Genomic DNA, 72,089 nt, shown 5'->3' on the forward strand with positions numbered 1-72,089 from the left:
CAGAGGCCGTGTCAGGCTTGATGAAACGGCCAAGGCGAGCAGGAGCAGGCAGGGTGGCACTGCAGTGCAAATCAAAGTCAAACATGACCAGACTGTGGTCAGAGAACACTGCATCCCCTACAGAGACATTATCAACAGCCAGTCCATGAGACAATACAAGGTCCAAAGTGTGTCCGTATATATTACCATTATGTACCATAAGCAGCTCAATGTCCTGCGAGCAGTGCTTTTCCATCGTCTGTACGTCTATGCACCACCGTTTGTTTACGTAAACACAGACGCCGCCACCTCTGTGTTTACCAGACGCTAAAGTCCAATCTCCCCGGTAAGCAGCAAATGTTTCCAACTGGATCGCCGAGTCCGGTATATCCTCCGTCAGCCAGGTTTCTGTGAAGTTGAGCACACAGCACTCTCTGATCTCACGTTGAGCTGTAATCCTTGCTCTTAGTTCGTCCAGCTTGTTTTCAACAGAGCGGACGTTGTCGAGCAGCAGGCTTGGTAGCGGTGGCCTAGTCGCTCTAGCTTTTAGCCTAGCATGCAGGCCGGCCCGCTTGCCTCGTTTACGCCTCGGATGCTTTGCTTGCTGGGTATTCAGCTCACCAGGCCCGCAGGCTGCTGCGTTCTCCCGGCGCAGAAGAAAGGCAAAGTCTGAGAGGCTAAATGAAAGTTCATGGTGAACCCTGTCGATGTTCAAAAGTGTCTCTCTGTTGTAATGTACTGCGTGAGTGTGTTGAATGTCCAAAATGAACAATAAAATTGCAAAAGATAGAAAAAAACGGGAGAGTGTCACAGAGACGTCTGCCAGGGAGGGCGCCATCTTGCATGACCCCTTCGCCCTGAATTCCTCAAGGCTCTGGATGTTGAGGGACTGTCTTGGCTGACACGTCTCTTCAACATTGCGTGGAAGTTGGGAACAGTACCTCTGGATTTGCAGATTGGGGTGGTGGTCCCCCTTTTCAAGAAGGGTGACCGGAGGGTGTGTTCCAACTATAGGGGGATCACACTCCTCAGCCTCCACGTGGAAAGTCTATTCCAGGGTGCTGGAGAGAAGGGTACGACCGTTAATCGAACCTCGGCTACAGGAGGTGCAATGTGGTTTTCGTCCTGGTCGCGGAATACTGGACCAGCTCTACACCCTTGCAAGGGTACTGGAGGGTACTTGGGAGTTTGTCCAACCGGTCTACATGTGCTTTGTGGACCTGGAAAAGGCATTCGACCGTGTCCCCTGCGGTGTCCTGTGGGGGGTGCTCCGGGAGTATGGGATTGGTGGCCCGCTACTACGTGCCATCCAGTCCTTGTACAACCGGAGCAGGAGCCTGGTTTGCATTGCCAGCAGTAAGTCAAACCTGTTTCCGGTGAACGACGGCCTCCGCCAAGGCTGCCCTTTGTCACCAATTGTGTTAATAATTTTCATGGACAGAATTTCTAGGCGCAGCCAAGGTGTCGAGGGAGTCCAGTTCGGGAGCGTTAGGATTTCATCTTTGCTATTTGCAGACAATGTGGTCCTGATGGCCTCATCGGGCTGTGACCCGCAGCGTTTACTGGGACTGTTTGCATCTGAGTGTGAAGCTTCTGCACTAAATCTGAGGCCATGGTTCTCAGTCGGAAAAGGGTGGATTGCTCCCTACAGGTTGGGAATGAGGTCCTGCCCAAGGTGGAGGAGTTCAAGTATCTTGGGGTCTTGTTCACGAGTGAGGGAAGGTTGGAGCGTGAGGTCGATAGGCGGATCGGCACAGCGTCTGCAGTCATGCGGTCGCTGTACCGGACCGTCATGGTGAAGAAAGAGCTGAGCTGGAAGGCAAAGCTCTCAATTTACCATTCGATCTATGTTCCCACCCTCACCTGTGGTCATGAGCTTTGGTTCGTGACCGAAAGAACGAGATCGCAGATACAGTACAAACGGCTGAAATGAGTTTTCTTCGTAGGTTAGCGGGAGCTCGGTTATCCGGGAGGAACTCAGAGTATAGCCGCTGCTCCTTCACATCGAGAGGAGCCAGCTGAGGTGGCTCGGGCATCTAGTCCGGATGCCTCCCGGACGCCTCCCTGGTGAGGTGTTTCGGGCATGCCGAGCCGGGAGAAGGCCCGGGGAAGACCTAGGACACGCTGGAGGGATTATGTCTCACAGCTGGCCTGGGAACACCTTGGTGTCCTCCCGGTGGAGCTGGAGGAGGTGGTCTAGGACCGAGTCTGGGCTTCCCTACTAAGACCGCTGCCCCCGCAACCCGGACCCGGATAAGCGGCGGAAAATGGAATGGAATGGAATTGCTACCCCACCACCTTTCCTTGGGCGATTGCATCGAAAGACGTTATACCTACTAATTGCAATATCTTTATCGGCAATTGCTTTCGTTAGCCAAGACTCTGACAAAAAAAAGGATGTCTGCATTAGTCGACTGGGCCCAAATTTTAACAAGGTCAAGTTTAGGGACCAGACTTCCTACATTTAAATGCAATAGACCAAGTCCTGACCAAGCCCTGAATTCATCATGAGTGCTCATGTTATTCAGGACATATGAGGTGAGTGAGTGGCTATTTTCTAGTAGCCAATGCCTGACTTGCGAAGGTCGACGCACATCTGCCTTACTTACGTGTTCCTTTTTTTCCCCATGTTGAAGAGTGGATAATAGAAATGGCTTCTGTGTCATGTCATGAAACAGGAAGTGATGAATTACTAATTAAATCTTCTTATTCTCCTTTCAGCTTTTCCCTTCAGGGGTCGCCACAGCGAATCAATTGTCTCCATCTAACCCTGTCTTCTGCATCCTGTTCTCTCACACCAACTACCTTCATGTCCTCTCTTTCACTACACCCATAAACCTTCTATTTGGTCTTCTTGGAGGCCTCCTGCCTGGCAGTTCTAAACTCAGCATTCTTCTACCTATATATTCCCTATCTCTCCTCTGGACATAGCCAAACCATCTCAGTCTGGCCTCTCTGACTTTATCTCCAAAACCTCTAACATGTGCTGTCCCTCTGATGTACTCATTCCTGATCCTATCCTTCCTGGTCACTCCCAGAGAGAACCTCAGCATCTTCATCTCTGCTACCTCCAGCTCTGTCTCCTGTCTTTTCCTCATTGACACTGTCTCTAGACCAAACAACACCACAGTTTTGTACACCTTTCCTTTCATTTTAGCTGAAACTCTTCTATCACACATCACACCTGACACTTTTCTCCACCCGTACCATCCTGCCTGTACACACTTCTTCACCTCTTTTCCACACTCTCCATTGATCTGGACTGTTGACCCTAAGTACTTAAAATCCCCCACCATCTTGATCTCTTCTCCCTGCAACCTCACTCTTCCACTTGGGTCCCTCTCATTCACACACATGTACTCTGTTTTACTGTAGCTAACCTTCATTCCTCTCCTTTCCAGGGCAAACCTCCACCTCTCTAGCTTCTCCTCCTCCTGTTCCCTGCTCTCACTGCAGATCACAATGTCATATGCAAACATCATAGTCCATGGAGATTCCCATCTAACCTCATCTGTCAGTCTGTCCATCACCATAGCGAACAAAAAGGGGCTCAGAGCTGATCCCTGATGCAGTCCCACCTCCACCTTGAACTCCTCTGTCACACCTACAGCACACCTCACCACTGTCTTACAGGCCTCATACATGTCCTGCACCGCTCTAACATACTTCTCTGCCACTCCAGACTTCCTCATACAATAGCACAGTTCCTCTCTGGGCACCCTGTCATAAGCTTTCTCCAGATCTACAAAAACACAATGCAGCTCTGTCTGGCCTTCTCTGTACTTCTCTATCAACATCCTCAAAGAAAATACTGCCTCTGTAGTACTCTTTTTTTGGCATGAAACCATACTGCTGCTCACAAATGCTCACTTCTGCCCTTAGTCTAGCTTCAACTACTCTTTCCCATAACTTCATTGTATGGCTCATCAGCTTTATTCCTCTGTAGTTGCCACAGCTCTGCACATCTCCCTTGTTCTTAAAAATGGGCAACAGCACACTTCTTCTCCATTCCTCAGGCATCTTTTCATTATCTAAGATCTTGTTGAACAACCCAGTCAGAAACTCTACTGCCACCTCTCCTAGACACTTCCAAACCTCTACAGGTATGTCATCAGGACCGACGGCCTTTCCACTCTTCATCCTCTTCAATGCCCTCCTCACTTCATCCTGACTAATCTTTGCTACTTCCTGGTCCACAAAAGTCACCTCTTCTAGTCTTTGTTCTCTCTCATTTTCCACGTTCATCAGCTCTTCAAAGTACTCTTTCCATCTTCCCATCACACTACTGGCACTTGTCAATATACTTCCATCCTATCCTTGATCACCCTAACCTGCTGCAAGTCCTTCCCATCTCTGTCTCGCCAACCTGTATAGATCAGTCTCTCCCTCCTTACTATACAACCTAGCATACAAGTCATCATAAGACCCTTGTTTGGCCTTTGCTACCTCTACTTTCACCTTACGCTGCATCTCCCTGTACTCCTGTCTACTCTCCTCAGTCCTCTCAGTGTCCCATTTCTTCTTAGCTAACCTCTTTCTCTGTATACACTCCTGTACCTCCTCATTCCACCACCAAGTCTCCTTGTCTACTTTCCTTCCAGATGACACACCAAGTACTCTCCTACCTGTCTCCCTGATCACATTAGCTGTAGTTGTCCAGTCATCTGGAAGCACCTCCTGACCACTCAGAGCCTGTCTTAACTCCTTCCTAAAAGTCATGCAACACTCCTCCTTTTTCAGCTTCCGCCATTTTGTCCTCTGCTCTGTCTTTGTCCTCTTCATCTTCCTCACCACCAGAGTCTTCCTACCACCACCATCCTATGCTGTTTGGCTACACTATCGCCTACCACTACTTTACAGTCACTGATCTCCTTCAGATGACAGCGTCTACACAAGATGCAGTCTACCTGTGTGCTCCTACCTCCACTCTTATAGGTCACCACATGTTCCTGCCTCTTCTGGAAGAAAGTATTCACGATAGCCATTTCCATCCTTTTTGAAAAGTCAACCACCATCTGTCCTTCTGCATTCCTCTCCTGGATACCAAACCTGCCCATGCCTCCTCATCACCTCTGTTTCCTGCACCAACATGTCCATTGAAGTCTGCACCAATGACAACTCTCTCTCTTCTAGGTATGCTCTGCATCACTTCATCCAAGTCCAAACAGAATTTCTCCTTCTCCTCCGGCTCACATCCTACCTGTGGAGCATACCCACGAACAACATTGAATATCACACCTTCGATTTCTAGCTTCAGACTCATCCCTCTATCTGACACTCTTTTTACCTCCAGGACATTCCTAACAAACTCCTCCTTCAAGATAACTCCTACTCCATTTCTCTTCCTATCTACACCATGGTAGAACAACTTGAACCCTGCTCCTAAACTTCTAACCTTGCTACCTTTCCACCTGGTCTCCTGGACACACAGTATGTCTACCTTCCTTCTCTGCATCATGTCAACCAACTCTCTACCTTTTCCTGTCATAGTTCCAACATTCAACGTCCCTACTCTCAGTCCTATACTCTTGGCGTTCCTCTTCTCTCTCTTCCTACGGACCCACTTTCCTCCTCTCCTTCTTCGACCAACAGTAGTCCAACAGCACTGTAGGGCCCCCTGTAGGTCAACAGCACCGATGGCGGTCGTTGTTAACCCGGGCCTCGACCGATCCGGTATGGAAGTCATAGGTTTGATTCGCATGTTTGATTTGGCAAAATTTTACGTCGGATGCCCTTCCTGACACAACCCTCTGTATTTATCCGGGCTTGGGACCGGCACAATTAGACACTGGCTTGTGTCCTCTTGTGGCTACATTGAATTACTAATTAAATGTTCGTCAATATTCTGATCAACTTTGTAAACTACTGTAGAAATGACAGAAATACTTCAATTGCATTTATTTCCTAGGAATTGTTAGGGGTGCCGATAATTGTGGGATAAGTCATTTTAAGAAAATTAATTATTTCTTGAATTCACTTGAGATTAAGGTTAAATTTTTCCTCAATTTTCAGTATGGCCCTATATTTTTTAGAAAAAACAATATTTGAAGCTAAAGAACAAATCTTAACCAGAGGTGCCAACAATTATGGAAAGCGCTGTATAAGGCCTTACAGCTCACAGTGCATGTCAGAGCAAATGAGAATCATGAGGTCGAAAGAACTGAGCTCAGAGACAGAATTGTTGCAAGGCACAGATCTGGATAAGATTACAAAATAATTTCTGCAGTACTCAAGGTTCCGAAGAGCACAGTGGCCTCCATAATCCTCAAAAGGAAAAAGTTTGAGATGACCGCAACTTTGCCTAGACCTGGCTGTCCAGCCAAACTGAGCAATCGTGGGATAAGAGCCTTGGTGAGAGAGGAAAAGAAGAACCCAAAGATCACTCTGGCTGAGCTCCAGAGATACAGTATGGAGATGTTAGAAAGTTCCACAAAGTCAGTGATCACTGCAGCACTCCACCAGTCGGGGGTATTATGGCAGAGTGGCCCAACGGAAGCCTCTCTTCAGTGCAAGACACATGAAGAAGTTTGCAAAAATACACATGAAGGACTCCCTGTGAGTTGGGGTGCTGCTTTGCTGCCATCTGTTGTTCATGTGTTGCAGTATACCCAATCACCAGGGGAGGAGCTCAGGCACACTTGACAGCAATCAGCGCAGGACTATTTAGACCAGGGGTCACCAACGTGGTGTCTGCGGGCACCAGGTAGCGCCCCACGACCACATTAGGTGCCCAGTAGAAAGAAATGCATTCTGAAATACAAAATGTGAGTTGTGGACACCAGCATTTTGTTCATGTTCTGGTAAAACAAGCATATTTGCTTTGTTTGGGTTTAAAATAAGCTCTGAAAATAAATGTTACAAAAATGAGTAGAGTATGGTCCATTTTCATTTTGTAAAAGTAGCTCTTACAAGGAAAAACGTTGGTCACCCCTGATTTAGAGCGTGCTTGATCTCTCACTCGTTGCCAGAACGTCTTCCCTTGCACACCTGATTCCATTCCTTACCTATTGCTTCTGATACCTTGGACCCTTATTCTTGTCGCGTCCTGTTTCCGACTGTGAGTTGTGTACTCTTCTTGTCTACCTGCTGTTGCAGTGGTTTTTATTTGTTGTGATTTTGCTACCTTGATATTTTGTCTTATTTTCCTATCATCTTTTGTGATTGCGGTTTTTGGTTATTTTTTTTTTTGTCACCTGCTAACCATGTGTGCAGCGCCTTTAGTTACCCATTTGTTCATCCTTTTCCTACGGCTCAGCCCGGTATTTTTTGTTAGCCTTTTTTGTACAGTGTGTACTTCATTAAATATCTTTTTGTTACACGGAAGTCCTGTTGTCCTGTCTGCTTTTTTTGGAATCCAGTTACGGCCACGCGCTATTTCGTGACACTCCCAGACGATGAGAAATAAGATTCTCTGGTCTGATGAGACCTAGATTGAACATTTTTATGTTAATTCTAAGCAGTATGTTGTCACGCCGAGAACTTGGTTGGACCCAAAAAGGCGGACAAGCAGGGTGGTGTCAGAAAAGACGTCCTTTAACAATTTGTTCACCACAGCGGCCAAGAGGAAAAAAAGGGATAACAACAAAAATCTATGGTGCACAGCAAACAGTAACAAAATAGCACCACGAAGGAAGGGAACCGAAAATAAAGACTACAGAACTCCAAACGGCAGGGCTAACTGGGAGAAGCTACCGAACTGGCTGAAGTTCTGTATGAAGCGCCTATAAAAGTTGGCGAACTCCAGAAACCTCTGCACAAGCTTTTTCAATGTCGGAGTCGGCAATTCGACCACCGCCTTTACTTTGTGGGATCGGGTCTGAGTTGGCCCTTCTCCACAATAAACCCCAAGAACGACACTGAGGAGGAATGGAATAAACATTTTCCAGCGTAGACAAACAGACGGTTGGCTAACAATCTTTGGAGCACCAAGCGAATGTGTTGATGGTGAGCAGAAACAAGAGGGGAAAAATAAGGATATCGTCAAGATAAACAAAAACAAAGCGCACAATCATGTCCCGCAGCACATTGTTGATGAGACTCTGGAAGACGGCAGGGGCGTTAGTTGGGCCAAATGGCATGACGCAGTACTCAAAGTGCCCCAGTGGGGTGTTAAAAGCCTTCCACTCGTCACCCTTGCGAATACATACTAAGTGATAGGCATTCCGCAAATCTAGCTTTGAGAAGATGACTGCATTGTGCAGAGGAGTAAAAGCCGAATCAAGGAGAGGAAGTGGGTACTTGTTCCGTACAGTAATATGGTTTAGGGCGCGAAAATCGATGCAGGGTCGCAACACGCCATCCTTTTTTTTAACGAAGAAGAATCCAGCCACCAGGGGAGAAGACAACGGACGTATGTGACCCGCCACGAGAGAAGACAAAATATAATCCTCGAGTGCCTTCTGTTCAGCTTGAGAGATGTTGAGATGTACCTTTGATCTGGAGACGTCCGACCACAGTTGAGCTTTTTGAAGACCTCTCGCTGGAGGAAGACGATTGGCGCCCTCCAGGGTGAACCAGACAGCCAGCGAGCGGGTAATCCGCCTCCCCACAGTAGAGGCACAGATGGAGGAACAGCCCCCGGCTGCTCTTGGCCGACGACAGGCGATTGACTCCCAGCTGCATGGGCTCGATCCCACCGGAGTCCCCCTGAAGACGGTCCACTGACATCCGAAGGAGGAAGGAGAGGATCCAGAAGAGTTGATGGTGATGCCCATTGTGGAAAGGTGGGAGTCTCCACTCAGCGTTGGAATGAGCGTTCCCGCAGCCGACCATCCAACCGAATAGACGGGGCAATAAGCTCTTCCAATGACTTTGTCTCATCCCGCGCTGCAAGCTCGTCCTGAAGACGACTTCCTCGGTAGCTGCAGCGTAGTGCCTTTTCGTCCCAGTCGCTCTCGGCCCCGAGAATGCGGAACGTGACAGAATGGTCCGCGACAGAGGAGTTGCCCTGGCGGATGGAGAGAAGCCACATGCCTGCTTCTCGCTCTTGCATTGGGTGGTCGAACACTCTCTTCATTTCAGTCACGAACAAAGGTAAGTTGTCATGCAGCTATGGCTTCTTCTCGCAGATGGCCAACGCCCAGCTAGCAGCGCGCCCCGAAAGGAGGCTAAGCATGTATGCTACCCTCACGGACTCTGTGACGTATGTGCTTGGTTGTTGCGCAAATATGAGGGAGCACTAGTGCAAAAACAACCCGGACTGACCAAAATCACCAAACCTAGCCGGGTAGGGAATGTTGGGTTCCCGGACGGAGGAGCTGGGCAGCATGAAGGGGAGCGTGACTGGGACAGCGTGTAGGGGCTGGTCTTCAGGGGAGGTGGTATGGGCAAGTGTCCGGGCATGAATGTCTTTAATGAGGATTGACATGTCTTTGATAACTTGCTCATGGCGGCGAATAGTCTGGCCATGAGCCTTGAGGGCCAAAAAAATATTTTCCTGCTCTGCAGGGTCGATCAGTGTGGTCGTTTGATTCTGTCACGCCGAGAACTTGTTTGGACCCAAAAAGGCAGACAAGCAGGGTGGTGTCAGAAAAGAAGTCCTTTAGTAATTTCTTCACCACAGCGGCCAAGAAGAAAAAAAGGGTGACAACAAAAATCTATGGTGCAGGGCAAACAGTAACAAAATAGCCGAAAACCGAAAATAAAGACTACAGAACTCCAAACGGCAGGGCTAACTGGGAGAAGCTACCAAACTGGCAGGAAGGCAATAATTTAAGACAGCATATCTACCGTGTAAATAATGGATGAGGCTGGCCAGCAGGAATGCGTCTGGAAGGATGACAACGGCTTGTGGTGTGAGTCCATGAAGGTCAAGCAAAGCAAAAGAGGCAGCTCTGATAAGGAACACCTGTGGCTCGTTCGGTAGGTCAACCCATCAAGGTGGCCCAGGGTCTAAAAATGAGAAAACATGAGAAACCAAACTCGAAACAAACAGAAACCAATAAGTTGCTCACATGCAGCACCAGAGTGGTGTCACTGCAGAGCGTGACAGAATGTGTGGAGAAAACCAGGCACTGCTCATCACCTGCCCAATAGAATCCCTACAGTGAAACATGGTGGTGGGCGCATCGTGTTATGGGGGTGTTTTTCAGCTGCAGGGACAGGACGACTGGTTGCAATTGAAGGAAAAATGAATGCAGCCAAGTAGAGAGATATCCTGGAAGAAAAAAAACTTTTCCAGAGTGATCAGGACCTCAGACTGGGCCGAAGGTTCACCTTTCTACAGGACAATGACACTAAACCCACAGCTAAACAAACAAATGCACACAGCTAAAATAACAAAGGAGTGGCTTCAGAACAACTCTGAGACCGTTCTTGACTGGCCCAGCCAGAGTCCTGACCTAAACCCAATTGAGCATCTCTGGAGAGACTTGAAAATGGCTGTCCACCAACGTTCACCATCCAACCTGACAGAACTGGAGAGGATCTGCAAGGAAGAATGGAAGAGGATCCCCAAATCCAGGTGTGAAAAAGTTGTTGCATCATTCCCAAGAGGACTTGTGGCTGTACTAGCTCAAAAGCGTGCTTCTACTCAACACTGAGGACAGTGTCTGAATACTTATGACCATGTAATATTTCAGTTTTTTTAATTTTGAAAAATTTCAAGATGGGGTGCTGGAGTGTACATTAATGAGAAATAAAATGAACTATTTAGATTTTGTCAAATGGCTGCAATGACAGAGCGAAACAATACTTTCCATACCCATTTGTCACTAGCAAATGAAGCTGGGGTGTGGAGTGCCCCATTGACTGGGTCCAATAAGCATTGGGAGATCACTCATGCCAACTAACAATACTTTATTTATTCCAAAGGAAATTCCAACATCCAGTAGCACATATTGGAATAACATGTCAAATGCTATAGAATTAGGAAAAATGATCATGGGGGTATCACAGAAAGTCAATCCAATCACACTGAACTACGGCACTGCTACTGTGAAGGATAATCCACATATGAAAGTGACAGTGGGCCAGGCAGGACTGGAAGCGTACACTTGAAGAGCATATTATGTGGTTTACACACCAGAAAACGTGCAATCCAACCTGCACTCGACTATGACCGAAGCCAATGTCATGTACCGTGACATCCCTACTAAAGTCAATATTTCAAGGACTGTTTGCAACTCTCAAGGTTAACCAAGAAATCTGAACAGCAAGGGGTAGCATGTCAGCATAGTGGTCGAACAGCAAGGGGTAGCATGTCAGCATAGTGGTTTCAAATACACCATCTATAGTTTTCCCAATTAGCATTAAAAATGTCACACAAGGTAATTGGAGCCATTGGGTGGTTGTGATATACTATAAACTCAATAGCTTGCTAGACTTAGTGTTAGCATGTTAGGTGGGGCGGGTCTTACATGCTCAAGATATCATGCATGCAACACCTTGCACAGTTAGCACCCTCTGTGCAGCTGTCCAATGGTTGTAAACAGTCCCTTTTGTGGTCAGATATAAAAAGTATACAGGAAAAAAGAGGACACTTTGTGATTGGCATTAGCCCATACACCAACTGTTCAGAAAGATCGTAACGTGTGTACAACTGCATCGTATCATCCAACACCAGGCAATTACACCAGAGGTCACATTACATGCAAGAAAACACAGGTATCCATCCCATATTAATACCAGGGTCTAAAGTACATGAAAGGTTCAGTGATGATAAATGCAAATTAATTCATTATATCAATGTGACGGGCCGCATGGTGGTCCAGTGGGTAGCACGTTGGCCACCACAGTGACAGCCTGGAGATCGGGAAGACCTGGGTTCAATTCTCCCCTGGGTTTGAGTTTGCATGTTTGCATGTCAATTAGCGACTCTAAATTGCCCATAGGTATGAATGTGAGTGTGAATGGTTGTTTGTCTATATGTGCCCTGCGATTGGCTGGCGACCAGTCCAGGGTGTACCCCGCCTGTCGCGACCCTAATGAGGAAGAAGCGGTATAGAAAATGGATGGATATCAATGTGACCTGAAATGAAACGCAACTCGCCTTAACAATAACATGAAAGTAACAGCAGTTTTCAGCTTTGTAAAAGTTAGCACCAGAAAATGGGAAATGTTTCCCTTCGGTCAGGAGTGTTCAAATTATATGTAAGAAAGTGTATCTCAACAGGTGAAAAAGCCTATAAATATCAACTTCGCTCCTGCTTACTCTCATTTTATTTTTAATTTTATTTTTTAATTTTCCAAAATACTTGTCTTAATTTATGCCAGGCTCGATGCTCGTAAAATGACATTTAACATCAGAAATTTGAAAGTTTTTCATTACAATGCGATTTTTATTGATATTTTGATTTCATTCTCAAAAATTTTACTGTGCTTTATTCCCATAATATTTTTACATTTCTCTGAACCTAATTTCCCTAAACAATTTCAACTCTATGTCATCCATCCATCCACTTTCTATACTGCTTCTCCTCATTAGGGCCGCGGGGGCATGCTGGAGCCTATCTCAACTGACTTCGGGCGACAGGCGGGGTACACCCTGGACTGGTGGCCAGCCAATCGCAGGGCACATAGACAAACAACCATTCACACTCACATTCATACCTATGGACAATTTAGAGTCTCCAATTAACCTAACATGCATGTTTTTGGAATGTGGGAGGAAACCGGAGTACCCGGAGAAAACCCACGCACGCACGGGGAGAACATGCAAACTCCACACAGAAATGCCAGGGGAGATTGGAACCCAGGTCTTTGCAATCTCCTGACTGTGACTGTGGCCAACGTGCTAACCACTAGACCACTGTGCGGCTAATTTACATTAATTTGTCAAAATTATTTTTCAAATGAAACTTCAAAAAACTTTATTCTTGGAAAATTACAGATGATTTTTGGTTTTCTTGTTCGACTTTGTATGTCTTCTTGTTGAGAAAAACTGTGGTCCTTTGTTGGGCATCTTGTTATTTGCTTTGTGCAACATTTTAGCTGCTTGAAACTGTAGAAGATGAGTGAATTTCTATGACTGTGATTCAATGGTAAAACAGCGTATGTTGGTTCAAAATAAGTTCGCTAAAAATGTGTTTTTGTTTTGAATTGATTGATTTTCTGTATGATTATGTTCGCTCCTGAACTGAATGCTGCCTGCAAATAGTGCTAGCTTTAGTTTGTAATTGGGTGTTTTGGCTCCAGTCTTGCAGATTGTTAGGGATAACGTGCACGCTGATTATGATTCATGAAAGTGACTGAATTGAACGCAGAGTGATGATCTTTCAGCACTGACGTCTACGAAGGAGCAGCCAGATCACACAGTGAAGACCATCCCATCAGTACTGACAAATAAACTCTTTTTTTAAACCGCATGACCAGCCTTGGAGTCCACCTGTGAAGAAATCGGGTAAAAAAGTTACAAGATGAAGGTTTCTTATAAAGTTCATAAATGGTGAATGCATTTCTGCTATCTTACGGGTAAACCACAACCGTACACAATCTGTGTCACTATCGGGGTAATAAAACCATCCAAAGTGATCTGGATTTGTTCGATAGTACTCCACTTCAAACTTGGAACCATCCATCCATTTCCACCCACCATTCTGAAAAATCAAAGGATGAGTTCAACCTGTGAAATTGGCACCCTATAGAGCAGTGTGCTGAGCTTTTTTCTTGTTTTACTACAACATTAACATACTGTACATGTTGGCGTGTCTTAATGAACCTACGATTATTAAATCACCCACCTCGTCAGGAGCCCTGTGGGCACCAACCCAAATGCCCCAAGGCCAACGCGAAATTGCATCAGCCAATCCCTTGAAGAAGTCGGCCATGGTTTGGTTGTGAACTGTGACCAAGTGTCCGCCCTTGGCTACGCAGTACGCCTGAAAAAGCAGGACGGCTTAAGAGTGGCATGAACAACTGTGGCTGTAGGTAATCTGTTAGAGTTTTCTGAGCTCCACAAGATGTCAGTGCCAGCATTTAAAGTAGCATCCAGCAGCTTTATCCAGCTCTATGTGCACTTAAAATTTTTATGTTCATCTGGTGCTATTTTTTCCCATTCAAAGCATGCAGTTAATGTTTTTTCTTCAAGGGTACATTGCAAATTGAAGTGATACGTGTGTGTGTGTGGGGGGGGGGGTGTACAAACATGAGTGTTAAAAGGGCCATATATTTTTGCAGTCTTTTAAGATGACATTTTTTGTCAGCGAGAATTGAGAGGACATTGCAAATGACATTTGAAGGAATAAGAAGGGCTGGCATACCTCAGCATCAGTCCAGTTCTTCTTGTCGGTAACAAAAAGGAAACATCTCTTGCCATGTTTATGCCATTCCTGAGGGCAAACTCCTGTGAAAATAAAAGCTTTATTAAGAAAAAGCACACAAAAGGAGCATTATGTGAACTGTACAAATAAACTGATTGACATGCTAACCTGATTTGAGCAGAGAAGCCTGTGAATGTAAAACAAAAACAATTATTATTCAACTTCAGCTATTCTTTTGCTTTATTCTCATCTTATTGTTTTTTTAGCCTGGCCCAAAATGTTTTCAGTAATAGCTGAGATACGTAGAAGGGGTAGTACTTAATTATGCTCTGCTTCTTTCTACTCCTTTTCAGACATGCTTAATTGGGCTATTTTTCCCCAACTATTTCAACTTTCCTCTTGTAAAATTTCTGATAACTTGGACTTTTTGGACAAAACAAACCCACGAAAAGCAGCAGGCCCAGACAACATCTCAGGACGTGCACTTCGGGTTTGCTCATCAGAGCTAGCTGATGTGCTTGCTGACATATTTAACCTGTCGCTTGCACAAGCATCTGTACCGACCTGCTTTAAGTCCACCACCATAGTGCCCGTACCCAAGAAGAGCAACGTGACCTGCTTGAATGACTATCGCCCTATAGCACTCACTCCTATTGTTATGAAGTGCTTTGAAAGAATAGTCATGACCCACATTAAAAGGGCATTCCGGCGGCAACTGTGGACCCTCTACAGTTTGCATATCGCCAGAACCGGTCCACGGATGATGCAGTCAACACTGCCATCCACACAGCCCTTTCTCACCTACAGGGCCAGAACACATACGTCAGAATGCTATTTATAGACTATAGCTCTGCTTTTAATACAGTCTGTCCCCACAAACTCACAGATAAGCTCCTCACACTTGGCCTGTCTCCCTCCCTCTGTAACTGGGTGTTTAACTTTCTCACAGGCAGGCCCCAGTCAGTCAGAGTCCACAATCGCACATCCAGCTCAAGAATTGTGAGCACTGAGACCCCCCAGGGGTGTGTGCTGAGTCCACTCCTCTACACGCTCTTCACCTACGATTGCGTGGCCTCCCAGAACAACACCAGCATCATTAAATTTGCGGATGACACTACAGTCATCGGACTGATCACTGGTGGTGTTGAAACATCATACAGAAGAGAGGTGGCGGACCTCATAGCTTGGTGTCGTGCTAACAATCTCCTTCTCAATACAGATAAGACTAAAGAGATGATCATCGACCCAAGAACAAGGGAAAAGGAGCCGCATAGACCCCTGTTTATTGATGAGACTGAGGTGGAGAGGGTGAAAACCTTCAAGTTCCTTGGCACACACATCAGCGAGGACCTCACCTGGTCTCACAACACCCAACAAATTCTGAAGAAGTCCCAAAGGAGACTGTACTTCCTGAGAAGACTGAGGAAATTTGGCATGTCCACCACAATCCTGAGTTGCTTCTACAGATGCACTATGGAAAGTGTCCTTACCGCCTCCATCACTGTTTGGTACGGTAACTGTACAACACGTGATAGGAAGGCACTCCAGCGGGTGATCAAGACCTCACAGAACATTGTTGGGGCAGCCCTCCCCTCACTGCAAGACATTTATGAAACTAGAGTCCTACGAAGAACACACAACCTCATCAAGGACATCACACATCCACAACACTCATTATTCACACTCCTACCGTCAGGCAGACGCTACAGGAGTTTGAAGTCCAGGACCACAAGGCTGGCAAACAGCTTTTACCCACAGGCCATCAGGCTTCTCAACGAAGCACTCGCACACGCCGCACGCAACACACGCACACACTCATAGCACTTTATTTATTTATTTGTATTATTTATTGTATTAATGTCTCTTCTGTTGTTGTTGCTTAATTTATTGGTATTTATGTTTCTTATGTTCTTATTCTTTCTTGTGTTTTCTTTCTTTTCTTGGGAGAATGAACAGAATAAGATTTTCATTGCATGGTATAACTGCTGTTTTACCATGCACATGACAATAAAACTCTCTTGAATCTTCATTTCCATCATATTACAAAAAACTTCATTCTCATAACAACTTTTTCCACAACCTAATTTTTAAAAAATTCTAACTTTATTCAGTGTTTCTCATGTTATAATAGTATGTCATAAAAAAAAATACATCTATTTTTCATATTTCAATTTTATGCCACTAAAGTGATGTTATTTTTCATTTTATTCTCATACTTTTTTCTCTAAATTTGCCGTGGCCGCAAATGGCCCCCCGGCCACACTTTGGACACCCTTGTGTCAGTACATTGTTTGATCTCACATACGGATATGCTGAAGTTTTTTTGAAAGCAGCTTGTTATCTTCATTGTTTGGAATTCTGTAAGTTGAGTAAAGGTGTGTTTTCTAACCAGCTTAACGGACCTTTTTTGTCATACAGTCAGTGATTTGGGAGTTATTAAGGATTTAAACTTTGTTGTGGTAAACGATTCAATACCCTCCAAGATACACGGGTTAACATACGATTCAAACACCATTTCAAAAACAGAAGGATTTGATACAGTTCGATACAGTGTACAAACGATACAATACAATTCAACTGTTACATTTGTTGATGTTAATCTTACATTGTAAAAATAAAGAAGCCAATTGTATAAAAGCATCACCGGGCGTTGGGAAACTTTCAGGCGCAATGATTTAAAAAAAGACACACAAAAAAATGAAATTTGTTAATAACTACATCAAATTTTATGTAAAGGGATATCAATTTTCAAACGATGGGCCATTATTTTCCAACAGTCCAACAGTTTTTGTATGTGTAATGCAAGCTGCGGCTAGTCCCACTTTTTTCAACAGTCCTTGAACGCACCATCTAACTTTCTCCCCCACGCTCCACAGGTAAGATTGTGATACTTTAGCATGTGGGAATGCATAAAGGAAAGATTTAATGACCTTATTGAGTGCTAATGTGCACATTTGTTCGGTTCATCTCTCTGAAAAACAAAGTCCAGGCTCGTGCTGGTGGATGGTGGCGCTATTCATTTAGTGCTGTTTTACACAGTCAAATAAATTATGTTTTGCTGATGTGTTGAAAATCTTTCCTGGTGACTAGCTAGCGTGATGCTAATGCTATTTACATTTATTCTCATCTTCAGTCATGCTAGGCGGCGGCGCATGCACGACAATGCAAGTTTTCTCCCCGACAAAACTCACGACGATAGGACTTTAATGATATGACTCCTGATGACGTGAATGCCCCGATTGATGCCCACTCACGACCGCTGACTGACAAAGCCACCAAACGAGGATGAGGAAGAAGAGGACACAAGTGTTGATAAAGACGAGGAGGATGGACTAACACTTGATCGCTTGGCAACCATGGTGAGAATGGCCAACCAATGAACTTCAGCGAGCTGCACAAGAATGGGACCCTCTGATGTTTCGTTCATTACAGTTCTCAAATATAATCAAAGGGGGCATGTCTGTCTCGAAGAATATAACAACTACCCTTAACTATGTTCTTCTCTGGGAAAAAGACACCTTGCACCGGGTGCTTCAGCGGAAAAAGACGCTACAGCAGAGCTGCGCCAGGACTAAGCCGAAGATGCACGGTCAGAGGAACTAGAAAATGCGTGAGTCACTAATAATTTCTGATGTGCCCAACCTTGTAGATTGATCATTAAAAATAAATTTGTTATTTGTAAAATCTGTCATATTTTTCTTTTTATCGGAAAATGTTTATACCTGGCCCTGGGGGGAACACCATTTCATCACCCGCCCTGACCGCACATCACTGTTACATAATTTATTATTGTATTACAAAAATATATGTAATTTAATGAACCTCAACATCCTTAGCCAGCTTCTTCACATAGTCTTTCAGCGCCTGTATGAGTACCTGCAGTGGGTAATACTCCAGTACTTCCTTTTCATACATGCAAATGAGGTACCCATGTGTGTTTTTACCTCAAATTCAGCATTTGTTTGTGCTTTTGTGTCCAAGTTGTCCACAGATGATTTCAGAGTCTGGAAGGCAACAATGTTATGGGTGATACTTCAGTACTTCCCGTCCATGTATGCAAATAAAGTAGCCATTTGTGTTTTTACCTTCATTTTCAATGTTCCTGCACCGTCCTGGTTGTTCGGTGCCGATGCCATGAAGATAAAGATCGAGATGAGTCCAACGATAAAAATCAAGAGGATGACAGCCACCATGAGGATCAATGCCTTTGGACGCTTCTTTGTCAGTATGTCTACGTTGCTCTGCATGTTGCAAGTTCTTGTGTGATGGAGTCTACTTGCACTTGGGAAGATGGAACAGGAAGCTTGATCAGCTCAACTCTGCTAGTTTTTATTTACTATTTACAGTAGCCTGCCAGGTTAGCTTGTTGAACATTAACATTTAGTTATTTGTTGGTCAATACAGTGCGTAAATAATATATTTTTATGTTTACAATTTAAACACCCATGGTCTGTGGCACCATATTTTGTGCCCCCACTTCATGAATTGAAGTTTGGTGAAAGTATGGCTCAAACACCCTGCCATCATGATCTAGGCTGTTTCTTCTTTCAGTGGAACAATGAAGCTTCAGGTTGTGCCGGGGCGTCAAACGGCTGATGGCTACAAACCATTCAACCCCTCAAAAGGGGGGTGCTCCGGGAGTATGGGAATGGTGACATGCTACTACGTGCCATCCGGTCCTTTTACAACCAGAGCAGCAGCCTGGTTTGCATTGCCAGCACCTCCAAGTTGGTGGCCATGGTTCTCATTCGGAAAAGTGTGGACTGCACCGTCCAGGTTGGAAGTGAGTCCTCGCCCCAGAGTCGAGAGTCAAGTATTAAGCGGAGTTCAAGTATCTCGGGGTCTTGTTCACGAATGTGGGAAGGTTAGAGCATGTGGACAACAGGCAGATTGGTGCAGCGTCTGCAGTAATGCGGTCGCTGTACCGGACCGTCGTATTTGAGAGCTGAGCAAGAAGCTGATCTATGTTCCCACCCTCACCTATGGTCTTGAGCTTTGGGTCGTGACTGAACGAGATCATGGATACAAGCGGCCGAAATGAGTTGGAGGTGCAGTTTTTTCTTGGAATATATACTGTATAACTTCTTTGCATATTACAAAACACCCCTGCTTTGTTAGCAATTGGAGTTCTGACTTACCAGTTGGCTCTCAGGTGTTGTATGCTTACAATCACTTGCGCGGTGTCTCCTACAAGTGCAGCCTGCAACGATATCTCCTTGATAGCAACGTGTCAGATGAGCAATAAACATGTCATCAAGGAGATAAAAGCTATGTGTCAAGTTGCATCGTTGTCATACTATCATTTCATGACATGTTTCTTTTTAATAAAGAATATTACTCATATGACATTGTAGATGACATATATTTGGTTTGTAATAAACATGTCATATCAACATGATAAGAATGTCATCCATGACAATAGAAGTGTAAAAAGACCCCAGCAGCCACCTGTTAAGTTGCGTTTGAGACCCCTGTTGTTTTTTTTCATCACTTTGAAATAATTTGAAATTTAAAAAAAAAGTTATCTAGCATCCAACCCTCTGTCACGCCTGGCGTAGACACCAGCTTTACATTTTGGGTTCAGGTTATTTGTGGCTTATTTCCTTTCCCTTGTTCAATTTTCTGCTTTTGTGTTATCACACAGACCCAAGTGATCTCTAGTTGGGCGGAGCTACAGAACAGGCACAGCTGTGCCTCACTGTCACTCCTTTTTAGCTCACCTGTGGCGACTGGATGGCACTCGGTGATTCCTTGTGGCAGAACCTCCAAGCCAAGATCTGTGCTGCTGCCGTCGGCCATCCAGTCTTGCCTGGTTTTTCCCCATGACTTTGTTTGTAGCTCCGCCTGACCAGCTTTGGTATTCCTTTCAGTTGCATATTTTTCCATTTTTTCGCGATGCCCTTTTCTTTCCATGGCATCGTAGTTTTTTGTTTCTGAACTGTTATGCGGTAGTATTAAAAATACTATTTCATTCACAACTGGTGTACGCCTCTGCATACTGGGATCCAGACAAGAGTCAGACAAATCCTCACACCCTCGTTCCTAAAGTGAGGTACAATTTGCCATTCTAAAAATATCCAAGATAGAAGGGTATTCACATTCAAGTATGATGTATATATCCATCCATTTACTATGCCGCTTCTCATAAGGGTTGCGGGGGCTACATATAAAATAAAACTAAAAAGAAACCACAAAAAATGTAAAAAGTCAGAATAACAATCAGAAAAAAGTTGAAGTCATAAGTCCTAATTTTACAAGAATAACATGAGAAAAACGCTGCCATTTTCTTTCAAATATGAATGAAAAATGATTATTTTTTAAAAGTCATAATATGGGAAGCAAACAAAACAACAAATTGTCATGTTCTGTAGTGCTGCTCTGCTGCCACCTATCATGGATTTACTGCACCTCTGACCTGGGAGGAGTCAGCCAATTTCCTGGGACTACTTTAGTTGTGCCTGTGTGTGTAGTCACTTGCCAGATTATTAGCTGCTTCATGCATGACTCTGGTGTACACTCCTGATCAAAATCTTACGACCAGTTGAAAAATTTCTAGAATTTGCATTTTGCACATTTGGATCTTAAGGAGGTTTTAAGTAGAGCTACAATATGCAAAAACAGGAAGGGGGAGTGAGACATTTTGAAAAAGTCATTTATTGAAAACAATTAAACTGAAATAGGCTGTTTATCAGCTGATCAAAAGTTTAAGACCACAGGCTATTCAACCCAAAATCTTCTCAAATTGTTCATTTTGTGTCATCATTCCCACTGTCATGCCCTCCTGGTGGTGAAGCTAAGAAGCTTTCTCTTCTTCAACGTGGTGGGATTGTGGAGCTGCGTAAGCAAGGCCTCTCGCAGCGTGCCATGGCTGCTGAGGTTGGCAGCAGTAAGACAGTCATTCTAAATTTTTGGAAAGATCCTGAGCATTATGGAACAACAAAGTCAAGTGTTAGACCCAAAAAAATCACACCTGCACTGAGCCGGAGGATCTGATTGGCTGTCCATCAAGACACAGGGCGGTCTTCTACCCTCATGAAGGCCTTACTGGTGCCGACTGCAGCGCAATAACCATCAGACACCATCTGTGGGAAAAGGCTTTAAAAAACAAAAAAGGAACTCAAAGACCTCGTCTCCTTCAACGCCACAAAAGTGTCCGTTTAGACTTTGCCAGGGAGCATCAATAGTGGAAAGGTGGAAAAAAGTTTTATTCTCTGATGAGAACAAATGTAACCTTGACGGTCCAGATGGCTTCCAACGTTACAAGATTTTGATCAGAAATTTATAATAACCACACAAAAATATAGTTACTATTTTGTGGATTTCACTTATTGTGGGCTATTTTGGGAACGTATCCCCCGCAATAAACAAGGGAACACTGTGTATAACTTCTTAGTAGATCAAAAGGTCAAAGTGGCAAAGTTGCATCCTTTTCAATTCATTTTTCACAATGTGGGCCTCGCTAGGAAAAGTTTAATTTAAAGCAAAATGTAATATAGTCCTAGTAATAAATACTAAAATATTTATAGTTATAACAAAATATATGATATATTTATTATATATTTTATTATATTTATTATATGTGCAGTATATTATATTTTATTATATGTATATAATAAATATAAAATGATAAAATAAATATTTACGCACACAGGAGTAAAGCCTTTTAATTGTTCAGCTTGTGGGAAAATATTTGGATTGTGGCCCGTTTTCTGCTCTTCTTTCTTCCTCAGCACTCATCTCCAGCAGTTTTTAATTCCGCCATGAGGCGGCAGTAACATAACGTTACGGTGCCTGTGGCGGCGGACAAACTGAAAACTTCCATCGAAGAAGAGAAAGGCCGGAACAAAAAAAGGGGGCGAAAGTCAGCAACGCTTCTAACGTGTGATTAGCGTGCAAGCTAAAAGACAACGTCAAAAATGTTGAAAGAGTTTGTGAAGGAGCGACTCATGGCGGCAGCTGATGAAATATTTGGGCTGTTTGAAAGAACGATAGCGTCGTACGAGGAGGAACTTTCTCGAACAAAGGAGGAGAAGGAGCGATATCGACAGCAACTGGAAGCTGTTGGCAAGAATGAAATTGTGCTGCCCATTGACGGTATGCCTACACATGCTCACTAGCGTGACACTTTTAACACATCTTCTCAGCTCTGGGTTCAATAGTTGTCCCTATAAAATAGTTATAGTTGTCGACCATCAGCTTTGAGACGCACAACGCCCTCACTCCACTGATCTGTATAATATATCTGGATAGCTCATACGTCGCACGCGCCCGTGCAAGCCGCTGAAGCCACAGAGAGGCCATCTTACCACTCACATGTCGTACATAGCAGACTACATCGGTACAGCGTACCGCCCGAACTTTGCTGTTGCGTCCCTGGAGCGGTGAAAAAAATCATCACCGCTCGTAACCGCGCACAAAATGGGGAAAAAAATAGAAAAAATAGGGCGTTGTCCTAGCGGTGCACCGCTGAAGCCGCCGTTGCTTTGGTGTTTAACGGTAGCGAACGTTGGTTTAGCGGTGACGCGAGCGTCGATAGAGCGGCGTTCTGCGCATGCGGGCTGGTGGCATCCTCATGCCCTCTAGTGTGTCTCTGCAAACACAACAACTGTCACAACAACTGTCTGACCCACACAGCAAGACTTGTTGTCAACAGCTTGTTGCAGTCTGAGTAGGTTCTGATTCTGCTGCCGGACTAGTGCACCAATCATAGCAAGTCTCTCAGCAGCCATGGTAGTACAGTTTTACTGTAACTTTGAGCAAATTCGATATAACTGAGGTCTGCACTCAACGGCTATTCCAAATGGGCTCCCTGTATTTATAGCGAAGTTATGCTCCGCCTCAGACACCTCCATACCAACGGCAAACCAAAGTTCATCACCGCAATGGATCGCTGCTTCATCGCTGCTTCAACGCCTGACACCATTCCAGCAATCCCGCAGCCGCTCCAACTAAGTTTGTGCAACGTTTAATCACCGCCCGGTCAAAGCTGGCGAAGCAGCAGTGGTCCAGCGTTCAAGATTTCTGCCTTGGCGTAGCGGACCCTAGCGTCCACGAACTTCCGTCTAGCGGCACCAAACTTGGACTGGGCGTTGTTGGAGCCGTGATGAACTTTGCCGTAGCGGAAAATTGCCCGCTCCTCACCGCTGGCAATATTTTGTGCAGCTCAAAACATTCGGAGCGGTAGGAGGGACCATCAGCGGTGGCCAAGCGTATACGGCGTTGCCTTAACGGGGGCCAACTTCTGTTAAACGGTGGTGCGCGGTTATGAGCGGTGATGATTTTTTTTCACCGCTCCAGGGACGCGACAGCAAAGTTCGGGCGGTGTGACCGGGGCTTACGTAGTGTACAAAGCAGATGAAGAGGCTCGCAGAACATCTATATTTGACATTAACAAGCAGGGAGATTCTCCCATTCCTTCAAGTAACGCAACCTTGGTCCCTTAAAAACCATTTGATACATTATTCTCTATCTTTTGGCTATATTAAATGTACTTTTCCCCTTCCAATTCTCATTGCCTTTGGGACAAAATTCTACTGTGCACCCTGGCTCAGCACTCCCCTATAGCAATGATAGTTTTACTCCTCTAGAAAGAGATTTTCATTTGAACTGCATATCCCATCCCTTTTTCCACTAAAATCCATGGTCATGATCCTTTACTTTTTATTCTTACTTTCATACAATTCACTATGCTCTCGTCTGTACAAAATATGAATCATAAAAGAGAGTGACGTGTATTACGTGTGTAAAGGTTACTATAGGGGTACTATTTCATGTATAAAGGGCTCAAATAATTTTTTTTAAATTTATTTTGAAGATGGTTCACAGGTTTTCGATGCTGTAACTCCGAAAATATTCAATTTAGAAATAAGTAATCCTACTTCAAAAACCTACTTGAACTAATGAACCATGATAAACGAGGGATTGTCAGCACAAAGTAAAGATAACAGTGCAAAATAATGAAAGGAAAAGAAAAACTACCACTGGCACTCATTCAAATCCTCTGGATTTTTGCCTCCCGTGCAAGCGTGCTAAAGCTAATGTCAAATGACAGTCCGTTAGATCAGCGGCAAGACGACATCACATGGCAGGCAAGAAGAAAATGAAGACAGGTGTGTTTTGATGTTGTTTGTGTCCTGCAGACGTCCAGCAGCTGATTGGTCATCAAGAAGAACGTCAGGGGGGGAGCTCCGCTTTGAAGCAGGAGGATTCCCAGCCCCCTGACCTTAAAGAGGAAAAGGGGGAACTCTGCATCACTCAGGAGTCTCTCCCAGGGCTGGAGGAGGATGCACTCACCAAGTTGCCACCAGTCGGTGTCTCTGTGAAGACCGAAGACCATGAAGACAAACCACCTGAGTCCTCACAGCTTCATCACAGCTCAGGTGAGGAGAACAGAGGGCCAGAGCCTTCAAGCAGCAGCTCTCCACAGCGCACGACAGCAGAAGCCGGTGGAGACTACTGTGGAGGATCGCAAGCAGACAACCTCCTAGCTCCACTGTCAGATTGTGAGGCTGAAGACGGGGACGACACCAAAGAATTTTTGAGCAGCACTACAGACTGTGAAGTTGATATGAGGGCTCACACTGACGGCAAAGGAAACAAAGAACGACAGGTAAAAAAGGCAGGTAAAACATGTTTTACGTGCTCCGTTTGTGCGAAAACCTTTTCTTTCAAGTTTGACTTGAATCAACACATGCGGTCACACCAAGGAGAGAAACCCTTTAGCTGCTCAGTTTGCAGGAAAACATTTTATCGGAGCGATATCATGACCCAGCACAAGCAAACGCACACAGGTGAGCAACCTTTTTGTTGTCCAGTTTGTGGTAAACGATTCTCTCGGAAGGTGAACATGGTGGCACCCATGAGAACGCACACCGGAGAAAAAACGTTTAGCTGCTCAGTTTGCGCTAAGAGTTTTGCTCAAAAGGCCAATATGATGTCACATATGAAAACACACACGAGAGGGAGAACCAAAAAGTCTTTATAGTATCGTTTATTTCGAACATGCATTCGCTTTGGCAGCTCTTTGGCCGGCGTTTATCTGTTTTTCGCCTGTGTTCAAAATAACTTGAAAAGTTCTGAGTGGATTTGGATGAAATTTTCAGGAATTGTCGGAAATGGGATATGGAAGAACTGATTACATTTGGGGGTGATCCAGATCACCGTCTGGATCCAGGAATTTTTTTAAGGATTCTTTAACATAGCGACATAGGGCCATTTTCGGCATTTGTGCACATAACCTTCACAAACAACAGTCAGGGCCACGTTGTTCAAAACTCGGTTAGTGTTTTAACCATTGGTTAAGCACACTTAACCGACCGTTAACCTTAACGGCTCCGTTATCTTGTTGTCCAAAAAACAGGGCTAACTTTAACCGGCTGTTAACGTGACGTTGAAGTGAACCGACCCTAAGGACCACCGCTAACTTTTAAACAGGTGGTTGACTCTCAAGACGGGGTTGCCGGCTGACGCTGCCTTCATGACGCCGTGCTGGCATGTCTCCTTACGTGCACTGCAGCTTTTCAGCACGTGACAAATGATTTATATTTGCGCGACAGAAAAAACATGCTTCGATTTGAAAGGAAACTATTCTATTGAACTGTGGGAAGCTTGCAAATTCTATCTTAGTCATCGAGCTTCGTCAAATTTTGAACGCTGTATTCTGTACACTTGTGTATAACAAAAAAAACATACATTTGATAAATATTGCTCATGTGTCGTTTCTACATAAATAGTTATTATACGTATTATCATCTTGGCACCAATATTAAGTTGAACCCTAGGACATTTACTTTGAAGGCGAGCCGACTTTCTGTACTTTTCCAAACTAGAACAGCTTGTGCTGAGCAAAATATTTTTCACCAAAAATTTTTTTATTGAATTGTGTCGTTCATGAATTGCTCGCTTGTTTTAATTCGTAAAACGTTTAGCTTCATTTGTTGCAGAATACGATTTGAACATAATTAAGTCTGGGCTCTTACTTTGAAAGCTGGTTAAGTGGTTCCGGTATCCGGCGCAGGGCCCGAGGTTCATTTTGCTGGTAAGCTGGAAACTATGTTAAACATTGCTTACTTTAATATTCTTATAATTAATATTTTACTTTAATTTCTTTTTCTAATTTGCTAAATCGTTTCACGATCATTTTTTCTCTAAACCGGAAGTCAACAAAATGAGGAATTGTGGGATGTATTGCCGCTGGCCAGTAACGTCAACCACACTGTTAACTTTGACGGTGCCGTTAACTAACGACATGACTAACCATGTTTTGAACAACGCATGTTTACCGGCCGGTTAAAGAATTTAACCGATGGTTAAGGGTTTACCGGTGGTTAAACTAACAGAGTTTCGCACAACTCGGCCCAGAGCACTTGGGGACATTTAGCCTTCTTGGTACATTATGCTATCATGCTATGTGTTAGCATGCTAATGTTAGCCTGTTAGCATTGCTTGCATGTTAATTTTAGCATACTATCATTTTTTGCTATTTTCTTGGGTTGACACATTTATAAACAGCATTATCATGCTAGGTGTTAGCATGTTAACATTAGCACAGTAGCATTTTTAGTCATTTTCATAGGTAGCTATTATGCTAAGTGTTAGCATGCTAACATGAGAATACTAGCATTCTAACATAATTATGCTCACATCTTTATGTTAGCATGCTAACATAATTATATTAACATTTTTAGCATTTTCAGAGGTAGGCGCTTAGACAAACACTTAAGACTATATTATGTTAGGTGTTAGCATTCTTTTAAGTCATTCAAACACTGCCATGGTATGTTTTCATGGTCAAGGAATCAAAATATGTAGATAAAATAAATGTAGGACTAATATTTATGGTGTAAATCTCAATATGGGGGCGGGACTATGCGGCTTGCCGGACGTCTGCGTTCTCAGTGCTTTTCCAGTTATGTTCTGCGTTGTTTTTGTTTTTTTAAGGCGAATGGTAAATTTGCAAAAATGACATTAAAGTTAATGGCGCAACACATGACAAACTAGCTCTCGCAGTTCAGCCTCATTTCCGGAAGTGACATTGTCTGAGTACTATCGCTCAGCTACACAAACATGCATGGCGGTGTACGAGACAGAGGATGTTTACAGTGATTATAGCGGAGATCTGAGTGATGTGCCAATAGTTTTTGAGGAAGAAGAAACCTTTTTAAATGAAATGGAGAACTTGCAGAACATGGATTAAGCCTTAAGACATGGAGGTGAAGATTGGTCGCCTTCAAAACACAGAATGGTAAGCGTAAATTACTCTGGAGTTTGATTGTATATGCGTTCGCCCCCGCCGCTCCTACCCCCACAGCAAACATATGGCTGTGAAAAAATGTTTATGTAACATGTTTAATGCTTTGCAGCCTTGTTGCTATCGTGGAATAGTGTTTAGAAGACTTTAGCAAACAAGACATGACTTATGCACTTGTACCAACTTTGATGTAGTGCTCTTTCTTTGTTGTTTTGATATTTGTTCCTGTGTAGCGGTGGAATAGCATCCTTTCTCAAAATGCGTATACACCGTACTTTCAAGACAAATCTGTCTTATAAAGGTGTTCCTTCAAAGCTGTCATCAGTGAAACGATCACAGCATAGAACAGAACTCAAGGTGGGTGTCCATCTGTCTCTCGTTCTCTGCACTTGGTTAGTCCATTGTTGTCTTAAACCTTCCTCTTTTGGAAAAGGAAACATACTTACAGTATCACTCGGATGCTATGAATATCCAGCAGCAACACAATCTTTTGGCATGACTACTATTTTGATAGAAAGTGTACTGAAACAAGTCGGCCATCTACCTCAAGAGGCGTTTGTATACACTGCATTAGCTGCGACGTGTCACCCCGATGACGCCACTTCCGGAAATGAGGCTGAACAGCGAGAGCTAGCTGGGCGCCATCAGTTATAAATGTCATTTTTGAGAATTTACTGTTCGCTTTTCAAAAATGAAACAATGTACAACATGATTACAAGCAGTACATAACATTCATATTTAATGGCACAAGCTTCTGCCTTTAATGGCTTGATTCCCTGCCAGGATTGCGTCAGGAAGGGCAAAAGCTAAATCAAAAGCATTCATACCATTTGACTTGCTGTGGTGACCCCTGGGGAATAAAGGGAAAAGCCAAAAAGTGAGGTTGAAAAGCGCGCATGCAGACACGCGATGGAAAATAGAGGTTGTCCTGTTCAGATTGTGTTTAAAAAAAACTTTACATACTCTTTATACTACAGTATATACAGTATACTCTACTTTACGACCAGTAGGCGCTCACAGCATCGGCAATCTGTGGCCTCTCAGTTGAGATGGCTCAACCGAGATAAGAGGGCACCAACAGAGGATCTTCCTAAACTGTCAACAAGACTTTGCAGACACTGGAGGATCACGTGACAAGATGCGAGGGAGGGGACCAGGAAGGATAAGACTAAACTAAATGGTCCTTTTGATTTAGATTTTTGCCGTTACTTTCATTCAACTGCATACGCCGCCATCTTTTTTGCTGCACTGAATGCATCATCACTGAACAAGAAGTTTCATGTCCTGAGAGAATTTTCAATTTGCGACAATAACTGTAAAAAGGCTCATTTTTGCCTATGGAATTTTATGTTTAAAGATGGTTCATGGTTTTAATTCATCTTGAACATGCATACAAGTCAAACAGTTGCACATCACACAATACAGTTCACAGTTTTGCATGTCCAAAAAGGAGTAGGAAGAAGCAAAGCTTATTTAATCCTACCCCTCATCAGTTTCACATCAGTTGCAATACATTTATTCACCTCTTGTTCTTCCAAGTGTACTTTGTAGGTCTACATGACAATGTAGTGCAATCATAGCCAAGGTTTTTACTTACTAAAAGGAAGCTAGAGGCATAATAATAACTGATAGAATGGTTGAAAGAGTGTTTGATTGATGATGAATGAGTACAGACCATGTACTCTCCACAATGAAGAGTTAGTAGTCAGTATAGTAGTGGTTAGATATACTGTAGTATTGTATGTACACAGTGGTTCAGGTCTCTTCTTCTTTGTATTTTGTGAACATCAACTGCTTGTACTTTTTCTTCAAATGGCTCATTGTTGTGCTTTGTTTGAGTTCCTCACTCAATCCATTCCACAACTTGATTCCACATCCAGAAATGCTGAAAGTTTTCAGTGTTGTCCGTGCATATAGGTGTTTTAGGTTCCATTTTCCTTTCAGATCATATTTCTCCTCTCTTGTTGATAAGAATTGTTTTACATTTTTGGGTAGAAGGTTATTGTTTGCTTTATGCATCATTTTAGCCGTCTGAAGGTTTACTAGATCCGCAAATTTTAATAATTGTGATTTTATAAATAAAGAATTTGTGTGTTCTCTGTAAGCAGCATTATGGATGATCCTGAGTGACCTTTTTTGCAGCACAGTTAGTGGCTGAAGTGCACTTTTGTAGTTATTACCCATAACTCCACACAATAAGTTAGATATGCTGATATCAGTGAGCAGTAGAGCGCATGTAGTGCTTTTTGGTCAAGGACAAATTTAGCTTTATTCAGTATTGAGGTGTTTCTTGCCACTTTATGTTTTACATTTTTAATGTGAGATTTCCAGTTCATCTTCTCATCTATTATAACCCTGAGAAATTTATTTTGGTTCGCCCTGTCAATGTCTACACCATCAATTTGTATTTGCTGGTACGTTTCCTTTTTACACTTACCAAATAGCATTACTTTAGTTTTACTGAGGTTCAGTGATAGTCTGTTTTTATCAAACCATCTTTTTAGTAGATTTAGTTCATCTGTGATTTGTTGTACTAGCTCTGGTGTGCTGTCTCCAGAACATAATGCGATTGTATCGTCTGCAAATAATACTAGCTTTAGGTCTCTTGGGACTTTACAGATGTCCTTTATATATAGATTGAATAGTTTTGGTCCTAGGATTGACCCCTGGGGAACGCCGCATGATATGTTTAACTCCTCAGACGTATGTTCTCCTAGCTTCACATGTTGCCTCCTGTCAGCTAAGTAGCTTTTAACCCAGTTCAAGACTAACCCTCTGATTCCATACCTTTCTAGTTTAGTGATTAGAATATCATGATTCATTGTGTCAAAGGCTTTTGTTAAATACATAAATACTGCAGCCGTGCACTTTCTGTGATCTATAGCGTTGGTGATTTCCTCTGTAATTTCTATCAGTGCCATGGAAGTTGAAATGTTGCTTCTGTATCCGTATTGACTCTCCGTGAGTAACTCATTTTTGTTTATAAAATTGTCCAACCTGTTATTAGTTTTTCAATGATTTTGGAAAATTGTGGCAGTAAGGACACTGGTTGGTAATTTATCAATTGATGTTTGTTTCCATTTTTAAAGATTGGAACTACTTTAGCTATTTCATTTTATTTGGGAATTGACCTGTCTGGAATGATAGGTTGCTAAGGTACGTTAGCGGTTGTACAATCTCATTTATAACCCTTTTTATCCTTTCCATTTCTATTGCGTTGCAATCGGTTGATGTTTTCGCTTTGAATTTATTGACAATATCTATGATTTCCTTTTGTGTGACGTTAGTGAGGAACATGGAATTGGGATTCTTGTCTATGATCTCATTTCTTTCTTCTACTGGGGGTCATTTGGGATCTTTGTTTCCAAATCTGGTCCAATATTTACGAAGTAATTGTTGAACTTTTCAACTACCTGATTCATATTATCATATTTATCATTTCCATCTATAAAATAAAGAGGGTAGTCTTTCTTAGCACCGTTCCGTATAATACTGTTTAGAATGCCCCATGTTGCTCTAGTGTTGTTTTTATTCTTGATTAATAATTGACTATAATATTCTTTCCTACACACTCTCAGGATGTTTGCAAACTTATTTTTGTATGTTTTATATATTTTTTCTGCTTCTTTAGTGTTTTGAATGATAAATCTCCTATATCGTGTATTTTTCTTCTTACAGGCGTTTAGTAGTCCCTTGGTCATCCATGGCTGATTTCTCTTCCTTTGCTTATTAGATACTTCTCTCAGTGGACAATGTCTGTTATAGCACTTCATGTAAACATTAAGAAAGTTTTTATACGCCTCGTTCACATCATTCTCACTATACACGCACTCCCGTCTTTGTTTTTCCAAATCTTTCCTAAAAGCGCTGATACTTTCCTCTGGATGTGATCTTCTGAATGTCCTGATATCGTCCTTCTTTCTCTTTTTATAGTTTTCATTGTAAATGGTAAACACCGGAAGATGGTCAGTAATATCATTAATTAACAGTCCACTTGTCGTGTTGTCGTCGATATCATTGGTAAATATGTTGTCAATTCATGTTGCGCTGTGATCTGTAATTCTGCTTGGCCTGGTGATTTTTGGATAAAGACTTAAACTGTTCATTGTATCTATAAAGTTATCTATTCTGTTTTGGTTATTTGAATTTAGAAGGTCAATATTGAAATCTCCACATACAAAGATTATTTTTTGGCTAGTGTCTGAATGTTGCTTTGATCCAATCCTCTAATATTTCAATGCTAGACTTAGGTGTTCTGTATGTACAACTTATTAGTACATTTTTACTTTTCTCTTTACTGATTTCAATAATAATGCATTCTAGAATGTTATCAATAGCAATTGACATGTTCTTTACTACTTTATAATTCAGATTTGTATCCACATACACAGCCACTCCTCCTCCACTTTTGTGGAGGAGGAGATGGACTTCAGATAATATCAAGTGTAGACATTTATTTCTTCAATCTTTTCTTTTAAACCACAAATGGTAAGAGCGGCTAGCCCGGGAGGGGGGTGTTCGGAGTGCGTCCCGGGGCCCCATTTGTGGCCCTTGGCTGTTTTTTTTTTGTTCTTTTTCTTTCTTTTTTTTTTTTTTTTATTGACCCGCATCACATTCTAAAAAAATATATAATTTCACGAGAAAACAGAAAACAAATCAATTTCACAAGAATAAAGTCAAAATATTAAGTCATAATTTTACGAAAATAAAGTAATATGAGAAAAAAAAAAGTAACGCCGTTCTGGTAGCATCCATCCATTTTTGATGCCGTAATTTTACATACATTAACATATTAGGAGAAAAAAAAAAAGTAAAAAATGACAAGAAAAGCATTTACAAGAAGAACGTAGTTGGAAAAGCTGTAATTTGACGAGAATAAAGTTCAAATCTTCAGACAAAAAAGTGGCAATTTTACAAGAATAAATTCATACAATATTGGGAGGAAAAATAATGTCATTTTAGGAGCACAAAGTTGAAATATTAGAGATGATTTTCAAAAGTCATAATATGGAAAAACAAAATGAGTCAATTTGTACGTTTTGGAAAATTAGGTTGCTGGAAAAGTTAGAATGTTACAAGAATAAATTCAGAATTACGAGAAAAAACAAAGTTGAAATATTTGGAATAAAAAAAACATCTGGAAAAAAGTCAAAATATTAAGGGAAAAAAGTCAATATTTATGAGATTGTGACAAAAAAATTTCATTTTAGGAGCATAAAGTTAAAATATTAAAGATTATTTTTTAAAAGTCATATGAAAAGCGAAGATTTGTAAATGTGGGGAAATTACGTTGCGGAAAAAGTTCTAGAGTTCCGAGAATAAAGTGAAAATATGGGAATATATCACAAGTTGAAGTAGTTGGAATAAAACTGCTCTCATTTCACATGATCAAAGTCAAAATATTACAAGACGAAGTATTCTTATGAGAATTTTTTTTTTTTTTCAATTTTACAAGAATGAACTCGTGATGTGATGAAAAATAATGTACTGTAATTTTAGCGGCATAGACTGACATCCCTCGTTTATGGCGGTTAATTGGTGCCAGACCCGACCGCGATGAGTGAATTTCCGTGATTCAATATCGATATTTTAATATTTTCATGATTAGAGCATAGAAAACCTGTTTATTGACTTTCTAAATGCAGGTAGAGCCCCCTAGACGTGAAATACCACCCCTATAGTCACCTTTACACTCCTATTATTCTTTGTTTATGTCACATTGCGCAGGCTACAGGATCACTGCGGTGACATAACACACAGCCAGCGAGCTGCTGTAACTCGTTAGCCTCTCCAATTGACTTGTTCTAAAGTTAAAGTGTTTCAAACGGAGTGGGGAAGAAAGGCAAAGAAGCCAAAAATGTACCACTTCCACACAAAATGAGAGGATAAGATGTTTTTTCCACTCAAGCTCAGCCATGACATGTTGTGATGCAGTTTTTTCATGAAACATCTATAACTTGTTAGCATATGTATTCTACATGAGTTGCTTTACAAAATATCAAAGTGGCAAAGTTGCATCCTTTCATCCCTCGCTGGCAAGACGAGAGACGCTAGCTAGCTGTGCTAACCGTGCTAGCCGGGAGTGGTGTGCTTATATTTTTGGGTTGGAAAAAGTTGTTCTAGTTTGGAGCTGAAAGGGGACAGCGTCTTTGGTCTCACAAAACAGAAAGATTCTTGAAGAAGCGCACAAGATTGGGACTTCTTTGCAGTTCTGTATTCCTCAGTAAGTCTTCAATGCCGCCGCAAGATGGCAGCGGTGTTACCACTGAACTCTACAGTGGTATGAAAAAGTATCTGAACCTTTTGGGATTTCTCACATTTCTGCATAAAATCACCATCAAATGTGATGTGATCTTTGTCAAAATCACACAGATGGAAAAACAGTGTCTGCTTTAACTGAAACCACCCAAACATTTCTACATTTTCATATTTTAATGAGGATAGCATACAAACAATGACAGAAGGGGGAGGAATAAGTAACTGAACCCTCACATTTAATATTTTGTGGCCCCCCCTTTGGCAGCAATAACTTCAACCAGACACTTCCTGTAGCTGCAGATCAGTCTGGCACATCGATCAGGACTAATCTTGGCCCATTCTTCTCTACAAAACTGCTGTAGTTCAGTCAGATTCCTGGGATGTCTGGCATGAATCGCTGTCTTGAGGTCATGCCACAGCATCTCAATGGGGTTCAAGTGTGGACTTTGACTTGGCCACTCCAGAACGTGTATTTTGTTCTTCTGAAACCATTCTGAAGTTGATTTACTTCTGTGTTTTGGATCATTGTCTTTTTGCAGCATCCATCCTCTTTTTAGCTTCCGCTGTCTGACAGACGGCCTCAGGTTTTCCTGCAAAACATCCTGATAAACTTTTGAATTCATTTTTCCATGAATGATTGCAAGTCGTCCAGGCCCTGAGGCAGCAAAGCAGCCCCAAACCATGATGCCCCCTCCACCATGCTTCACGGTGGGGATGAGGTGTCGATGTTGGTGAGATGTTCCATTTTTCCTCCACACATGACGTTGTGTGTTCCTCCCAAACAATTCAACTTTGGTTTCATCAGTCCACAAAATATTTTGCCAAAACTTCTGTGGAGTGTCCAAGTGCCTTTTTGCGAACATTAAACAAGCAACAATGTTTTTTCAGACAGCAGTGACTACCTCCATGGAGTCCTCCCATGAACACCATTCTTGGCCATTGTTTTACATATAGTTGATGTGTGCACAGAGATATCGGACTGTGCCAGTGATTTCTGTAAGTCTTAAGCAGACACTCTAGGGTTCTTTTTTACCTCTCTGAGGATTCTGCGCTGAACTCTTGGCGTCATCTTTGGTGGACGGCCACTCCTTGGAAGAGAAGCAACAGTGCCAAACTCTCTCCATTTGTAGACAACTTCTCTGACTGTCGATTGATGAACATCCAGACTTTTAGAGATGGTTTTGTATCCTTTCCCAGCTTTATACAAATCGACAACTCTTGATGGCAGGTCTTCAGACAGCTCTTTTGAGCGAGCCATGGTGCACATCAGACAATGCTTCTCATCAAGACAATTCTTACCCATTCTGTGTGTTGTACAGTGGGCAGTGCAGCTTTAAACCACTCATCAGTGATTGGGCACACACCTGACTTGAATTGTTTGGTAAAAATTGGTTTCAATTGCTCTTTAAGTCTCCTTAGGCAGGGGGTTCAGTTACTTATTCCTCCCCTTTCTGTCATTGTTTGCATGCTATCCTCATTAAAATATGAAAACCTATAAATGTTTGGGTGGTTTTAGTTAAAGCAGACACTGTTTTTTCATCTGTGTGATTTTGACAAAGATCAGATCACATTTGATGCTGATTTTATGCAGAAAAGTGACAAATTCCAAAAGGTTCAGATACTTTTTCATACCACTGTATACTACTGGAAGGGGCGTACCTGCTGACCGCATGAAGCCATTGGTCGGCCATCTTGCTTCACCCAAAAAAGCCCACACGCATACACATACATGTATCTTCATTCACTACATTCATTATGTTTCGGTATAAAAATTAACATGAATGAACAAAAATTCCATTGAAACAGAGTAAATTTACTAGACCCAAATCTCAAAATTTCCCTCCAGTTTAAGGTTTTTCCTACCTCTATGGTGTGAAATTACAATGCATAACAAGTCAATTTCAGTGTTGACAAGGTATTTGTTATGATAAGGATCTACGTAGTATCAAAGTTAAATGCTAGCATACCTTTAGAAGATGATCAGGAAAGTCAAATATTGTTGGAACTGCATTTTGTCCTAATCTAACAGTCTGGCCGGTCCTGTCCAAGTTCTCCTCGGTGAAATGACTTGAACAGAGTTGCGATCTGGCTGCAGGAATCCACCTGTCTCTCCGCATATTTACTACCCATTGCTTTAGAAGTTGAACGTTGCAGTGTGGAAATCTAAAGGAGAATAAGGGGCTCATTTACAACTACTTAGATGAAAAGATGCTTACAGATTTAAAGTATCTATTTTTATGATTTATAAGCATTTACCTACCTGTGAAATGTAAGTCCCTTCTCACCATTTTCACGACTATCACGATTTGTGCAATTAATAGCAGCACAAGACGGCATCTCCAACTCCTCTTAGTTGTTCGGCGCCTCCAACGCGCAGCAAGCGATCGGGGCCATTCCACGCATAGAGTTCAGTGGGTGTTACGCTCGCTTGGTCTCCCCGCGCTGTCATTGGCTGGCTTGCCAGCGAGTCTTGGCGTCTCATTGGAGGGAGTGCGCGTCAATCACTAGAACTGGCAGCTTGTTTTCTACCCTTTTTTATTTTTTTTTTTAACATCTTTTTGGCCAGAAGTTGACATAATTGAGATGACTTTACTACACATTAGATCAGGGGTGTCCAAGCGTTTTTCCAGCGAGGGCCACATAGTGAAACATGAAAGGATGCAACTTTGCCAGGATGGTATTTTGTAAAGATATGCTCAAAAGTTGTATATATTTGTATAGTTGTATCAGCTTTGTCATGGGGGAAAAGCATATTATTCATATCATCTTTGCTCTTTTTTTCACATTTTTGCTGTTGTTTATTTTCACAATATAGTAGTACCTCGCATAACATAAACCTCCTTTTACATAAATTCCACTGAACATAAAGAATTGATGTAAAGTTTTTGCTTCGTATTACAGAAGAAATTCCATATAACATAAAGCGTCAAGTCAGTGTAAGTCTTTTTTTTTTTCCAATCAACTTTATTAATGCCTCAAGTCGGTGCAAGTTCAGACTAACACTTGGTGATGCCTTCTGACGCATCACGCTCTCATTGGCTGATTATCGGGGAACCGCCTCTGCTCTCATCTCATTGGCTGATTATCGGGGCACCGACTCCGCTCTCATCTCATTGGCTGACTTATCCAGCACGTACGTGAGTTTGTGTGAGAGACAGGCTTGTCCCTTCAACCTCCTTCCTCTTCGTAGTCCCCCTGAAACTAACTTAAACAATGAAGTTAAGTTACAAATTAAAATGTTGCACACAGCATTATCGTGTAGAGCGTGTGCGTTTGTCTGTGAGACCAGATGACTCTTAGACTCTTTGAGTCGCGTTTCGACTCAGGCTAGTCCTCCTCCTCCTTCCTGCCTCCACTTGCGCTCCTGATCAAGACATCTCGTGAACGGTAGGATTGTTTTTGTTTTTTAGTTTTATTCATTTACAGTAATCTTATTTATTACCTTATTTTATATTGGAATGTTACTCTGTTTATGCTAACGTTTTCTGAAGTGCCAAAGGGGTGAGTTTGGGAAGATCTTGGAACGGATTAGGCTATTTACGTATTTGTATTTTACGCTTCGTATAACATAAAAACCCTAACATAAAGGTTCTCAGAACGGATTATTTATGTTGTAGGGGCGTCTACTGTACTTAAACTATCTTTGCAAATAATCTTTGTAATTGCCTTCTCGTAGAATAACTTTATTCCCATAATATTGTAACTTTATTCCCCAGCCTAATTTTCCAAAACTTAATTTAGCTTTGTTTGTTTCTCTAAACATTACGGCTTTAAAAAAACAACAATTTGTCTTTGTTTCAACTCTCTTCTACTAAAATTACATAGTTGAACCTCATATTACAAGTTTGTTCTCGTAAAATTACGACTTATTTTTGTTATAATACAACTTTTTTTTTCTTAATATTTAGACTTTATTATCATAAAATTACAGCTGTTTTTTAATTATTTCTGCTGGGGGGGTTTTTTCCATTTTTTCTACTTTTCTTCTTGTAATTTTTTTCTTGGAATTATGACTTAATTCTCGTAACATTTTTAACTTTTTCCGCAACCTCATTTTCCTAAAATTACAACTTTGTTTTTTTTATAATATTATGACTGAAAAATAATCTTTAATTGCTACTAAAATTACATGATTTAACCTCCTAATCTTACGAGTTTATTCTCATAAAATTGAGACCTTTTTCTCAAAATTATGTTTTTTATTTCCTTTCTCTTTGTAAATATGACTTTATTCCCACGATATTTTGACTTTATTCCCGTAAAGCTAAAACTTTTTCCGAAACCTAATTACAATGTTGTTTTGTTTTTCATCTTACTTAAAAAATAATCTTTAATATTTCAACTTTATGCTACTAAAATGACATTTTTTCTCACGCTCGTTTGAGTTTATTCTCATAAAATTGACTTTTTTTCTTAATTTTTTTCGTAATATTTTGACTTTATTCTAGCTGTTTTTTCCATTTCAGCTGTATTTTTTGTTTACATTTCCAACTATTTCAGCTTTCGTCTATGACTTTATTGTATTGTATTGTATTGTATTGTATGTACTTTATTTATCCCACAGCGGGGAAATTTACTTGTTACAGCAGCAAGCAAGCAAGACAAGTAAAGAGAACAGTAAAGTAAAGCACTACAACATGGTTCAGGTGGTGCAGGTGTTGTAGAGCCTGACAGCGGTCGGTATGAAGGACCTGCGGAACCTCTCCTTCTTACACCGTGGGTGTAACAGTCTGCTGCTGAAGGAGCTGCTAAGGGAACCCACAGTGTCATGTAGCGGGTGAGAGGTGTTTATTCCCATAATATTTTGAATACTTTATCCCGCAACCTAATTTTCCAAAAAATCCAACTTTTTTTTTTCATATTATGACTTTTAAAAATAATCTTTAATATTTCTACCTTATGCTGCTAAAATGACATTATTTAACCCCATAATATTACAAGTTTATTATCATAAAATTGACATTTTTTTGGTTATAATACATTTTTCTCTTAATATGTGGACTTTATTCTCATTAAATTTGAACTTTTTAAAATGTCCTTTCTGCTTGTAATTTTTTTTCTTATGACTTTATTCCCATATTTTTACTTTAATTTAGAAAAAATGTCAACTCTATACTCCAACTAGATAATACATTACTTTTCCTCATATTATAAGTTTATTCTCGTCAAATTGTGACTTTTTTTCCCTGAATATTTGGACTTTACTCTCATTTCATTTTTGCTGTAGATTTTTCTTTTTTAATTTACAATAATGTATAAAGTTAATAACAACTCGTTACCCAAAAACCTCATACAGTATTTCTCAATCAGAGAGGAGAAATATGATCTTAGAGGAAAGTTAAACTTAAAACATTTACTGTATATGCGAGAACTACGCTGAAAAGCCACAGCATTTCCATGTGTGGAATTAAATGATGGAACGGATTGAGTAAGGAACTCAAACAATGTACAGAGATGAGCAAATTCAAAAAACAATACAAGCAGTTGATGTTTGCTAAATACAAGGCAGAAGAGTCTTGATCATCACAATGATGTTCTGTCGAGTTTGTTGTTTTTGGGGGGGGGGGGTTCTTACCGTTATCTATTATGTATTATCCTGACTATCACAGAAAACATGACATGGAATGCAGGAAGTGAACTACATGTACTGTACTAGATGTAGAATGGATGGGGGGTAGGATTAAATAAGCTTTGCTTCTTCCTACTCCTTTTGGACATGTGGAACTGTGAAAGGATGATTCATGAGATGTATTCCATTGGAACCTTCATGTTCAAATAAACCAAACCAAACCAACTATTTCAGCTTTCTTCTTGTCAATTCTTTTCTTAAAATTATGACTTTACTCCCATAATATTTTGACTTTATTCTTGTAAAAGGACTGCTGAGCATTTTCTATAACGCTATAGGAAAGTAATGTTGGGGAAAAGTAGTCAACAAGTTGAATTGCAAGTCTAAAAAGGTTAGTACTCATTGCCATCTCATGACAGGCCATCAAGGGATGATAATGTGTATAATTACCTCATTATATTCAACAAACAGTACAAAATGACCACCAATGCATACTTTGATCCTCCGTGATCAGATTTATTGGCAAGAATCATAGTACGACAAAGAACTAGTCTAGCAAACATACATTTCCTAATGTGTTAAGGCGTGCCATCAAGGGTTTCATTACTTTTATTTCACTGATGAACACTTTGTGAGCGGAAAACTCCACCATCCGCGTTCACTCGGTCCGACCGTTCGGCGCCAACGCTTATTCTCCGCCGTGCGTCCGCATGTGTGCCGTCAGACTCCTCTTTTGGGAGTAGCTTTCGCCGCAGATGGAGCAGCGAAAAGGTTTCTCTCCCGTGTGCGTCCTCATGTGTCTTTTCAGCGTGGACGTCTGGGAGAACGTGTCGCCGCAAATGGAGCAGCTGAAAGGTTTCTCCCCTGTGTGAGTCCTCATGTGTGACAGCATGTGCGCCTTTTGTGTGAAGCCTTTGCCGCAGAATGAGCAGCTGAAGGGTTTCTCCCCCGTGTGCGTCCTCATGTGCACGGTCAATATTTTCTTCAGCGAAAACGCTCTGCCACAAAGCGCACACGTAAACGGCTTTTCCCCCGTGTGCGTTCTCATGTGTCCGATGAGAATTTTCTTCAGGGAGAACGCTTTGCCACAAACGGGGCAGCTGAAGTGTTTCTCTTCTTTGTGCGTTTCCATGTGGATATTCAGGGAGAACCTGTGTGTGAATTTATCGCCACAAACAGCACATCTCAGGGGTTTCCTTATGGCGTGCGTTCTCTTGTGCGCCATCATTTTGGACTTCAGAGCATAGCTTTTGCCGCAAACCGAGCAAGCGAACGGCTTTTGTCCCGTGTGTATCGCCACGTGTTTCACCATGTGGATCTTCTGAGAGAAAAGCTTGCCGCAGAACGAGCATCGAAAGGGTTTTTCTCCGGTGTGCCTTCTCATGTGTCTGTTCAATGTGGTCTTGTGGGCAAATTTGTCGCCACAAACTGAGCAGCTGAAGGCTTTCTCTCCGCTGTGCGTCTTCCTGTGTTCAATCAAGATGTCCTTTCGAGCAAAAGTTCTGCTGCAAACCGAGCAACTGAAGGGCTTGTCCCCCTTGTGAGTCCGCATGTGTCGAGTCAAAGCACTTCGGAAAGACAGGGTTTCGCCACAAACCGAGCAGATGAAACGTTCTTTCGCCGTCTCCCTGTTGGCGCGTTCAGAGTGTTTGTCGTCAGCATGAGCCCTCACGTCCGCCGTCCGTCTCCTCGGCGTTCCACCAACCCTGCCTTCAGCCTCGCTGTCGGACAGCGGCGCCATGAGGTCGTCCGCTTGCGGTCTATCTTCATCGTCGTCTTCGATCTTCACCGAGACGACAGTCAGTGGCAACTTAGTGAATTCGGCCTCCTCTGGCTCGCCCTCGTGGGTGATCCAGAGCTCCTCCTCTTCCTCTTTGACGTGGGGGGGCTGGGGAGCATCCGGCTCCAACATGGAGCTCCCCGCCTGCGCCTGAGCGGGACGTTCTTCTGGACGCCCAATCAGCTGCGGTACGTCTGCAGGTTACACAAACCACACGTTACCAACTTCTCCATTCCCATCCGGACTTATTGTCTAGAATTGTAGTGCACTTGTTTTGGGATTCTTGCTACAATCCTTAAGTGCGACACAAACACACAACTTTCTCCTTTCTGTGCGTTCTAAAAACATAAAAAAAGGAGGCAGCTAATTATTGCACGTAATGGGACACACCTGTTCCGCCTTGAAAGCTATTAAAAGGTCTGATGGTCTTCTATTCATGCTGTGAGCATGTAGTAACAGGCACATTCATGCTAACATGTCATACTTACAGGATTTTGCTCATTTTCAAGCATTAGCAGAACTTCCTTCCTGGGCGCATTGAATTCACATAACAACATAGAAAGGAACGCCACGCCTAAACCCAAAAGCAAAACCACAGCAGCACTGGCGGCAGCGCCAATATGTAGCGTTACCTTTGGTGTGTGGTGAAGCCAGTCGCTGGCCGGCTAGCAGCTAATGACGACAACAACAGTCAGAATGATGAGATGCAAACTGCACATGTGCCGAGTACCGTGTGACCAAGGCGACTTTTTATCTGATTAGGACTTTTCTCATAATGGTGACTTTCGTATCTCATGACTTTTAATCTTATATTTATGACTTTCATTATTTAATGAATTAATGGAACGCATACGTAATTATGACTCATAATTTTGACTTTTTATCTCATAATTGCAACTTTATCTCACAATTTTGACGTTTTATCTCATTTGATTTGACTATCTCATAACTATGACTTTTTATCTCATAATTTGAATTTTTTTAATCTCATAATTATGACTCTTATCTCATTAGGACATTTTGTTTCATAATTTGAACTTTTCATCTCATAATTTTGAATTTTTGCCTCATAATTGCGAATTTATCTCACAATTTCGACTTTTTATCACATTTGGTTATCTCATGACTTTTTAATCTCAAAATTGTGACTTTTCATTTCATATTTTATACTCTCATGATTATTAACTTTTTATCTCATCATTTGAACTTTTTCATCTCATTATTATGACTTTCTTGTCTCAAAATTTTGACTATTACATAATTTTGACTTTTTATCTCATTTTGAATTTTTGTCTCATAATTGCAACTATCTAATAATTTCGACTTTTTATCTCAATTGGTTTGACTTATCTCATAATTAGGACTTTGTCTCATAAATCTGACTTTTTATTTCATAATTTGAACTTTTCATCTCAAATAATTTTGAATTTTTGCCTCATAATTGCAGCTTTATGTCATAATTTTGACTTTTTATCTCATTTGGTTTGACTTTCTTATCTCATGACTTTGAATCTCATAATTATGACTTTATCTCATTTAATGAATTAATGGAACGTCATAATTATGACTCTCAGAATTGTGACTTTTCATCTCATATTTTAGACTCTCATAACTATGACTTTTTATTTCATAATTTTAATTTTTCATCTAATTTAGAATTTTTGTCTCATAATTGCAACTATCTCAATTTTGACTTTTTATCTCATTTGGTTTGACTTTATCTCAGTGACTTTTTAATCTCATAATTATGATTTGCTATTCTCATAATTATGACTTTGGATCTCATAATTTTGACTTTTTATCTCATTTGATTTTATCTCACAATTTCACATTACATTCTTACAGTAGCTCATGACTTTATCTCATAATTATGACTTTTTAATCGCATAATTTTGACTTTTTAATCTCATAATTTAAACTTAATCTAATTCTGACTTTGTATCTCATGATTTTGACTTTTCTCGTAATTATGATTATCTCTTGATTATGACTTATTGCGACTTTATCTCTTAATTTCCAGTTTTTATCTCATAATTTGTTTGACTTTCTAATCACACAATTTTGACTTTTTATCCTTATAATTTTGACTTTATCTCGTAATTATGACAACAAATAAAGTATTTGTGAAAAATTCAACCTGCTATGAAAAACCAAATGAAACAGAGTTGTGATTCTTGGAAAATTAGGTTGCGGAAATTGTTGTAACGCAACAAGAATAAAGTCAAAATATGGGAGTAAAGACATTATTACGAAAAGAAAATTGACAAATAGTTGGGGGGGGGAGAGACAACAAAAACAAAAAACGAAAAAAGGCGCGTTCTAACGAGGAAAAAAGTCAAAATTTTATGAGAATAAACCCGTAATATTATGGGGACAAATAACGTCATGTTGATAGCATAAAGCAGAAACATGGAAGAAAAAACATTATTGTTTTAATGTAATATTATGAGAAACAAAAAAGAATTAAGTTGTCATTTTTTTTTTTATTAGTTTGGCGAAAAAGTTATCACGTTATGGGAATAAAGGCAAAATATTCTGGAAAAAAAGTCATAGTATTACGAGAAGAAATATAAATAATTTGAAAGGGGGAAAAAAAAAGAGTAAAAAATAAAAAAATAAATAAAAAGCAGAGTTGGTACTATTAATAGATCACAATCACAAAACTGAGATGCAGTTTTTTAAAATATATCAAATGGCCCAAGCATCCTTTCATTCTTCACTGTGGCCCTTGCTGGGTAAAGTTTGGCCACCCCTGCTCTAGGGGGCGGGCGGATGGATGAATAACATTTCTCATGCGTACTTTTGTTGTGTTGCTGCTATTGCAACATTGTTATACTTCCATACAGGCGGCCCTCGGTTTCACGACGTACACGCTCCCATTAATTCATGAAAAACTTCATTTTGGCCCGTCAACAGCATCTAGCAACCGTAACAAGTGAGCAGTGTAGTGGTCTTATTACTGAGATGGAAAGGTTGCTGGTGCTTTGGCTTTTATTTATTTTTTTAATTACAGTTTCACTTAATTCTTCAGATGGAGTATTAGGGCCACATGGGGGAAAGAAAATGTGAGATTAGGAGAATAAAGTGTTAATGTGAGGTGTGATGGTGTCATACGTGTCGGAGGGAAAATAGAGCACAGCGCTTAAGGAAGGAAGCTTTCCTCTTGCTTCAGGCAAGCTTTTATTTACAACGTGGCAGCAAAACAGAGCAGTTGAGCATTTAGATTAGGACAGCTAGCCCTTCTCAGGCAATGACTGTTTTTTCTTGTAAATGTACAACTTTATTGTGGTAAATGCACTATGAAAAGGGGGGGGACTTACGTGTATCTGGGCAACGGTAATATTACGGCTTTTTTCTTGTAAATGTATGACTTTTTTTTCCTCGTAAACGTACGCATTTTTTTCTCGTAAGGATATAGTAGTAGACTTACGAGAAAAATGCATACATTTACGAGAATAAAGTCGCAAATTTCAGGAAAATAGTAATAAATTTACGAGGAAAAAAGTCAGAATATTACCTTTACCTTTATTTTACTTTGAAATGCTAGAATACGACTTTAATCTGGTAAATATACCACTTTATTCTCGGGAATTTATGACTTTTTTCTCGTAAATGAACGTCTTTATTCTCAAAATCTCAGATGAATACGCCATTGTAACAGGCATGGCCCGGGACAGCTATGAAAAGGGGGGGACTTACGTGACATTTGGCCTTGGGCAACGCTAACTTTATTTATTGTAAATTTATGACTTTCTTTACTGTAAATTTTACGCACTTTTTCTCATAAGAATAAAGTAGTAAACTTATGAGAAAAATGCGTAGGAATAAAGTAGTAAATTTATGAGAATAAAGCCGTAAAAAATAGTAATAACTTTACAAGAAAAAAGTTGGAATATTACCTTTACCTTAATTTTATTGTTGAATACTAGAATACAACTTTAATCTAGTAAATATACGACATTATCATCAAATTTAGGACTTTTTTCTTGTAAGAATAAAGTCGTCAAGTTTGACAAAAATGCGTACATTTACGCTTTTCTCTCGTAAGAATAAAGTAGTAAATTTCTGAGGGAAAATGCGCAAATGCATGACAAAAAGTAATACATTTACGAGAATAAAGCCGTAAATTTACGCAAAAATAATAACTTTACAAGAAAAAAAGGTTGAATTTTACTTCCAAATGCTAGAATACGACTTTAATCTGGTAAATATACGACTTTATCTTCCTAAACTTTTTTCTTGTGAATTTACAAGAAAATGCGTAAATTTATTCTAGTAAATGGATGACTTTTTTCTCATAAATTTACGCAAAAAAATCTGAGTCATAAATTTCCTACTTTATTCTCGAAATCTCCGATTTTTTTCCCCCCAATATGGCTCTAACATGCTGTCATAAATTCTTGTATTAAGTGTTTTATTACTGTCTTTTATGTCTTTTAGTGAGTTGATTTAGGGGTAATTAAGGTGTAAGATCCGACTTGCATCAAAACTCGACATACGTCGCAGACTATAGGCGGAAGTGCTGCGTAACCTTACGTACCGCAACCCTGTATTGTTAGTGTTTAACAGACTTGTGCACAAGCGGCCTTTAGGGGATTTGAATGAGAGACAATAGTCGTTTTTGCTTTTGTTCCGTTATTGTGTGCTATTGACTTTATTTATCTCAATTAATAGAAGGCAATAAGAGAATAACGACGACTTTATTGATAATATAACATTGTCTTATGTTGTTGTGTTGATATATTAAGTTGTTCACAAATAAGTTGATAGAAATTGTTTTTATTTGCCTAATCTTTTTCCTGCGTTTTATTCTAATTACAATCATGGTCAACATACCATCAACGCGTAGCACTGTATGAATCTTGCTAACAATTTCCAGTCGGCGTCGTTGTCGCTCGTTCTCCTCTCTCGTTCGACAAAGTTCCTCCTCGTACGACGCTATGGTTCTTTCAAACAGCGCGAATATTTCGTCAGCAGCCGCCATGAGTCGCTCCCTCACCAATCTTTTGAACATTATGATGCTTTCGAGTCGGTTACTGTTCGTCGCCGTTGCCCTTTGTCTCATCCGTATGGCAGCCGAATATGACGAGGCAAACGGCTCCAATGGCGGAAAATGCTACGGCAAGTCCGCTGGGTCAATCGTCACGTATATAAATGCCGCATTTCATATTAACTCCATACGCAAAGTCATACGCTATTTTGTCACTTACCAAATACCGTAGATACTTTTCCAAGATGGCGGCGGAAGTACGTATCCCCAGTATGGTTCGTGACCCGATAGCATACGGCTGCCATCTTGGGGCGGTATTGAGGACCCTTTGGCTCCGTCGTGCTAGTTTCGGTGCATTTTAACATCGTGGTGACCACATACTATCTTTTCTCCGCTTATGTTCACTTTGACATAAAAAGCGCCCCGTTGTAATTTTTAAAATCCCAGTCGCCTTCTGTCGTTGCATTCGACTCTCCGTTTAAATGCCGCCTTCTGTGGTATTTTTGGCGACTATTAAATGGGACGATTGGTCGGTTTAGACGCCAATCAGTAAAGGTTGGTTGTGCATGTCTTGCTGGTGTGTACAGCGTTTTGGATATGACATCGAGATGACTTAGGAGTAGTACCAACCAATACTGTATTTACTACATTACATTAATGTGCAGCTTTTTCAAACAGTGGTGTGTTTTTAAGCCTTCCAGTTTTTCACGTTGCGTGTATATATTGTATTTAAATATATGTACGCACGTGTACTGTATATATTTTAATTTAGTCTGATGAATGTACCTGTATTTAATGTTAATGACCTAAAAGGGGCCCTATACAGCTTTGTGCTTGACTTGAACTCATCATTTTGGAATTGGAATTGTCATGTGACAGTCATGTGACGATCCCAGATATGGCTCCCCTAAAATGGCAGAATAAATTTACCATTTTGACAATGTTTAGTAGTGTTTTTTTCTATATTGGAAGTAAAGTGTCTGACGATACAGATGATTTAAAAAGGAAACATAATAAGGTTTATTGGCAAAAAAGAACCGAAAAACGTTGTTACAGCAAAGACATCTATCAGACACAAAAGGCTATATTGTGTTTCATATTTACCATCAAGAATGCGTGTAGTTTTATTTCACTGATGTACACGTTGTGTAGTTGGAATGCACTTCCACCCGCCACAATCTTTTCAAAAGCATCTATTCGCCGTTGTGCTTCCGCATGTGCGCAGTCAAAGTGTCGCGTCGAGAGAATGTCTTGGCACAAAGCGAGCAGGAATATGGCTTTTCTCCCGTGTGCGTCCTCATGTGCGACAGCATGTGCGTGTTTTGGGTGAATCCTTTGCCGCAAAATGAGCAACTGTAGGGTTTTTCTCCCGTGTGCGTTCTCATGTGCATGGTCAGGATTTTCTTCAGCGTGAACGTTCGGCCGCATATCGAGCAGGTGACGGGCTTCCTGTGGCGCGTCCGCATGTGTCCGTGCAGACTGGACCGGTACGAAAAGCTTTCGCCGCACGCTGAGCAGCTGAAGGGTTTTTCTTCATTGTGCGTTTCCATGTGTGCGTTCAAAGACAACCTGTGAGCGAAAGCGTCGCCGCAAACTGAGCAACTGAAGGGTTTTTCCCCCGTGTGCGTTCTCTTGTGCGCAATCATTTTCGACTTTTGAGAGTAGCTTTTGCCGCAAAGCGAGCAGGTGAAAGGCTTTTCGCCCGTGTGCGTCCGCATGTGCGCCACCATGTGGATCTTCTGGGAGAAACCGTCGCCGCACACAGAGCAAATAAAGGGCTTTTCTCCCGTGTGCGTCCTCTCGTGGGCCAGCAAATTGGACTTCTGAGAGTAGCTCTCGCCGCAAATGGAACACGTGAAGGGTTTTTCTCCCGTGTGAGTCCGCATGTGTCGAGTCAAATCGCACTTGTAGGAAAATCTCTTTGCGCACACGGAACACCTGAAGGGTTTCTCTCCAGTGTGCGTTCTCTTGTGCGCGACCAAAGTGTCCTTCCGGGGGAATCCTTTGCCGCAAACGGAGCAGGTGAAACACGTGGGGCCGGCGTCGTGTCTCTTGTGCGTTTGTGAAGTTGTCTCCTTTTCAGAGGACGTGGTGTCGTCATCGTCCGACAGCGGCGCCAAGAGGTTGTCCTCTTGGGATTCGTCTTCAGCCTTCACAGAGACAACAGTCAGTGGCAAACTGGTGAGGTCAGCCTCCTCTGGCCCCGGAAGACGCTCTCCCTCCTGAGTGATCCAGAGCTCCTCCTCTTCCTCTTTAACGTGGGGGGCCGGGGGAGCCTCCTGCTGCTGGGCGTCTGCAGGACACAACACAAACCCACTTCAGCTCAGACAATGTTATACAGGCAATCCGAATGGGACTAAAACCCCAAACCTACAAGAATACGCCTTAAATGAGGCACAATATTGTCTTATTGTTGTGTCACATGATCAATGACGTTCGGGTTGCTACTGTATGGGTAACGGGTAACGTCACAACACACACGACTCCCAAAAAGTCAGGAGATATTTGGGATGAAATTCCAGGGTGATCCTAAAGTGCACACACGTACGTGCACGGCTCAGATCAAGGGTACCCTTTGCTGTCTTCAACTTCACTTGAGTAGTATTTATAACTGTTGTTCTAACAATGTGTACTATCCCTATCACTCTGACGTTTATAGAGTGAGGAAGCTTACCAAACCATAAATTAAGCCTGTTCATGTTTTTATTTTGCGCTAGCACGGCTATGTTGTAAAAAAGTGTCTATATTTGGACATTGAAATGTTACATGTAAAGCATGTCTACTTTTGTTGTGAAATTAACAATATTTTCTCTGATAATTCTGTTATGATTTCTGCTTAGAATTAAAGAATGATGTCTGAAATTGGTTTCTAATGTGTTTTATTCAAATATTCTCAGCGTAAAAAAAAAAACTGTCGTGTAATCATTAGTGAAACGTACATAACCTTCGTGTCCGACTGCCGATGGAAATTTTGAAGAACATAATTCCATGGAAAAACAAACCCCATGATGATTACAATGGTATATATTCATAGAATAATTACTCAACTCTGCAACTAAAGTGACTGTTTGTGTATAAGAGAGTAAAATAAGATTATTTGAACAAAAGTCTAACACCCAAATTTCGTGTCCGACCCGTTATGTACGTACACTTGGAGCTCACAGCGTAAATTGCGTATTGCTAGTAAATATTGAATTAGAAAATAAAGAGTGCCTTCTTGGGCCAAACAAAACATGTGTCCTTCTGCCAGTTATTCGCCAAATACGCGTTCAGCAGGGGAATGTGTCGTCTTGTCCGCCATTTTGTGTCAGCGTTATGTACGCTGAGTCACGATTTCGGAGAAGTATCATTGAATTCGACAAATGATTTATTTAGAAATGATCATGCATAAACATTATTTACACATTAAAAAATAAAGAGGCATTTGGTAACAAACACTATTAATGTGTATTATGGCATGATTTCAGCATACCTAGTGGTAGGTGAAATGAAACAGCTTGTATATTTCATTTTCATTGCCACTGAAATTAGGTTTGTTTTTTACTTGTTTCAGCTTACAAGTATGGAGGGTGAAAAGGAGGGCCAGGCTGTGCAAGGTTGGACAGTGCGTCCTCAGAGAGGTATTCCTGCCATCATGCTAACTGAGCCACTACCGAAGGTAAAGAGCAGGAAAGAATATGCGAAGAATCACCGGGAAAAACGAAAGAAAAATCCAGAACTGTATGAGGTGTTCAAGGCCTGCGAGAAGTTTCGAATTCAAGAATATAGATCAGAACGACAATCTGATGCGGCAAAACAACGCGCTCAAGAGCTCCAGCGGGAGAGGCAGAGACGCTACCGTCAAAGAGAAAAGGAGGGTCAGAGTGCCCAGCCAAGGACAAGAAAAACCTGTGAGAAGCTTCGCAAAAGAACAAGAAAAACCTGTGAGAAGCTTCGCAAGCAGTGGAGGGAGCAGAAAAAAAAACAAAGAGAAAGAATGAGCCAAGAGAAGGTCAACAGCATCAACCAAAAAAGAAGAGCTGCATATCAGTCAAAGCGAATGAAAAAGAAGGGGGTGGTTGGCGAGCCATCCATCTTAAAACAGAGTCCACCCAATACTCGGCAAGAATAAGTAGACAGAAAATAGATTAAGGTGAAAGGGTGAAAGTTATTAACTAGCAAGCATGCTGAAGAGGGTGGTTAAGAACATATAGGTGCATAAAACATTCAAGGTTGGGGTGTAAACTCAAATGACTAATTACCATAACAGCAGGGTTTATTTTCTTTGCTTTCTATTTTTTCAAACCTGTAGAAATATGCATGAAAATTGTAAGTTATCTGTTCAAAGTTACCAGAATCCCAGAGAAAAGATGTGCGGAGAAAAGTATGGTGGTTGAGAATGGTAAATCTTTCCATGTAATGTACATAATCCGGTGTCTGCATTTGTTTTTTCGCAATATGTTTATAGTATTTGCACTATATATAAGTTTGTGGTTGCATATTTGTTACATTTACCTTAATTTTGCTATACAATTCTATTTACCTACAAAAGATTCATTTCTCGAGTGATGTAAGTGGACACCGAGTTATGTACATTACAGTTTGTGATGAGTGGCATTTCATGCAAATATATAGAAGTTGGGTTGTTGAAGTTGAAAAAACTACTTTCTGCATTTGTGTTGTATTTTTCTCTGTAACATAAAACAGTAGTGGGGTAATCGGCAAGAATGTTTGTGTGCCACTATGGAAGATGTAATGTACATAACTCGGTGTCCGCATTTGCTTTTTGCCATATTTTCAGAGCTTTAACTCAAGATCTAGATTTGTCACTTGTTTTTATTTACTTTATGATACCCTCTTAAATAAAAGTTACTTTTCTAACAAAAGTCCAATCTATGCAGAGATAACAGCATAAAGTGGACACCGAGTTATGAGCATTACATTTAAGAAAGAGTGAACTTGGGAGGGTTGCTATGGGAAATGGAAGATGTCTCCAGCTCTGGTATGTTGGGTGTGTGTTTTGCAATGTTTCAAGTTTGTGTTATAACATTACCAAGGTCTCTCCACCAGTTTGGAATTTTTAACCCAAAATGTAACACTTGGGTACCCTTGATCTGAGCCATGCATGTATCCTTTACAGCAGGGGTGTCCAAAGTGCGGCCTGCAGCTGTGTTTTAGCGGCCCGCGACACACTCTGAAAAGAAAACTGGGGAAAAAAAACACGGCAAAAAAGTAAAAAATCAGCGATTTTACTAGTCGAAACATTACGGGAAAAAAGTCATAAACCTAACGAGTTTTAGTAGAACAATGTTCAAATATTAACGAAAAAAGAGGTTATATTTTGAAAGTCATAATAGAGAAACAAAGCAATGAATAGTGAGTTGTAATTTTGGGAAAATCAGGTTGCAGAAAAAGTTGTGGTGGGAGAATCAAGTCAAAATATTATGGGAATAAAGTTATAACTATGAGGGAAAACGATTACAAGAAGAAAGTAAAAAAAAAATAGTACAAAATAGCTGGAAAAAAACAGCAGAATTGGGGGAAAAACAGCTGTGGTTTTACGAAAATAAAGTTAAATTATATTATGGGAATAAGTCAAAATTGTGAGAAGAAAATGTACAAGAAGAAAGTTGAAAAAAAGAAAATAGTTGGAAAAAAAACGCTGTAATTTTACAACAATAAAGTCAAAATATTAAGAGAAAAAAAGCTGAAATGTTTCCAGAATAAACGTGTAATTTTATGGAGGTTGAAATAGTTGAAATGGGAGGACAAAAATGCTGTAACTTTGACAATAAAGTCAAAATATTAAGAGAAAAAAAAGTCGTATTCTAACGAGGAAAAAAAGTTGCAATTTTTGCAGAATAAACTTGTAATATTACGCGGGGGGGGGCATTTTAGTAGCTTAGAGGTGGAATATTAAAGAAAAAATATTTTGCTTTTCTTTTTTAACGCTGTAATATGAGATACAGAACAAAAGTTGTCATTTTTGGAAAATGTTGGTTGGGGTAACACAATATGATGGGAATAGGGTCATAATTACGAGAAGAAAATTTACAAGAAAGTTTAAAAAAATCGTTTGGGGTGGGGGGACAGCAGAAGTGGGAAAAACAGCTGTAGTTTTAGGAGAATAAAGTCAAAATATTAAGTGGAAAAAAAGTGTATTCTAACAAGAAAAAAAATCTGAAATGTTTCCAGAATAAAGGTGTAATATTATTTAATATTAATATTTAATATTAAGTTGAAATAGTTGGGGAAAAAGAAACAGAAATGGGAAAAAAAACGGCTGTAATTTTATGACAAAGTCAAAATATTAAGAGAAAAAAGTCGTATTCTAACAAGAATAAAATGTGCAGCTTTTCCAGAATGAACTTGTACTATTATTGGGGGGGGGGGTATTAAAGAAAAAATATGCTACTTTTAAAAGTGGTAATATCAGAAACAAACAAAACCAACAAAAGTTGTAATATTTGGAACATTAGGTTGGGGAAAAAGTTATATAAAGGGAATAAAGTCAGAATATTCTGGTCAAATGGAGTTCACCTGGAAGTGGTTACGCTGCATTTTAGGTTCATCCTGAAATGTCACAATAAAGTCGAATGTTTGTAGCTTTTTGTGAGGCGTGTGTATCACAGCGACAAGCAATAATACTGCATATGCACTACAATGTAGCATGTACGCCTTTCTCCGACGTGACTACAAAAGTAGTTTTTTGTGTTGACATTTTTTTAAGGAGTCACCGAGGTTGTCGGACATTTTAGCAGAGTTGGGGTTACGTCAAAACGCCAGTGAACGTTAAAAGACACCTTCCGTGTGCGGCAAACTGGCTTCCAGTTGTAGTCGTAGTCGCTCGTTCTCCTCTCTCGTGCGAGTAAGTTCCTCCTCGTACGACGCTATCGTTCTTTCAAACATCGCGAATATTTCGTCAGCAGCCAGCATCAATCGGTCCCTTACAAACACTTTGGGAAACGACATTTTTTGAGACGCTATCCTGCCGCGATTGAACCACTCGAGCCACCAGGCGCTTTGTCTTCTCCGGTCTTCTTGCTAACTTCCGCCTTTTTCTTCTTCGATGGAGAGTTTACGGTGGCTAAAGCATTCGATGGCGTCACATTGCTGCCGTCTGGCGGCGGCATTGAGGACTGCTCAATAAGAGAGCTGAGGAGGAGAAGAGCTGCACAATAAAAACCGTCATAATTGCAAGTAATGCAGGGGCACCCTCTAAAAATATAATTTAACAAGAAAACCAAAAAAGACAAATCAGTAGTAATTTTACAAGAATAAAGTCAAAATATTAAGGGAAAGTTGTACTCTAATGAGAAAAAAGTCGTAATTTTAAGAGTGGCGTGAGGAAAAGTAATGTCATTTTATTAGCATAACTTTTTTTAAGTCATAATATCATTAAGAGACAAAAAGTAGCGAATAAAGTTTTAATGTTTGGAAAATGTAGTGTAGTAGGAGAAAAGAGTTACAAGAAGATTTTTTTTTTTAATAGTAGAAAATAGCGAGAAAAAAACAGAAGTGGAAAAAACAGGAAAAAAGTTGCAATTTTATGAGAATAAACAGGTAGTATTGTGAGGAAAAATAACGTCATTTTAGTAGCATAGAGTTGAAACATTAAAGAAAAAATATGTTATAGTTTTAAAAGTCGCAATATGAGAAACAAACAAAACAAAAGTTGTAATTTTTGGAAAATCAGGTTGGGGGAAAATGATATTATTTTGGGAATAAAGCCAAAATATTATGGCACTTAAGTAATAATTAAAGTTTAAAATAATGTAGCAAGTACATTCGCTTTACCGCTTTCTGTTTCGAACTTAATCACAAACGAGTCACAATTATGAGATAAATTTAAATTAAGGGATAAAAAGTCGTAATTATGAGATAAGAAAGTCAATTATGAGAAGTTGAGATAATGATATAAAAAATCATAACTATGAGCTAAAAAGTAATAATTACGAGATAAAAAGTCGAAATTATGAGATAAGGCAAAATTATGAAATAAAAGTTGAAATTATGGGCTAAAAGGTTGTAATGTTGAAATAAATGTCAGTATTATGCGATAAAAAGTCGAAATGTAGAGATAAAAAGCCCTAATAATGAGATAAAGTCGCAATGCTGGGATCAAACGTCCAAATGATGAGATACAAAGTGCGCATGTGCTGCCTTCACTGGAGCCTTCGTCACATGAGCACTTTGGATCTCATAACCATGACTTTCTATCTCATAATTCAGATTTTCTTTTACAACTCGGACTGGAGTCTGATGACTTGACACTGCTAGGTGACTCGTGAGTAACGTAACGTGTCCCCATTGAAAGTGTTCAACTGACGTGATCGCAAGACAACACGTTTTCCTACACGAGAACGTCATCTGGTCATCCGGTCATCAAAAAACGAGGGTGTGGCTTACGTTTGTACGAGCGCCAGGCAGCGGTCAACACCGCCATGTGTCAACATGCGACTGCGGAGAATTTCATTGGCATTGGCAAATGACGAGGTCGTGGTATTTTATTTGATGTGCTCATGTACTTGGAAGGACTCGAAAATCTCAAGCCTTGACTTGACCTGTATGTATTGTGTCGACTTGGACTTGGGATGAAAGACTTGAGACTTGCAAAACCCTGACTTTCTCCCACCTCCGGTAAGGAGATAAAGTATCTCTGATGAATGTAGACGCTCTCATATGCATGCTGACTCCGGGGCTATCCACACCGAAACGTTTTCAGGTCAAAACAGCAAAATATTTGATCATTTCGGCCTTAGGTCCACACGGAAACGGCGCTCTGGGTGCCCTGAAACGTTTTTGTTTTTTTAAACAGATTCCAGAGTGGGACAATCTGAAAACGCTGGCTTGTCGTTTCTGTCGGTCACGTGACCAGAAGTGAACTTTGACGCCAAGCCAACATATCTGAATATTTCAACTGGCCCAACTCACCCTGGTCGAGATTCTCCTGATATTTTGTCATCTTAAACTCCAAAAGGACTCACAGAAGTAATTCTACTTCGTTGTAAGTCTCGCCGGGCCTTGGACTTACGCACATGCGTCCTGCCTATTCAGTGGTCACTAGGTCCCGTAGGTGTGCCTTGCGTGTTGCATCCTTTTCACCCGGTGATCTGTTCCCGTCAGGATGCAACTAGTGTGGAAGGCCCCAAGAATAACGTTGCTTTTGCTCTGCTTTTATTTCAATCAGCCCACACGAGGACTACAACTGGGGGGAAGAAAGACAGGAAAGGGACACATTGGGACACATCCAGGGACAACACTCAGAAGAGGCGACGAATGATGGGCCTGGCGTACGTCGGCAGGAAGAACCAGGAGCCTGTGATGAGGGCGCCGAGACAAATTGGAGAGCCGTGCCGGTCTGCGGCCTGCCGAAACTCTTCCAAGTTGCTCTGCAGAGAAGCAGGACGATCCCAGAGGGAGGAGATCATCCGGTATTTCTGGCATGAGCTGGACTGGAACCAGAAGGAGATATCTGTGAAGTCCTTGGTGGAGATACGCGGTGTCATGCGGCGGCGGATGCAGGCGGGCCGTTTCTATTTTCTGTCACCTGGTTGCGGGCGGCAGAAGAGTCCGAGTGTGCCAGCGCATGTTCCTGTCCACCCTGGGGATAACGCAGTGGTCTCTCTTAAAGTGGGCGGGAAGAAGAGACGTACGTCCCGATAGGACAGCGGTAGAGTGAAAAGAAGAGCGAGTCTCCTGAAAGTTCCCCGTGCTACTGCCTATCCTCCACGTCCAAGCTGTACCTGGCGCCCGTGTTCGAGTCTGACATTCATCTTCACGCTGAGTACAAGCGTGCTTGTGAGGAACATGGCGTCCAGCCCCTGTCAGGCCGGCGCTCGGTAAAGTGTTGGCAGATTTAAACATGTCGCTTTTCCACCCCAAGAAATATGTGTGTGATACCTGCGTTGCCTTCAAGGCTGGCAACATGGACGCTGCTACGTGGAAGGCGCACCGCCTTAAGAAAGAGGACACACAAACGGCCATGCGCCGGGACAAAAATAGCGCTGGTGGGAGGACCTTGGTGGCTTGCATTGACCTGCAGGGTCTCCTGCTGTGTCCCAAACTGTGTGAACATGGCAACGCAGGACGCCACCAATTAGTGTGGCACGAGGGCGACAATGACTTTGCCTCGTGTGTCGGCGACTTCCTCGAAGCAAACCCCGTCTACCGGGAGTACGTTCTGTGGAGCGAGGGCCGCCGCAGCAGAAACCTGCACCTGAGCAACGCCCTCCTCAAGTTTGCCACCGAGAAGCGGAAGCCCATCACGCTGAAGTACCCGGAAGAAGGTCACGCGCAAACCGAGTGCGACGCCGTGCGGTGTGCGGTTGAGAGAAAGCTGAGGGACGAGACCTCCACGTTCCCGTGGAGTACGCCGTGGCCAATCCCACCCCGTACCGTGTGAAGTATGTGGACCACACTTTCTTCACAGACTTCCGTCAGACGAACATCTGCGCCTCCATCCGACCGGGAGAAGGTGACAGAGACCCAAAAGTCCACGACTTGCGAGCGATAAGGTACAAACGCGGTTTTGCAGTTGTTTGTTGTGTTGCGTGCAGCCATCACTGTTCAGCAAGCATTTTATTCTGTCTTGTTAAGCCACAATACATTCCTCAGCAAAAATTCAAGACCAGCGTCCGTCAAACTTGCAAGGAAAGTACTGATCTTGCTTTCCATGCATGCTTGGCATGAAGGTTGCGAGAACTACACGTGAGCTGTGCGTTTGCGCGCCGACAACGTAAGATGCGTACCGGAAACATGATTGTTTCTGCACATGTGCGAGACCTACGTCACTCCCTCCGCTCGCAATTTTTTGCAACGTCACCTACTGTGATATTACTATTTTTTATGAACATCAATAGTCAGTCCCAGCCATTTTTGGAACCACTTCAGTAGCGGCCATTTTAGATGATTTTGACTCATCTCATAGAATCTTGTGTTCTATGGTTGTATAAACATGGACCCTACCAAAAGAAAGATTAGACTCCCATCTTTTATCAGGAAAAAAGTTAGTTTCTACCTTTTTCATTTCTTCAGCAGTAGAACATTAAGTCAGTAAGTTTAGGCCTGTCACACTAACATTTTGCTGGTCGGTAATTGTGCTACAAATTATCGTCAATAATCGATTTTATTGATAAAACATTTTTAGGCCGTCCATCCATTTTCTCTGCCGCTTATCCTCATTAGGGTCGCAGGGGCACGCTGGAGCCTATCCCAGCTGACTTCGGGCGACAGGCGGGGTACACCCTGGACTGGTGTCCAGCCAATGGCAGGGCACATATAGACAAACACTCCCTTTAATAACTATGGACAATTTAGAGTCTCCAATGAAGCTAACATGCATGTTTTTGGAATGTGGGAGGAAATCGGAGTACCCAGAAAACCCACACACACACGGGGAGAACATGCAAACTCCACACAGAAATGGAGAAAAGGGAGAATCCAACCCAGGTCTTCCCATCTCCAGACTGTTACTGTGTTGTTACTGTGTTACTTGATAGCGATCTAATTTATCTTATCTCTGGGGTTTTTCCAGAGGTAAAAGGCAGAGTGCTAGCATGAATTCACTTGAGACAAATGTGCACATTAGCACTCAATAAGTCATCAAAACTTACCTTTATGCATTCCCACATAGTATCAGCATTTGACACCAAATATGAGGTGAAAGAAAAATGGTAAAAATACAGTAGTAGTCTATCTGTGCACATTTGAACCACTAGATGGTGCTCAAGTATAGTGTACGGTGTACCTGCGTGAGACATTAGCTTGACACAGAAGTTGCCTGTTTGTATGTTTTTGCAATGTAGCCAGCGACACTGGTTGTGAGCGCGCACCATTTTGCACTGTTTTGTTTATATTTGCCGACCAAACGCCTCAGTAAGCGTTGACTGTCGGGACGAAGGCTCCGCTGCCCGAGGCGCCTACATCGGTAGTTTTTTTTTCCCCCCCAGTTGAGAAAACTGTCCCTGTCGGCCGTCAGTGTTCGTTCTGTTTAAAACTGAAATGTTCCCACATTGTGACTGTCGGCCGCGGCATTCGCCTCAAAACCCTTCTGCGCCTTCTTCATGTTAGCGCATGCTGCCTCACGAGGCTCACTGCTAAACCCTCCGTATCGAGTCGTATGAAAAAAATTGACATTATGCCCGAACCTGACCCCAGCAAAACGTACCAAAGACACACATTGGCCGTACGGACGACGCACGTCTTGTTCCTCTTCATCTGAACCCCCTTTCCTCCATCTCCTGCCTATACTACGCAGGTACAACATAGACGGCACAATGGAGTACAAACGGCATCACTCCGAGGACTTGTAGCCCTTTCTCTCCCCGTTTCCGAGAAAGCAGAGAGAAATCAGAACGCGTCCAGCCTGAAGCTTAGCGCCCTCAAGTTCCAGCACCTTCAATAGCTCAAGCAGGTTCTACCCAAAGACTACCACAGCTTCTACGATGCACTTGACCACGAGTGATGCTCACTCGTTCAGGAAGGCTTGTTTGTGGCAAAGCTGCACACTGTTTTCAGTGTATTATAAAACTGTACAGCCTGTTAATGATCAAATAAACGGGCCCTGCAAACACCGTGCTCTTCCCTCTCCGTGACAGGTTTGTCAAGAGTGTTCCACAGGTGAGTAGTTTTATTACACAATAGTCTTTATACGTATGACTGTTAAAAATACATGTTGAAATGTTGCTTGTACCGTTAATATAGGTTTTACCCAGCAGCAGCAGTGACGGCTTTTGACCAGCAGAGGGAGCAGTGAGATTGCAGGAGAACACGACAGACAACATGACGCAGGTAAAACACGTGCAACCTCGGTTGGGGTTTTTTTTTTGTTTGTTTGGGGTTTTTTTTAGCCTTTTTCAGTTTGCCTCGGTTAGCGTACAATACCCACCCACGTCTTGCGTTAGTCAAACTGTGTTCTTGATGTTTTGTTTTTTTTTTATCAGAAAACATCCTTAGCTTCTAACTAAGAAGCTAGCTTGCGAAGTTACAAAATGGCACCTGGCCACATAGCCCGTGTACAATGTCATCAGCTTTTGACTCAAAAAATGTTAACACAAAGCACTTTTTTACAGTTTTACACGCATACAGCAATCCTAAGTGCATATAAATGATTAACTGAACATTTAAGGTTACTGTGACCTTTTGTTGAAGATGTGAGTGTTCCCAGGCACGATGCGGCAGCGAGACACCGAATGGACAACATATTCCTGTTTTGTCATGACTTATTTCTTGAATTCAAGAATGTTTTTCACCTTCTTGATCAAAATGCTGGCACATGAAACTTTCTGTGGCTCCATTTTGGGTTACCGAGGTGAGAAATGCTATTGAATTCAAGAAATAACTTTTGGCGAACCGGGAAGGTGGTGTCTCGCTGCCGCGTTGTGTCTTTGGGAACATTCACATCAAGAACCACGTCTTCAATGAAGGTTAAAGTACAGTCATCCCTCGTTTAGCGCGCATAATTAGTTCCAGACTCAAGTGAATATCTGCGATCCAATATAAATGAATGGAACATTTTCAAAGTTAGAGCATAGAAAACTTGTTTGACTTTGTAAATACAGGTTTTAACATTATTAGACCCTTGTAGGCATGAAATAACACCCCAATACTCACTTTTACACTCCTGTTATTCGTTGAGTCAGTGTAGGCTCTCAGTCGTACAGGAGTTGTCCAAAGCAACCAATCACTCTTTTGAGGACAGCGAGGTAAAGATTTTGGCCAAAGAAAACAGATGGTTTGAAAGAGGAGTAAAGGAAGCTATTTTTGTCAAACAACAGAACCCATCATTGAATCGGAATGGTGGTTTGAGTTTTAATTTGGACCCTGTGTTCAGCAGGTTACTGAGACCAAAACCCACAGCTCTTAGTCTTGCAAATGAGGTGAAGCCAGGGCCGAGCCAGAACAATAGATGCTAACGAGCCAGTATCAGAGTCGTTCATACCCAACTACAGGGAGCTACACTTCCCTTTTATCGGAGGTGTTAATAACAGGATAGGATTAGACCACTACTCCGCCCAGGCTTAGTGTAAGGAACCAATAGGAGGAGGGTGTTGGCACACCAATTCCGCCCACTCTTACTGTATTTAAGGCCTAGGCTACCAGCACTTATTAGTTCGCTGACGAAGCTCTTCGGATGAGGAGCGAAACGTCCGACACCTTCTTCACAGAAGTACAGATGACGTCTCAAGAAGCCTTTCCCTCCTGTTATTCTTTGTTTACATCACATTGCTCAGGCTACGCACGGTATCACTGCAGGGGTATTAGAGTCGGCGGACGATCTTGATCTCCGCTTAATTAGATTTATATGATTTCTTATGGGAAAAATTGATTTAGTTTGGGTCCATTTCAGTTACAGCTGGACTTTGTGTATTATGTATCATCTTGGATAACTTTTCTAATGAATCGGCGCTACATGTTAACAAAATTGACACTGCAGAAGCTCTCTCCTCAATCAGTGGACAAAGTTCCAGAGGACGAAAGTCCAGAGCAACCATGCTGCCAGGCAGGATAACATTTGTTGTCACCCTAAGAGGGTTGTGTAACAGGATTATTCAACCGTGATCCGCCCCTCCCTCTAATTCCTTACATTTATTTGTCTTCTGGCCTGCTTGCAGCTTGACACCGTGTGTCAAGCATCTACTTCAGAAGAAGCCACAGCCGTCCTTTAGCCTGATGTGAAGTCAGCCTTTCCAAAGGTGCAAGTATGTACAGGTACATGGGTTATACCCGCCAAGGCCACATTAATGAACGTGTCAATGAGAACACGCATGCAGGCTGTCTATTGCATGTAACCCCTTCCTGTATGGCTATTGTTGGCCAATCAGAAGTCTGAAGAAAGTCATGTCCGGAAAAGTCACAGTAACGACAAGGGTGATTATGCTTCAGTAGATCAGTGGTTCTTAACCGGTGGGTCTCGACCCAAAAGTGTGTCGTGGATCCACTGTGGTTGGGCAGCTAACAGCGAGTCAAAAATGACATTAAAATATGTGATACACAACCAATGTTGGAGATGTCTGACATGTTTTTTTAATTTTAAACGTAAAATTGAGCAATATATCGTCCTGTGTGCTATACGTATATATTTATTGCAGTTATAAGTGAAATGTGTGATTTTGTGGTCTTATTTAGTGCAATTTTGATATTTTGAGAAGCAATAATAAAAAAAATCTACAAATGTATTCATATTCTTTTCCATTTTGTCATTGTTTTTTCTGTATTGTCTTTGTTTTTTCCATTTTGGCGTCGCTTTTCCTGTTTTTGTCTTTGTCATTAGTAAATGCAATGACAAAACGCAAGTGGAAAAGACAAATACAAAACAGGAAAAACAACGACAAATTGGAAAAAACAAAGGAAATACAGAAAAAACAATGACAAAATGGAAAGACAATATGACTACATTTGTATATATTTTTATTATTGATTCTCTTTGTATTTCCACATTTGTATATTTTTGTATTATTAATTCTCTATGTATTTCCACACGTATTCCCTTTTAATTTTGGCACTCCTGTGATTCCATATTCAAGCTGCTAACTTATCTGCTAATGCAAACACAACAGCCTCCATCTCCTCTCAGCCAAAGCTTGCCAAGAAGACAGTTCTGTCTCAAGGTATGTTGACGTATTACGACTTGTACGTAACTTACAAATAACGTGTGTGAACGGGCGTCAACGATCGCATAACTTATTGCCCGCGTATGCGGGACGTATGAATCATACGTTGACATACGTCGAAAAGTTTTGTGCACGCACAAAATTTTTGGACAGCTTGGACGTACTACGACGTATGCCGGCGTGCTTCAGCGTGCTCTTAACTTATACAAAACTTACCCATAGCTTATTGGACGTACGCCAGCGTATTGGCCACATTTTTCATACGTTGGCGTACGCTGGCTAAATCGTCAAGGAGTGACAGGCGTTGGGCATAAGTTGTGAACGCCGGCAACACGCTACGCATTCGTTGATATAAGTTGTCTATAAGTTATAGAAACGTTCTATATAAGTTACTAATACATCATGTTTACGTCGACCTCGTTATGAATACGCTATGTATACCCCCAAAATTGAAAAAAAAACGTCGGCAATTCAACGTATGCCATCAAAATGATCACGTCAGGCATGCGCTGCCTAAATCGTCAAGGTGTGACAGGGCCTTTAGACAAGGTCAAAGCCAAATATGCGTGCAAAGTTGTCTTATTAAAATGTAAAAAAATCTTATAGAAAAATAGCAGCTGAAATAAAATACAAAATTGGTTGGTTTGATGTAAATAAAAGCATAAGTCAGTAAATAAAATGACTACGTAAATGAAAGCATACATTTAAAATTGACTTAAATAAAAGTGTAAAAAATAATGAAAAATAAATAAATACGTCTTAAAGTGTAGAAAATAATTAAATACAAATAAAACTGACTTAAATAAAAGTGTAAAAAAATAATACAAATAAAAATGACTTGAGTAAAAGTGGGTCGACACTAAATGACCATTGGAAAATGTGGGTGCCAGGATGAGACCAGTTGTGAACCCCTGCTCTAGATATTTAAAAAAAATAGTTTTAAAAGCTAAATAAATACATAAGAATAATAATTAAAAAGTGGTCAAAAAAACCAAAAAACAATTACTGAAACTGGACTTATAAGATGCATGCAAACAAATGATGGGTAGTGCATGAATCACCGAACCATCAGTCTCATGTCACACACCCTGAAGCTGTTGCTAAACATCGTGCTGGATAGGTGACGGAAGAAGATTCACTTCAAAATCCCAGAGTTCCAGTATGGCTTTATGCCTGACAGAGGGACCAGAAACGCAATCTTTATCTTAAGAATGCTGAGTGAAAGAAGCATCCAACATCAACAAGACTTTTACATTTGCTTCATTGACGACCAAAAAGCTTTCGATCGGGTTCGGCATAGCAAACTTCTCCAACTGCTCAAGGACATTGAAATAGATGACAAAGACTATCGAATTATTGAAAATCTCTATCGGTTTCAAAAAGCCGCTATCAAACTGCCTGAGGGACTGACAGACTGGATTGAGATAAATCGTGGTGTCCGGCAAGGTTGTGTAATGAGCCCAGACTTCTTCAACCTCTACAGCGAGGAGATCCTTGGTCACCTTGAAGAGGTGGAGGAAGGCGTAGCACTTAACGGACAGCTCATCAACGACATCAGATATGCCGATGATACAGCCTGGCTGGCCTCAAGTGAAGAAGGACTAAAAAGGCTACTCGGCGTGACCGTTCGAGCCTCGCAAGAACCTGGTCTTGAGATAAACTGCAAAAAAACATTTTGTATGGTTTTCTCCAAGGAGTCTCCCCCGCCGAGATGCAATCTCAAATGCGATGACAAAACGATTCAACAGGTCGAGTCTTTCAACTACCTCGGGTCCTTAATCACCTCAGGTGGTCGCTGCCGCCAAGAGATAAGACGAAGAATAGCTCTAGCGAAATGTAGCTTCAATCAGATGAGCTCAGTTTTCAAAGACCGCAAGCTGTCCCTTCTGCTGAAACGTAGGCTTCTCAAATGTTTCATATGGCCAATTCTACTTTATGGATGTGAGTCCTGGACAATGACAGCTGAAACCAGGCGCAACATCGAGGCCACAGAAATGTGGCTTTATCGGCGTATGCTACGCATTCCGTGTACGGCACACGAGACAAACGAGGCAGTGTTGCAACGAATGGACCAAAAACGACAACTTCGAGAAGACCTACTGTAAGTCTTTCCGGCAGGATTCCTGGGAAAAAAGCTAGAGGAGAACAAAGGTTCCTGTTTTTACAACATCTGGATCTGGATAAAGGACTCTTTGATTATCAGCGTTGTTCTGTCGTTTTCCAATCATCATACGTCTTTTTTTCCGAGCATCCTGTGTGTGGTCAAGCCAGAGGTGGAACATTAATCCTCGCCCTTTGAGACCTTCTGCTCAGTGACGCACACTTCGGTCAAGGTGATTCGCTGTGCTGATTGTTATCCTTGGTTACCGTGGGCAACAGAGGCGAGGGCAGTCAAGCGTGTTGGTGATGCATGAGGGGGAAGGTGAAGCCTGGTTTGTGCTTCTACCCTTTCAGCAGATTATCTCCTGCGTTTGTACGACTCAGAGAGCACACAGCCCGCCTTGGCGAAAGCGTCTTCGCCGATTTTGGCTCAACGTTTGCAATAAAAGTGTCTTTTATGACACATTGTTCATTCCAGCTCCAGTAACACCCTTAGTCGCCGTTGTTCACTAGCGACAAAGGAAACCGGCAAGCTGAATAGTTGACAAGTGTCACGGTTGGTCGCCAAGTTGACAACCAGCACCGCCCCCTAGGGTTTTGGCAGGGAATTGCACAATCACGAGGGTGATGAACCTTAAGTAGCTTAAGGCTACTTAGTGGCCCCCTGAGGGGTGACTGAGAGCCTGGAGACTGTAGCCACAGGACACTTCCTTAGGTACACAAAACAGCATGTACTAAAAACACATGTCAATTCCAGCATCAAGGCCACGCTACTGTGGAACCTCTGATGCTTACTTAGAAGGAGTGAAGAATAGTAGACTATGGGACATTTAAGCAAAATGTTTATGGCAACGTTTAACGTATGGCCCTGAGGAATAGCTTCTGCAACCGAGGATCGGACCACCAAGGCCCCCGCCTTCGGCCGCCAACCAGCTCACTCTGCTCACTGAGTTCATAGGAAGGGGGACACATGTTACCTCGGCCAGGCCCCATAGGTGAAGGCCCGGCCACCGGACGCTCGCCATCGTGCCCCACCTCCAGGCCTGGCTCCAGAGGGGGGCCCCGGGGACCCACGTCTGGGCGAGGGAAATCTTGGTCCAAAGTTTTGTCTCTTCATTGGGGTCTATGTCTGGTCTGTCCCTTAGGACCGGTTTGTCATGGGTGACCCTACCAGGGGCGTGAAAGCCCTTGACAACTCAGCTCCTAGGATCATTGGGACACGCAAGCTCCTTCACCACGATGCGGTGCTAGCTCAGGAAGGAGAACTCTTCCACTTCGTTGGGTATATTGTTCATCAAAATAGTAGTCATGCCAAAATGTTGTGTTGCCACTGGATGTTCACAGCGTCCGAGTGATACTGTCAGTTTGTTTTCTTTTCCAAAAGACGAAGACTACAATGAACGAAACAAGTGCAGACAACAAGACACAAATGGACCACCGCCTCGGGTTCCTTTCACTGAAGACTGCTACTTTACACGAAGCATTCAGCTTGATAGTACGTAAGTATAAACGCATTGTGGATGCCAGGATGCTATTCCTGATGCTACAGAGCAGGGGTCTTCAATTAAAATTGAGTAAGGTCGATTTATGCCATTTTTTTCACAGCGAAGGTCCGAACCTTATTTTGATTTAAATTGCATCAAACAGACTCGCTGATATGTCATGAAACCCTGCACATCACTCTACAACCAGTGCTTGCTTGCGTGAGTCGGTATTAGTGCACACCTGCCAACATGTCTGAATTTGTCGTACTCAGCGTGCAGTTTCAATATGCTTGTATGCTTCACTGCTCTCCATTTTGTTGCCTTTTGCTGTAAATGAATGCGCTGTGACTCTCATAGATTTTTCATACTGGGCGCTACAGTTTCAGAGCACATGAGACATAGCGCTTTGGCACCGGGTTCTGCATTCAAAGCATTATGCATGTTATAAAACATACTTTCACAGCGATATGTTGACGATGGGGGGCGGGACGGTGACAAAATACAGTAAAAAAAAGGATCTAAAGACCTCTTTACGCTAATTAAAAAGCCGATTTAACACGCTAATTGGAGGATAAGCACCTCCAAGGTATATTACACTTACCATTCTGACCAATCTTCATCGCCACGTCTTTGTCATCGGACACCTCCGCATCAGACATTCGAGTTCCATCATCGGTGGTTCGAATACATTAGGCTTAATTCCATGTTCTGCAAGTTCTCCATTTCATCTCCAGCTGTTTCTTCCTCCTCGACCTATAGACACATCGCTCAAATGTTTGCTACAATCACTGGAAACATCCTCCATATGGTCCATCCTCTCATGTTGGTTTGCTCTGCTCACGACCACGCCGACGTCACTTGGGAAACGCCCCTTTTGACCATAATGGTTCAGACCATAATGGTGCATAATTGTTCTCTGCATGTAAAGACGTGTTTTATCTTAACATTTTTGGCATTCTGTACCGGATGAATTGGATTTACATGATTTCTCAGGGGACCAATGGATTCGGTTAACGTTTCGGTTCGAGTCGGACCTTCTGGAAGGGGTTGATGATGCTAAACAAGGTTCCACCGTAGTCAGTTATGTTGGAGCATGTGAAAAAAACCCAAGCAAATTATGCGTTAATGCACATTTACTGTCAGTTGCCATAGCACTGTTGGTCTAAGGATATCCACTGTACATTATTAGTGGAGGTGTAGCTTTGTGGCCTTTAACACACCTTTGTTCAGAGGTGCAAATATTTCACGCTAGCAAATAATTGACCTACATCAGATTGGAGTCTGCATCTCTCATGTACAAAACGTATCCGAGTAACCCCTTCAGGTTTTCCGTACGCGGCACCCGTTTGAAGGTATACTCGTCAGGTGTGTCTCTGACCAGAAAGCAGGTCGGCTTGAGGAAGCTAAGAAGATGAGACGACCCGCTGAGGCTTTCTGAGGGTGACTTTTGAATGGAAGTGCGTCACGAGTTACACAAGGCCCCGTTGTCATGGTTTCAATTCCTGTACATGTGGCAGGTCAGCAAGAGACAGCCTGTCTGCTGCTGCGGTGGGGGGGGGCATCATGAATCACCTCCGACATGGAGAGGAACGTTTTTCTTTTTAAGCTCCGTCTCTTTGCGTGAGTTCAGTGTGATCTGACATTTGTCACCGAGACACTGAAGTCGTATGAAAGCGCATTTTCGATGCCATTTTTGAGAGCAGCGTGGACGCTTGTCAGTGTTTGAACAGCGATAAGATGAACACACACATGTGCAGCAAAGCTCGGGCGAGCAATGTGGGATATTTGGTTCCAGTGGGCTGGGGTAATATGACATAACTGGTAGCGTCCCACATGTTCTACGTTCACTGCTGGCTGTGTTTACATCACCAGCATTCTGGGATTTGCCTCTGCAGTGCAGTATATGCAAACACTCCTCTGCCCCCCCTTGTCTTATTCCAGCATGTCGGATAAGATGGAGAGTAAATATTGGACTTTCCTGTCAGGGGAGCTGTTGTGGAAAGAACGGTGTTTGTAAAAAAGACGCTGTCAAACATGCAGTCATTCAGGCGTATTATTTATTATTCTGCTTGTAGTTTGCATCACTGCAGCCCGCCGAGAGCCGCTTCGCTTTTCAAACGAGTGTGCAGGTGTTGTGATAGTTGTCCTTAGCTGCAATTCACATTTTGATGTTGAAAATGCTCCAAAATCTCACACATATCCAATGTAAAAAAATAAAAAAATAAAAAACATAAGGTTTGAGATGAATAAAATGCTAAAACGTACCAGGGTCAAAATGTCATTTCGGTCATAAATTTACACACCCTAGCTTACAAATTGTTAAATGGCACCGATAGTGGTTGCACAACAGCACTGCCAAAGTGAAGTTTTACAAAAAGGATCATTCCAAAACAATCCATTGGCTCAAAGGATCCCCACGAGAAGCCGGCCCACTCCTCACCCTGGCGGGTCAGCGTAAGAATGATTTAGCTGAATTTGCTCTCTGTTGCCGTCATAAATCTTTTCATTGCAGCTAAAAGTGAATGTAAACCATGTGGAAGCCCGTTTCCACCACTGAAAAACAAAAATATCCCAATGGTAAGTCGGAATTATGAGATAAAAAGTCCAAATTATGAGATAAAAAGTCAATGATATGATAAAAAGTCCAAATTATGAGATAAAGAGTCAAAACTATGAGGTAAAAAGTAAACATTATGAGATAAAAAATCACAATTATGACGTAAAAAATCACAATTATGAGATAAATTGAAATTAACAGATTAAACAAATAGTGAGGTAAAAAGTTGAAATATGAGATAAAAAGTCAATGATATGATAAAAAGTCATAATTATGAGGTAAAAAATCACAATTATGAGATAAGAAGTCGAAATTAAGAGATTAAACAAATAGTGAGGTAAAAAATTGAAATTATGAGGTAAAAAGTAATGAGAAGAGAAGTAACAAATTCTGTGGTAAAAAAAAATCGGAATTATGAGATTAAAAAATAAAAATTATAAGAAGTCATAATTCTGACATAAAAGTTGAAATTACTAAATAAAAAAATCAGAATTATGAGAAGTCAAAATTATGAGGTAAAAAAATCATAATTGTGAGTAAAAAATCATGAAACATCATAATTATAAGATAAAGCCGAAATTGTAAGATAAAATAATTGAGATAAAAAGTTGAAATTATGTGATAAAAATCATTATGAGATAAAAAGTCAAAATTGAGGTATAAAAATCATAATTACGAGACAAAAAGTCATAATTATGAAATGAAAAGTTGAAATTATGGCATAAAAAGTCAAAACTGGTAGATAAAAACTCATAATAATTTGATAAAAGGTCAAAATTATGAGATAAAATATAATGATGAGATAAAAAGTCATAATTATGAGATACAAACATCACTGGAGTCTTTGTCACTTGGCACTCGGCACATGTGCATTTTGTATGTCATAATTTAGAGTTTTTATCTCATAATCATGACTTACCATGACTTATTACCAAGAAATACAGTAAGTCATGGCAAAACAGGCAGGTGGTGTCCGTGCTGTGTCTCGCTGCCACATTGTATCGTTGGGAACACTCACATCAACAATAACATTTTTGGCTTTGTGGAATGGATTCACTGGATTCATACGATTTCTTATGGGAAACATTGATTCAGTGAGCGACCGTTTCGGTTAGAGTCGGACCTTCTAGAAGGGATGAATGACGCTAACTGAGGTTCCATTGTACGAAGTCTGTGGCTTGTATATAGGGTCTGTATGTATATACCATGTACTGTATATAACAGGTCAACTTTCCCTCTTTACATTGCACCTTTTTTTTGTTCTATTCTTCCCATGTTCGCTGTAATTTTACTTGTGCATTCCATTTTTTGTTAAAAAAAAGGGTCTTTTGGACACCTTTTGTCGTACAAGGGTTAACAAGCTGCTAACTTGTGTAATGTGTCTGAAAGCAGATGTTTCTTGTCTGGAGGATGAGGGGTGAAAGTGGGTGAGTGTGTTAGCAGTGAACATGCTGTAGCAAGCTAGGAATGCCACACAGGCTCAGTGCAACACCCTCACTGTGTCTCAGCCAAGCATACAGTACGTGTCCATGTGGGCTACTTGCTGTAGGGTGACGAGGGGGAGGAGGCAGGGTAATGGAGGACAAGTCGTCTTTCTTTGGCCCTCGGAAGGCTCTCAGGCAAAACACTTTTATACATTTTTGTACGTTAAAGGTGCTACAACCAATGTAGGCAAATATGATATAATATGTTATCAGTTATCCAAGCAAAGCATCCACATTTTAGCTTTGTGTTATAGCTAATAATAGATCTCATTAAAAATGAGTTTATTTTTTATTGGGGGCCAGTATTACGATAAAAATCTGTCTAATATTTCAACGTTATGCTACTAATATGACTTCTTCATATTACTTTATTGTTGTGAAATTACGCCTTTTTTATTCTTGTAAAATGACAGCTGTTTTTTACATTTGTGCTGTTTGTTAAACTTGATTATATTTTATATAAAAATACAATTTTATATTTATAATTTCATCATTTGATATGTTTAATTTATTTCAAGTTTCCTCTTGTAAATTTCCTTCTCTTAATTATGACTTTATTCCCATAATGTTTTGACTTGATTCTTGTAAAATTAAGAGCTGTTTTTCTTACGTTTGTGCTGTTTGTTAAACTTCATTATATTTTATATAAAAATACAATTTATTATGTACTATTTCATTATTTTATATATTGAATCTATTTCAAGTTTCCTCTTGTAAATTTCCTTCTCTTAATTATGACTTTATTCCCATAATGTTTTGACTTTATTCTCCCATTCTTTTTCCCTATCTAATTCCCCCCCACCCCCCACCCCCTGGGGCAGGCTGGACCAGTCTTTCTGTAATTGCTGCTTTTGATGTCAAGGCTCCTTTTAATTCTAGGACTGGAAGAACTAAACTAAAAATTACAACCCCAAAATAACTCATTTGGGAACCCATGTTTTATGTCACAGTGAGACAATGCGTTAGTGGATGCGGTAAAACTACAAAATAAAGCTATATATAAAAAAAACACCCTAGCCAGTCTAAAAAACAAAAGCAGCACAAACATTCATTTTAACTGTGCAAAACAGCACAAACATAACGCAAAGGAATGTGACCATTTTGGTTTCATTTGGAGCAAATGAGGGGGGCTGGGTGAACTTTGGTTGACCTTTTAAAAAAATGTGCGATATCTCAAAAACTAAAGCAGCACAAACATTCATATTAGCTGCCCAAAACAGCACAAATGAAGAGGGGAAAAAAATGTGACTCTTTTTGTTCCATCCTGAGCATGTCAGGTGGCTGATTATGTAATAGCCCACAACTTAAATCGTTAATATCTCAAAAACGAAAGCAGCACAAGCATTCGTTTTACTTACACAAAACAACACAAATGTGGCACAAACAAATGGGACTATTTTGGTTTCATTCTGAGCATGTGAGGGGGCTGATTATGTAATAGCCCAAAAGTTAAATTGTTAATATCTCAAAAGCGAAAGTAGCACAAACATTTATTTTAACTGCACAAAACAGCACAAACGCAGCAAAAAAACAATTTGGACTATTTTGGTTTCATTTGGAGCAAATGGGGGACTGGGTTAATGTCTTGTTAATATCTCAAAAACGAAAGCAGCACAAACATTCATTTTACTTACACAAAACAACACAAACGCAGCACAAACGAATGGGACTATTTTGTTTTCATTCTGAGCATGTGAGGGGGCTGATTATGTAATAGTCCAAAACTTAAATTGTTAATATCTCAAAAGCAAAAGTAGCACAAACATTCATATTAACTGCACAAAACAGCACAAACGCAGCAAAAAAATCTTATAGGACTATTTTGGTTTCATTTGGAGCAAAGGGGGGACTGGGTGAACTTTGGTTGACCTGATAAAATAATCTGTAATTTCTCAAAAACAAAAGCAGCACAAACAATTATTTTTAGTGCACAAAACAGCACAAACGCACCACAAACAAATGAGACGATTTGACCAGAGTTTTGCGTGGGGTGGGGGGCCAACTTCACTCAGAATGCATACCTCGCCACGTGGCATTCCACAGTGTTGGTTGCGTCCCATGCAGGTCATGTGATGAGCGGAGGAGGGGAGATTGATTCAAACTGGGCCTCCGACGTGAACACACACTTTTGCTCCATTGAGTCATGCATAAAGCGTCCTAAATACCGAGCCCAGGAGATCACCCCCCCTCATTAAGCCCTCCTTGAGCGTCAGGTGACTGCTGAACTCACTAAGCGGTTTCGGCGTCACATGATGTCCTTCTCACCACCAGTGACCTCCTGTTTGCTTTGTATACTTTGAATCCTGTTTGATCAGCTGCAGCTTTTCTTTTCTTTTCTTTTGGGAAAAGTTTTTGTCTCGCTGGCTGGAGGCCCCCGTGCTGTAAAGCTGTGTTTACATGGAAGTCATTCAAGTTAGCGGAGGTTCGTCCACGCACCAATTTAAAGCATCAACTTTGGCATCCAAACCGTTTCTCTATGGGATTCGTTACAGGACATGTACTGGAGGGGGCACTCTTCAAGCTTGCACTTTTCCATGATTTTGCACCAATTTTGCACCAATGTGTTAGTGGCTAGCGTCCACACGGCAGACGTGATTGTCTTTGTTTTGGAGGACGACGCCGCCCAAGACGTCAGTTAGGGTAAGATGCTACTAGTGCTAGCCACAGGTGACCGCCGTTGAAAGACATTTATCGGCATATGCCGATCACGCCTTTTTGTTGTTTTTTTTTACGGAAATCAGCCGATACTGATTTGTGGCTGATCGATGCGAGCATCGCTTGTATGAACATAAATGGCCAATAACCATACCTCATATACAGTACGTACTATATCGGGGGTTATTTTACC

At 41.5% G+C, this 72,089-nt stretch overlaps 2 protein-coding genes across 9 annotated transcripts; one reads left to right on the plus strand and one right to left on the minus strand.

The window, feature by feature from the left end:
• Positions 1 to 21,985: 21,985 nt before the first annotated feature.
• Positions 21,986 to 55,451, plus strand: LOC129179580 (trichohyalin-like). 6 transcript variants are annotated; one of them, XM_054773002.1, is made up of 4 exons: positions 21,986 to 22,271; positions 24,317 to 24,786; positions 48,107 to 48,204; positions 55,193 to 55,451. In XM_054773002.1, exons 1-4 carry the CDS (start codon positions 22,094 to 22,096, stop codon positions 55,449 to 55,451), a joined length of 1,005 nt encoding a protein of 334 aa, XP_054628977.1. In that variant the 5' UTR covers positions 21,986 to 22,093. The 6 variants fall into 6 exon arrangements, with proteins under 6 accessions (XP_054628977.1, XP_054628978.1, XP_054628980.1 ...); XM_054773003.1 differs by having other exon boundaries at positions 24,317 to 24,799; positions 55,193 to 55,416; XM_054773005.1 differs by lacking the exons at positions 48,107 to 48,204; positions 55,193 to 55,451 and adding exons at positions 24,884 to 24,967; positions 49,577 to 49,651.
• Positions 38,679 to 46,137, minus strand: LOC129179578 (zinc finger protein OZF-like). Of its 3 annotated transcripts, none has more exons than XM_054772997.1 (2): positions 46,033 to 46,103; positions 38,679 to 41,227 (listed from the first exon to the last, which is right to left on the minus strand). In XM_054772997.1, exon 2 carries the CDS (start codon positions 41,163 to 41,165, stop codon positions 39,942 to 39,944), a length of 1,224 nt encoding a protein of 407 aa, XP_054628972.1. In that variant the 5' UTR covers positions 41,166 to 41,227; positions 46,033 to 46,103; the 3' UTR covers positions 38,679 to 39,941. The 3 variants fall into 3 exon arrangements, with proteins under 3 accessions (XP_054628972.1, XP_054628973.1, XP_054628971.1); XM_054772998.1 differs by lacking the exon at positions 46,033 to 46,103 and adding an exon at positions 41,522 to 45,040; XM_054772996.1 differs by having other exon boundaries at positions 38,682 to 41,227; positions 45,870 to 46,137.
• Positions 55,452 to 72,089: the final 16,638 nt, after the last annotated feature.

Source organism: Dunckerocampus dactyliophorus, chromosome 4 (genome assembly GCF_027744805.1).
Source record: "Dunckerocampus dactyliophorus isolate RoL2022-P2 chromosome 4, RoL_Ddac_1.1, whole genome shotgun sequence".
NCBI lineage: Eukaryota > Metazoa > Chordata > Actinopteri > Syngnathiformes > Syngnathidae > Dunckerocampus > Dunckerocampus dactyliophorus.

What these genes read in the sequence shown, in the direction of transcription:
- LOC129179580 (XM_054773000.1), top strand. Translation starts at nt 22,094, where the DNA reads ATGTTGAAAGAGTTTGTGAAGGAGCGACTCATGGCGGCAGCTGATGAA. An exon ending in AATTGTGCTGCCCATTGACG is followed by an intron (nt 22,272 to 24,316) that starts GTATGCCTACAC and finishes TGTGTCCTGCAG; the next exon opens with ACGTCCAGCAGCTGATTGGT. An exon ending in AAGAACGACAGGTAAAAAAG is followed by an intron (nt 24,796 to 49,576) that starts GCAGGTAAAACA and finishes TACTTGTTTCAG; the next exon opens with CTTACAAGTATGGAGGGTGA.
- LOC129179578 (XM_054772996.1), bottom strand. Translation starts at nt 46,098, where the DNA reads ATGAGACAAAGGGCAACGGCGACGAACAGTAACCGACTCGAAAGCATC. An exon ending in TACAGTGCTACGCGTTGATG is followed by an intron (nt 41,228 to 45,869) that starts GTATGTTGACCA and finishes TGTAACCTGCAG; the next exon opens with ACGTACCGCAGCTGATTGGG.